Source organism: Poecilia reticulata, linkage group LG2, assembly GCF_000633615.1.
Source record: "Poecilia reticulata strain Guanapo linkage group LG2, Guppy_female_1.0+MT, whole genome shotgun sequence".
Taxonomy (NCBI): Eukaryota; Metazoa; Chordata; class Actinopteri; order Cyprinodontiformes; family Poeciliidae; genus Poecilia; species Poecilia reticulata.
In genome coordinates, this window is record NC_024332.1 from 2,869,311 (window position 1) to 2,936,194 (window position 66,884).

The 66,884-nt window shown below is 38.8% G+C and overlaps 1 long non-coding RNA gene across 1 annotated transcript; it reads right to left on the minus strand.

The window, feature by feature from the left end:
• Positions 1–29,897: 29,897 nt before the first annotated feature.
• Positions 29,898–60,267, minus strand: LOC103476018 (uncharacterized). Its single transcript, XR_535392.2, has 3 exons — positions 60,028–60,267; positions 34,350–34,398; positions 29,898–29,999 (listed from the first exon to the last, which is right to left on the minus strand). It is a non-coding gene; the product is annotated as an uncharacterized LOC103476018 (long non-coding RNA).
• Between the last annotated feature and the right edge of the window lie 6,617 nt (positions 60,268–66,884).

Consider the following 66,884-nt stretch of genomic DNA (forward strand, 5'->3'; position numbering starts at 1 on the left):
CATGCATATCACTCCTGAATCTGTATGCTAGCTCTGCCTGCTTCATCTTCTGTCTTTTTATCCTTGTTGTTCTTTCCCCTGGGAGGCTGTTTGGGTTTTCATGTCGCACCCCTCCACCCCCCTCCCCTCCTTTCTTTTTTTTTTTTTTTCTATGTAGGACACTGCTGCCTGGTTGATACTCGAGCTAGGAAGGAGGGGGTGCTCCTTCTGTTTTTGGAGGAGCAGGGACAAGATTCAAAGGCCTGACAATCAGATGCTGAGGAGTAGAACAACAACAACTATTTTGGGTACAAGAGCGTCTCACCAAACAGACTGAAGATGGTTACAGAGCCTCTGCTTATAGCACGTTGTAAGAGCCAGTCAGAGGAGATGAAAAGTAGCGGGTGAGCCTGCAGGCGTTCCAATCAAGACGGAACAGAGGAGAAGTGATGTATTGTTAATATCAATAAACAGAAGCAGCATCATGAAAGGTGAATGAGTTGAGCACTGTGCCACGAGCAAAAAGAATGAGTTGTTGAAACGTCTTGTTCATCATGAACTCAGTTTGGTGGTGTTGTAAAGGGAAGCAGAATCAAAACTGCTTCTTCAAAGCAGTTTTGAGGAAGCTAGCTTGCTTGTGCCAACACCTAGCACAAGCAAGCTAGGTGTTGGCAAGCTTTCCAGCAATCACAAAGAGGCTGAGGATTACCCAAGAACTAAAAGGAATGGGTCGTAAGTATATTTTTAAGGAAATTCAGTTTATATCACATAGCAATCTGGGCCTGCCTTCGTTTCAGATTAGGGGTCTCAAACTCCAGTGCTGGAGACTGGAGTTTGAGACTGAGACATGTGCTCTAAAAACTTGAGACCACCATGTTTCACTGTCGGTATGATGTCACTTTCTAAAATGACATCATTTTTTTTGTACAAGATGCATCACAACTGGAACCCTACCAAAAACATTTTAGCATGTATATTTTTTTCCCCAAAAGTCTTCAGCATCATCAAAGCATTTTTTTTATCATTCAGTAAATGAACATGACCCTTTCTATTGCAGTTTTTCCATTTGCTTTTTGGATTGCATTGTGGTGTAAACAGATACACAGCTATAGAAGTAGAAATTAGAAAATTTTTCCCCCACACTTACAGCAAGCCTAAAGTCTATTTTAATACTACTTTTTCACCAAACCTTGTCGCCTAACAAGAATTCACATCCTGATAAATTAGCAAGCGATCTCTGACTCACATGCGATGGCATCAGAAGCAGAGTGTGGAATATGGTGACGTGACCTCCACCACGTTGGTGGTGGTCACGTCACCATATTCCATCACTGTTCTTGGTATTCATTTTTCTGTTCTTAGAATGTCCAGTGTGTTTCCCAGAAATAATCAGTCATTTCTTTTTTTACGTAACACCGGGGTTTCTACAGAGGTGGCTGMCGCTTGAAAATGTCAAAGGAAGAGAAAATGAAAAAGAACGTATTAGTGGCAGAATTTGAAAGTAAAGCCTGGATGATACCAATGGCAGGGCAATGATAAAGCAGAAGAGATGAGGGCGAATGAGAATACAGTGGATAAGAGGATAAACTTGTATCAGGCTGGGATTTAGGATAAAGGCAGTTAATGTGCTGTATGTCAAAAGAACCAGTTTGATTTACTTTGTTACAAGGTTGTTTAAAGTTCTGCATTTTATGGATTTAAGTCACTGATCAATACGTATTTAAATATACATTTTAAATAAGAGGCTTACTTTGTTGTATCCCAGTATTTCTGGGTTGTAAAGTTTAGTCATGGCCAGCTGGTAGATGCTAAACTACTTAGGGAATCAGCGGCCGCAACAATCGGTAAGAAACTGGATTAACTTTTTAAGATTTTAAGCCGCGCTGTCCCCCTGCTGCGCTTCCTCTCGCGCAAAAAAAAACCCATTGCCATCATCTCATGAAAAATTCAGCTGGCATTAATGATGCACTTTATTTTGGGACCAAAATAGATGAACTATGTAAAAAAATAAAAAATAAAAAAAAAAGCATCTCTCACTGATGGAATCAAACATTGCTTTTAATGATTACTTAAGCCCGTCTCCAGCTCACAAACAATAATTAATACATGTAGGGAGTAGAGAGGGCAAGAAGTGGTTTGAAGGCCAGGGCTAATATCATAATTAATGAGGAACACTCATTTCTTATTCCCTTTCTTGTCCTCTCTCAGGTTTGTCCTTTTGTGTCCGCAGCCCGGGTGCCAAGGAAACCCAAAACATCTCTTTCGTGTGGATCATCTATGTTCATTAGTGGCAGCATTTAAGTCAGCTTTAACGTCTCCAATTTCTGATTTATCTTTGCATTCCTTCTAGACTTAGCTCCATTATGTCATAGAGACCAAGTTTGTTCAACATTATCAAAAATAAATAGCAGAACATAGGGGAAACAGTGAAGCAAGCACAGCAAACAAATGACCCAATTCCTTATTCACATCTGGCAATTAGATATACAGCCCAATAAGGATGTCGCCTGTTAATGCATGCAGGTGGTGCTAGAGGTCATTTGCATGATTTCATACAAAACACGGCTTTTGACGAACGACTGCAAATTATTTATTACCAGAAGACGTGTGAGTCAAGTCAGGTCCTGTTTGACATGTTGACCTGTTGTCAAGACAATAAAATCCACTGGATGTTAAACCTGATTTAGCTGGACAGCAAATGTTGGCAGAACAGCCTGAAATAATTGACGAGTTAAAGTAATTTATCCAGTCAACTGTAAAGACTTATATTTTTGGTCTGTAGTTACGGTCTTTCATATTTTAAAGCAGGCAACTTGAAAAAAAAGGGATTAAAACAAAATAAACAGTGTGTTTTACAATCCAGGTAATTTGAATTAGCCGTGAGATTTCAGCATATTTTTTTTTTACCATTTTTTTTTCATAATTTACGAAAAGACTTAGGAGAACAAATTAAACCAAAACACAGTGTGAAAATRGTGAAAAGGACTGAGGATGGGAGGAAATTGAGGTATGGATTATCGAAGGTGCGAATTGATGCGAAGAGGAAATGACCAAAATAAATGGCCATAATTAACTTAATATACTTGATTGGACTAAAACAGCATCAAACCCTTTTAACAAAATCTGCAACCAGTGCTCCTTGGTGTTGGAATGTCAGATTTTTGACTTAGCAGCTCTTTTTGTATAGTTTCCAAAGCTGTATTTTTGCATGCATTGTATGCTATTTTGCTGTTCTAAGCAATCTGAGATTGTTCTGCTGCTCAGAGTATTTTTCATCCTTCACAGGTGATGGTCAAAGTTAGAGACGGAGTGTGTCGGCYGCTGCAGTTTCCTGATTGTTTTGTGAACTTCCTGCTCACAAAGCGCTTCCTAGAAAGCAGCTGAAACAGAAAATCTCAATTGAAAATATAAGTTGTGGGAACAATAGATCAAGGTTATCAGTTTTAACTGCACACAATCAGTTAAAACTGTATTTGTTAAAAACCAAACCATCATACATCTCAACTTTTGGGAMAAAAAAAAAAAAAAGTCTTTCTTTCAAGACAAGCACAACATCCCAATATGACTTATCCCAATATGCCGCCTGCTGTGCTGATGACATCAAATTACTCTCGTTTTTAAGTGTCTTGCTTTTTTCCCCTCCTTATCCTCTATCTAGCAGTTCTTTGTACTCCTACTCTGCGTTATTCTTGTTGTGGTGCTTATGAGGCTTAAGCATTTGAATTCATATTCAGCCTGACGGAGAAACAACAACCTAAAGTTATTCCCTGAAAATGTGGTTTTTCACGGATCTCATAAAACACGGCTTACTTTTAATATCACTCAGCTTTTTTAAAGATGCATCAGGCTGAAGCGGAGTTCCAGGGTAATGCCATTTGCCAATAAAGGGTGTCTRCAGGTACAGGGTGTAGTAATTTAAGTTTGGACTAGACTTGCCATACCATTACTTTTAYTGTATCAAACTACCTGAAATTAAAATMGTTTTCTATTCAAATCTGACTGTTTGCACGGAATAACATCCACCACTCAAGGGACTGGCACTGTGTTATKAATTATTCCCTTCAGAAATCAGGAACCAGGCAGACTGAAGGCTGCAGATTTGGGGATGATTTGATCTTGYGCCGGYGTGTGTAAGTGTGTCATGTTATTTTAGGACAGGAATAAAGCAAGAGAACACGCTTCACTACAAGCTCGACTTTCTCTACCACTCATATTCTGAGACAAGTGGAGTGGTGGTAACATTGGTATTCACTGATGGAAGAAAAAAAAAGAACTCTCCATTGATTGAAACTCTAGCATGGAGAMGAAAATGTGCTRACCATGAACTCATTGAGAAAGTCCAGAGTAAGAAAACCAAGCATTGACCGTCCACCTGGATTCCACCTGAAAAGTGTCATCGCCGTCTTCCCAGCTGTTGTTAAACCAAACAGACTCTGACAAATTTGCTTGTACCCTTCCACGATAACGTCCTTCTGCACAGGTTTTGCTTCCATGTTTTTTTTTTATGTTGCTTACGCCCAATTTTAACCCTAACAAATTTTGAATACCACAGCTGAAAATGATGCATGTCATTTTCCTATTTCGGGGAGTCTGTATGGATTGTAGGTTTGGTTTCAAGAAGTGGCACTCTGTGCGGTTTCCCATTTGCTTCAAGTTTGAACATGTGGACATTGGGCAACTTGGTGGTTAGTGTTGTTTTTTTTWAATTATTATCTTGAACCATTTCAGACCAGCACTTGGACACCTGAGAGATCGCTCTATACTAGCAGACAAGCAGCTTCTGAAAAATGAGACAAACCAGTCTGGGACCCAACATCCATAAAGCTTTCGGTATCACTTAAATCCCCTTTCTTCCCCACTGTGAACCTCTGCTTGAATTTTAGTAAGGCGTATTCAAAACATCTWCATGCCTAAATTCATTGAGTTGATATCTTGTGATTGACTTTTGACTTGCAGATAGGGATAGCTTTTTAGATTTTGTGTCTTTAAATTATGTCTGAGCTGAACATGGTGACTGGAATTGAAATCTTCAATTGTGCAACTAACGGTCTTCCAATACACAAAGATAAACAAATCAGAATGTCTGGGCATTCTGATGCTACCCAACAAAAGACATTTAGTCCGTTCGTTTCAAGACGACTGTGAGAATAAAGGAAACCCGTTTAACTGCTGTTAACTGGAGGTTACGCCGAAATAAGTGAACTCTTCTAACAAGCAGGCACATTCAGCTACTGGCTGTCTTACTCCATCCCCCCTTCCGTCCACAGAATGACTTGACTCGCGTTGCCATGGAAACAGGAATCACCAAAAGCTCAATAAGATCTGGATAAAGGGCAGGGAGAAATGGAATGAAACAAATGAACAGTGTTAATGTGCGGGGCAATCAAGAACCTACCTATCACAATGATTTGTATTCGATATTCAAACAAGCACCATTATGATTGCTCCTCTCAGATTTGGTTCTTTCAGGTTGGATGGATGAAAGTTACCCCGACATGTAGAAGTTTCTCATGGATCCTTTAAGCAAAGACCTATATGAATATTTTTTTCTGACAACATGATCGGTTGGGAAAACCTGCATCGCAGCGTTCATGTTAGCCTTTCTGTGCAACACTTTTTGCACACTAATCACTCTCTTCCCCGACTTGGAGACTTTCCCATCAGACTTTTAGGTCAAAMAACATTTTCCTCAGTGATGCATCTGCATTTGTGTGCCTCCACTTTCAGAGCTTCGGAGTTGACAAAAAAAATCTGYCAATGGACATATTTCAGAGAGAGGCTTCAWATCTGGTTTGTACAATGCACAGGCACATACATTTACATATGTATTTTCTCCATAGCTGCTCCAAAAAAAGTGTATACCATTGGGTATCATGATTGATCTTCCTTTTAAAAGTATACTTGACTTGGAAATGTGCCCAGATATTAGAATATTATATCATCAAAATCATCAAGCAAATATACGGCAAAGTTATTAGAAATCAAAGGCGACTCGAAACGTGTGGATTTTGCCTTGATTTAAAGGAACTCAGTGTTGTAACAATCTTTTAATTAATTCTACAACTGCAAACCAGAATAGACACAATAATTCTAGATGTCCCTACATTTCAATTTCTATCTTGCTCTGTACTTTTGCACACTATTTCCTTCCTTGTACACGAGAGCTCTTCAGGCATCACTCTTTTTTTTTTTTTTCCAATAATCAGTACTGGCAAATCTGTGTGAAGTTTCTGCTTTTGTTCCGTTCAGCACATCCAGCAAGTATGCTTACAAGTCAGATTCCCATGGCACGGCTCCATCTTTCTCCTCACCACTATCACAGACATTATAATATATCGAGCTACAATGTTGGAGAGAAGGCACATCCCCTTCCTCTGCTATGAATTAATCTGCCAGCAAGCAGGATCACTGCGTTCCCCTCCCTCTGCTTCTTATCGTCGCTCGGAGGCAACTTCTTAAGTGGGAATAGGAGATAAGATGGGTCGGAGAGAATGAGATATCGCGGGCTAAATTGAGATTTAATTTGCGATGGAATTTCTAAACATGCTGTGCGACGCCGAGCAGGTAACACTTTGGGGCGGGGTGGAGGGCTGCTTCCATCTGGGCAAACAATTGCTCTCCGCCTGTGCAAACAATTCCTAATTACTTCTGTCTGATTAAGTGGAGATTTTGATCCGAGTCCCAGACACAAATGGGCCACAGGTGCTTGCAGAGCAGCCGCCACAAGGAAGCGGATGCGGAGACGCCGACACAAACGCCACAGGAATGCCTTTTGCAATTACGACGCTCCGTCTCAGCCGGTGCCAAAGGATACCACAAGGAGGTCATGTTTGTTTTCAAGTTGACTACATTTTATTTTCCAGGTCTTTTGAGTCTTAGTGTTGTCAGTGTGCACCAACATTTGAAGGAGGACCTGTCCTTATCTTTAGATTTTGAACTTTTCACACATTTAATAATAATAATAACAATAATAATACAATAATAATAATAATAATAATAATCTGGAGGAAGCCATTGATGTTGTAAAATGCAACATTAACATGTCGGATCCAAACGTGGAGGAAAAGCTTTTAGTTTCATTGCAACACATGTCTGGAACAAACTTCCAGAAAACTGCAGAACTGCTGAAACACATTCCCTTTAAATYACGGCTAAAAACTCACTTGTTCAGAGTTGCAATTGATTCCCGATTACTGGAACATTGATCAATATATTTTGCTTAATGATTTTAATGATGGCATTTAACAAAATGTAAAATTTTTTGCTTGTTTCATAATTTTTTTTAATGGTGTGATGCACTTTGGTAATGATGGACCTTCAGAAAACCTTCTTTTGGAATGCTTAGTTGGTCTTATCTAATCCTGCATCCCATCTGATTTCTTTCTAAATGTCATCCCGCAGTTCTGGGGCCGTCCTGGGTTCGGCCACGACACCCATTTCTGTCGAAAACATCAAACAGGATTAATTACCCATCCCACTTCTGCGTTTCTCTTCCCATTTCACTCKTCGCTTATATATTCCAAAATTCCTTTCATCTGGAGCTTCTTGTCATTCTTGCCAAAAAACATCKAAYGTGTTCGCCGGTTTTTAAAATCTAAGCCACGCTGATCAAAAGGCGATAAAAATAGCCTGGAGATCAAGGTGACAGATTGCATTGTATTCTGTATTATGCATTACAAAAGAGCTGCAGCGCATCCTTTACCTTCTTGTGCATCCAGCAGGCATACCTTCGCAGTGGGCGGCGGAGAAAGACCCAACCTATGCATGTTCTTTATCTTTGATACACAGACACCAAATGCATTTGTGATTCCCTTTGACATGAACATCACAAACAAAGAAAAGCTTAAGAGATTCTTCTTTGCACCTCTGAGAAATGAGAAGGCTGCAATGAACAAAAAATTACCAGTATGGGGATTTCTTAAACCTCTTTTTTTTTTTTTTTTACCTCCCTAGGAAAAACAAGCATAAGAAGGAATGAACTAAACCTGTAAAAACGAGATTTACTTTAGCCAGATCATTTGATTAATCACTACAGTGATGCTGAAGTCCTGCCTCCCAGTTGTTMTAACGTCATAGGAAATACTTWGGTWTTTTTTTTTTGTGCTTCTGAATTAAGTAGAGCAGTGACAAGGCAATGCCAGCAGGGGGCAGTACCAATTGACCTCACCCCAAAACATGAATGCATCTTAATAAAAACGCAAGAAACAATAACAAAAATTCCTCAAATAAAAATTTTCATTAATCCTTCAACCAAATTTACTATTTTGTGGATTTGTAGCAGCTTTTATTCACTTAAAAACATTCACTTAAAAACAATGTTTAAAATTATGATCATCACAAGAATATTTTCTATTCCTCCATCTACATTTTCTCTTTTCTCTTGGGTCCCTCATATTTTCTCCTCCCAAGTTCTGAATAATTATAAATCTCAAAGTGTATCAGTAAAAGTGGCTGTGATCCAGATYTTCGACTGTGGCTCATACCTTTACTTGACTGAACCAATTCCCCTTACCCTGCAGATGTTTTCACAGTAACTGTAAAACTAAAGTTTTTTCATTCTTTCTGTTATTTATTTTTTGTACAACAATGTATGTCATCACCACGTTCTTCCAATTTGCTGTAGGGGGTTGGATGCACTTGCGACACAGGGCTTCTCTTTGATAGAACAAACTGATACTATTATTCAATGAGGCAAGGCACATGTGAACTGTGGCATATCAGCAGAAAAAGAAATGTGCTGCATGCGCTACTTTATAGATTGCCTAGCAAATATTTCAGGGGGCCATTATACGGGCATATGAATGTACAGTTGATACTGTCCAAAAAACAGAAACGGGGACGTGATGGATTTCCTCACTCTAAAACTGCACCAGATATGAATTTCGGATGCAGCTGTGCGCGTACCGCTGAAGTGGTTACCTCGGCCTGATTTGCATTTTATTTGAAAGCGCTTCTGCATTTAGCGATGGATGTAACGCCGGCGTGTGAAACACCGTCGAACGAGTATCTGAAATGTTCTGTGAAGAAATCCCATTTCAGGGTTCAATGGCTCTTCTGAAGCTGCCCATCCGGGAAGCCATGAAATATGTGCTCGTGTAAAGCTTGTCTATTTAATCAATTCACCCATTTTCAATTACTGACATTACTGCTCTGTATGCTACTGTTTTCCTGCATAAAATGTATCGAACAAGTGTCGGGTCGATCGAGCTTGAGGGCCATAATGGCGGCGGATCATTAGCTTATGCGTTACGCTATTAAATACAGGCAGAAGGTGATCRAACTTTCTTTGTTAGATCATCTCAAGGAYGCAAAGTGAACAACATAAACGGGAATTTGATTTTCAACATCCGGATTAATGGTCATTCTTGGTTTGTACCAGTTTGTTTTCAGGTTTGAATGACTGAAAGCTCCTCCTTAAACTAAAAACAACACAAAAARAAGTTTCTGGACCCRCCATAAAATGTGCAATATTGTTTTTGTCCTCAGGGAAAAGTGAGCAGAAACGATGACTCTAAACGCAGCCAAATTAAAGAACTTTGTTGAACACGTTTGTCTTGGAAGTTCAGTTGTGTCTTTTGGTGTGCTCTTGATCTGAATAGTGTTTGTATACAGGGATCAGTAGCGTGGAATTAGGAGTTTTTTTTGGTGCGCCATTACTTTCTCGCAGCTTTAATTGATTTTACGCACATATTGGAAAGTTTTACTTACAAACTGTTTTTAAACTAAATTTGTTGTAAAATGTGCTGCATTTTACAACAAAATGCAGCACATTTTGTTGTGCTGCATTTTTGTTTACATTGTTGAACACATTTTTTTTTATTGTGTTTTATGCAGCATTTCACAGCACACTTCCACTTATTTCAATAATCTGTTAAAAAAAAGGTTTACTTACTTCTTATCATTGCTGATCAGTCTTACAGATGCTATTGTGAGAATTTATCTTGGGATTTCTTTCATCACCCTAGTCTTTATCACACATTTTCTATTAGATTCATGTCAGGATTCCGGCTGGGCCCGCTCTAAGTGACTTCAGATCAAAGAAAAAATGCTGGTGAAATTAAAAGAAAAGCCAAAATCTGGCTTCTAAACAACATGGAGCAGAGAAAAAGAAAAAACATTACTTGTACAACAAGAAGCTGCGACTGGACAAACTGAACTTTGTCCTTTCGGAGGCACAGTGGGGTATTTATTTTTAAAGCAACACAGTAAAATGTCAGAGAAAATTGACAAGAGTTCAGTCCCGACTGATGATGGATGGTTAGTGTGGACTCTCAAGCTCCACCGCGTCTGTCTGGCAAGAGGCGTACTAATCTTTCAGCAAAAGTCGTTGGAATGCCTTTGTTGTTGAGGGACTTCCTAGTTAGGTGTAGAAGAAGGTATTATTATTTAAGTTAATATGTAATTACATCTTATGGATTGATTTGTTGTACTCAAGATTACTCATGACAATTAGTTGCATTGAATCACAGCAAACAGGGACAAATGATGATGGCAGGCGTCGTAATGTTTTGTTTGCCGTCTAAACTTACTGCAGCGTATTCCAAAAGGGTTTCAAGTAACTAAACAGAATATTGACTGAAATCAAGGCGCAAATTATACGAAAGGACGCCTTATCTGGAGGAAAGGAAGAGGCAAAGAAAGCCTCCAGCAGCAGTTGCCACAGAAACGCAGAAGAAAATCTTACATGTTTTGCAATTGAGATGACTACTTTTTAAATGTTAATGACCGCTACAAATGTACTGTTTTAAAACATATGTTATGTTGAACAGCTTCATCATGTCTATAACCTCCATGTTTGTTGGCTCAACTTGAATCCTGAGGATCTTTACGTGCGTCTCGACGTTTTAATTATCGATGTTTACCTCAAAATGTGAGCTTTTACGAGCGATTTGTGTTGACGAGCGCATCGGGAGGAAGAACACGACAGTCAGCGTGCCACAGCGACTTAACTGAGGCACAAACTGTCTGCTGGTTATTTCCAGTTTACAACGGTCCGTCAAGGGTTTGGTAATAATATGTCTGTGCCAGTTGATCCCAGCAAGTTCTATCAGAAAATGTGGAATTTTTCTTTTTCTTTCTTTTTCTTTTTTTTATTACACTGCCTGGCAGAGCACAGTACATCCAGCTATAGATAAGTGATGAGGTTGGTCAGCCTGATGGATAATGAGAGGCTTTTTGATGCAGTGCGGACTGGCTTATCGGAGGTTATCCCAGCGGGCCGGATGGAGCAGATCCCCAAAGTGACCAGGTTGACCGGCTGTGCGAGGACGCCGCCGGTGGTCCATATGGTCGGCTGTCGTTTTCTGCGTGCGTCCGGCTGGCTCACGCGGAGCTGCTCTTGCCACCGCAGCAAACCGGATCAGATAGCGGCTTTCCTCTAATGCTCGAGATCCGCTTCAATCTGCAGCGTGCTGCTTTAGATTTCACAAGCAAGACGCACAGTAGGAATAAGTTGTTGAAGAATATGTCGATAGAGAGGCTGACTGAGCTTTTCAAAAAAAACATTTGACTAATCATGATTTAACAAAAGAAGAGATTTCTCTTTTTCTGCAACACATGATTCATCGTTCGAAAATTGCTGTTTGTCTTTACTCAGGTTGTGTTTGTTGAATAAAATCTGTTAGATATGAAATATTGAAGTATTAAAAAGAAGAGAAAATCTTTCATGACTTAGAGATGCTTTTACAAGGGAACATGTTCCTGCTCTTCATTAGTATAAGTAAAAAATGACAAAAAAGGAAAATGTTATATTTTTTATGTTTTTTATTATTAAAATAATTTTTTTTAAAAAACGAGTTTTTTTACTTATCATTTTGCAACTTAAATTATTTTTTTTCCTGGAATGAATTGCCAATAAATATAATTGAGGTACTTCAATGTGTAATTTTTTCAAAGTACATGTTTCATCTGTTGTAGAACAAATATTAAGGACTTCTTTTTTTTCCTCCTTTAGTTAGGACTTGTTGCCAAATGTTGTTTCGTTCTCCGTTTACGGCGCAGCAGTGAGCTACACGCTTCTATAAAATTTAAGCGTCCACATTTGCCTCCCATCCAGGCCCTCCTCCTGTCGATAACAACAGAATTTACCGCGCCTCCCCCACCAAAATCAATTTCTACACTCTGCGCAGTCACTGCCAGGCCAGAGGAAGACATATGCACTGTCAGTATCAAATCTAATCAAGTCCGCGGCTCCGTACCTGTTATGGTCGCTCGCATTCAGAACGGTCCTAATGGCACTGTTGGTGCTGTTTGCGTGTCAGTATTCAGACTCCTAATGTGCGTGATATGCACAGTTGCACTTTCTCCGGGACGCGTTACATTTTTCACACAGTAGACGGTCAATACGTTTCCATGTAATGTCATTTTGTCTTGCCCGTTTTCTCGTTTCCTCTGCGATGGCTATCTGTTGCATTCCATAAGGATTTTGGAGCAAAATTTAATCATCGGCGCTTGCACCGCCCCTCCACCCCCTTCCTGTCGATCTACCACTTTGTCTTTTTCCCTCTGCACCCCTCCCCCCCTGCCCCTCCTCTCAATTTCTCTTTCCGTCTCTAAATAATTACTTAAATGAATCTATTACCGGCCTGGCCTCGGCAATAACTGAAATGCCAGCCTCTGTGGGAAAGTGATGCATTCCACTGCAGGTGTAACGCTGGAGGGGGAGCAAACTGTAGAGAAGATCTTATCTGAGAGGACACGGATGTGCTGGGGCTCACATTTTCTGCTTAAGACAATTTTTTTTCTACTTGTATTAAAAGAGAAAAAAAATGATTTTGCACATCTGAGGAAAGTGCAAAGGCCTAAAATGAAGCCCAGTGATCACTGTCAAAGTGATTGATTAGTTGCTCGGCTGTTGTAACAGCATCAAAGTTTTTTTTTTTCTCTATTAAATGGCGAACCTTTGATCAAATGGATGTTGAGGCTGACTAGTGCTCAGCGCCTGCTTTGTTCACATTCCTGTGTAGCTTCTTGATCTCATTTTCAACCACTCGCGATGCACACAGATTCCATTATTGCCTTTGTATCACTTACAAAAGACTTTACAGTCTGAACTGTAAAGAAAAAACACAAAAAACAAAACAAGTCTTTCAAGTGAACAATAAGGTGTTGTTGGATTTTCCTTTAATGTTGACAGAATTGGTGCGACTCTTTTTTAAGCACTTGGAGCAGTGGTCCCCAAACTTTTTCCTGTGTTGACACATAACTATTCCCTTTTTTAGTGGGAGGCTGGAGTCGGGTTTCTCGATTGATTTTTACCCAGAAAGCACATGGGCAAAAATCGTTAGTGAAACGGTCACTGGGACTGACTAGTATATATCCCATTGAGGGAAAGTAACTTTAACATATGAATTCCTCATATGTTAACATAAAGGCTTGTTTTTAAGTATAAGCTGCTACTTACAGGCATTGCTTTGAAGAATTTGACCTGGAATGCAGCGTTCATAACAAACACGTGTTCATCTGCTCTACCGCTAGCAAACAACGGTACTGATTAAATAACATAAAGCAGTTCCCTAAAAGTCCAAAAAGTCCTAAAAGATGGCAGCAATGTGCCATGCAAAACAAAACACCCACACTTCCTGCTAAAGAGCCCCCTGGTGGTTGAAGAAGAATCCACATATAAACTGGAAAATACAACATATGAAAAACACTCTGGTATTGTTCAGGGGGCTGGACCAAATGTGGAGGAGGGCCGGATCCGGCCCGCAGGCCGTAGTTTGGGGACCACTGACTTGGAGGATAGAACAAATTATTATGGTGGTATTTTTAATGTATGTAGTGGACAGTTTATTGAAGATGAGCTACATGCTTGTCCAGGAAATGATGAAAGTCAATGACTCAACACCATCTGCCAAATGAACCTTACTGTACTGTTGGATGACTACAATCAATTGGGATGTATTTGTGATTGAATTGAAATGATTCATGTACTGCATGCAGCTAWCAATGTTCTGCTAAAATCGGAGTCTGTAGCATATTTTATATCATGGGTGCAAGTGGAACTCAGGCGCCAACAAAGACAAAATACATGGAAATACATGTTTTCTTTTCAATGAAATTTATTTCTAAAGACATGTAAGTGTTTGATTCTATGTTTTCAATGCCTTTTTTTTTTTGTGGTGCAGGGAATCACACCCAAATATTGCTTCACCAAGCTTCTCTTTACGTCGTTTCAGAATTGAAGCCGCTGCATCCACGTTTAACTTACCCAATGCTGGAGCCCTTCAAATTGTGTCAAATTTCTCCGACACACATGCTCAACCATGGTGGAATCAAAGCAGTAACTAATGCTCGGAGGTGTAGTACTATTGCAACATTTTCATTCTCTCATGTGAGTTGATTCCTGGTCATTTTAATACTAAGTACACATGACAAAAAAAAAGAAGAAAAAAGTGATGTGTTTGGACGGAAGAATAAGAATGAATGCCATCCTATTTTTCAGAGACACTTTAACAATCGATGCCCCCTCCAGAGTAATCCATATTCTCCATATCCGTATTTGTAAGTCTTAAAACATCAATTATTATGTCAAATTTGTATTCAGGAGCCAGAAATGACGAGTAAGGCCTGCATACCGCAACACACACAGACTCCTCTCCAAATACTCAAGCTTTTAATCATGTATGCTTTTGGCCAATGTGTGTAAATCACACACACACCAAAGCAAATTCACATTCACCCCAAATAGCAATCCTTTTGTGAAAGGGGAAGTGGGGGCCCGAGACGGGGCGTGGAGCGCCGCTCGCTAGCTAACATACATAATGAAAAGTGCAAGCTCCGTCATTTTCTGGAGATAAAAGTGTTCTGATGAGAGCCGGAGACAATAGCAGGACATTAATCTCCTTGACGTACCAAGCTTTTGCTTTAAAACACTCGCTTCCCCCATTCAGGCCCGCTGTACGCTCCAAAAGCGTATCTGGTTTTGTCACACACACACCCACGCGCACACACACGCACTCACAGAATAACCTTTTGCAAATAAGATGGAAAATTGCTCAAGAGACAAAATACATGGACTGACTTACATCATGAACACACGTGCAGTCCATAAGACTTGGATGACAATAGTCATATTTACATGGACAAACTCATACGCGCCTGGAAGCAGCAGATGTTTTGTAAAGCCCAAGAAATCGAGCCATTTGGATTTCATTTCATTTTAAACTGGGACACATTATCAACCTTAAACTACACAGTCTGCTCTGTTTAGTATGGAAACATATCAGGCAATTCTGATTGATCTCCAGATAATTCAAGCTTGAATTGAGACACCTTTGAATTGGGTCATTCGGAAAGACGGAGATAAACGAGGGACGTCTCTGAGCTGCCAAATGCTTCCCAACTTGTAATAATGACCTGGATTAAAGGTTTAGAAAGCAACAGGTCAGACATTTTCTGTACAGTGCTTCACAAAAAAATAAACAAATAAAAAATTCCAATCCATACTTATTTGGTAGCCTGGTAACGTAATAGAACCCTGTTAAATCTGGGTTAATGACGTGACTGGTGAGGTTTACAGGACATTGACTGCATCCTCCATAGTTCAAGTTTAATCAGGTTGGATCTGAATCCAGTTCAGTCCAGATGAACAATTTTTTTAAGGTTAAAAAAATAGTAATAATAATTGAAAAAAAAAAAAACATATATATGTATACACACTCACACACAATGACAGATGAGGTGATGTGATGTATGAAAACCCGATCTACCAAAAACAGAGTGCAGAACAGAATTATACAGCGATATCTTAAAACATGAATGACAGAAAATACATTTTTCAAACGATATTGTTACATGACCCAATATTCTGAAAAACACCTTGACATTGTCCCATTTACTTTTTGAACATGTACAATAGACAAGAAAAAAAGCTAACAAGACAAGTCATTTCCCTTTTCTTCTTGAACCTCCATCTCTTCCAAAGGTTACAATAAGCTCAAAATGATGAGTTTGCAAGTGCCCTTTATATTTCTGAGTCTTTTTTTTTTTTAATGTTATGCAGGGCAGATTCATTGTAATATTGAAGGACAGCGTACAGTACGCGGCGCTTGTGATATTACATGCAAGCGTCTCATTCTTCCACCTTAGAAAATACTCCTTCATATCGTCCCAAATATGAAGGTACAGTATCCAGCTTTTTTTTTAAATAATATTTTGCAAAGTGATTTATGGCTTGCTGAGCTGTACAGATCGTTGATGCTTGGGCACGAAATATCGTGACGGTTTGACAAGCTTGAATAGCTCATGATCAGATGTTGATATGAAATCTCTTCAGTTGGAAATTGCTTCTTCTCCGTGTGGTTCTCCCTCCCCCCCTCTCCTCCCCCCCTGCTCCCTGAGGTTGAGCACTGCTTTGCATACTCTGGACATTTTCCTGCTGATTTTGCAACACACTGATTTGTGCTGGTGCCCTTTAGTTGTGCGGACCAGCCTTTGTGAGCGACTGGCCCCTTCGCAAAGTTGAGTAAAAACTAAATGCAGACTTCCATTTTCTGCCCGCATGAAGATGCTGGGTGATGCCTTGAAAAGGTTTCAGGTCTCATCAAACGGAGAATGATCAACTTACGCTGAAAAAAAAAAAAGGAACACACAACACATTAATCATTCATGACTCTGCAGAAGATAAGGACCTGATTGGCTGTTAAGTCATCCCTCTAGATGCCAGGCAACATCTGTTTGAGCAATTGGTCCCTTGCTACCTGAATGGTTAATTACCCAATGATTAAACCGGTTGACCGTATCGACACGGGGGGTTTGTAGAGCCTCAAAAAGCAATTCCCGAAAAATTGCTCAGCCTTTGACCGTACATAGCATCAAAACGCCCTCTGACCCATCCGTGAATGTCTTTCTGACTGGCAGAGGCAAAGGAGAGTTCATTGGAACCTCCTAATGGGGCCCCTGACAAGTGCGTCCAGGCCTGCTAACGATGACAGAGGAACTTCCCACGCAATCAGCCACTGCATCAGTCTCCCAGGGAGAAAGGGGTGGAGGAGGGTGGGGGTCGGGGGGCGCGAGCAGGCATGAGGTAGCAGGAGGGAGATTGTGCATGCGTGTGCAAATGTGTGTGTGAGCTGGAGGGATGACGGCAGGCGGTTGACATTTGTCTGGCGGAACACACAGGCTTACAATTTGAAGTAAGCAAAATGTGACATGTTTACCCAGCATGTTTAGTTATATCAAATCATTGCATTAATAACACTTGAAACAATAAACCAGTTTAAAAAGAAAATGGCCATTTTCCATTTTAACATTTAGACCATAAAGAAGTCTTTAGTATCAATGCATTTTATTTGCATTTTGATTGACCAACGCCCACAGCCAAGTTGAAGAAAACTTTGTCTTCAACGTGTGTGTGATATCCCAGGAGATGAAAATCACAACGCAGCAGCAAAGCATTGTGGGATAAGCAGAATGAGCAGTTTATCTGTACCTGCAGGCTAGTTCCAGCAGACTTTGCTTAGTAGGTTTCTTCCTCCACAACTTCCACATAGAAAAGCAAGCCACACTTTTCAGGGCGTCTGAAATTCATTCAGATTTATGCAACTCTGTCAAATATATAAGTACATTTAAATATATATTAATGAAAATTAAGCAGGTATTAAATATGACACAAGGCAAAGTAAGAGCTATTTAATAGGGGCTGTAATCAAGAGTCAGGCCTCCTCAGTGCAGGACCAACTCAGTCCCTATTTTTAGGTCAGCTCCCACAACTGCATTTGTGTGTGCGTGTGTGTGTGTGTGTGTGTGTGTATAATTTTGAGTCGCAAAGCTTTAAGGAGACAAATGAGGCACAGCTGATTTCTGTTGTACTCAGACAAATTCGCCGCGATCCCGGACATCCGATTCGCTTGCATCACATGGCAGCGAGTTAAAAAAAAAAAAAAAAAAAAAAGCTTGCGAGCTTCCGACGACTGTTGGCAGCAAAACCAGAAAGTTTGTTTTCACTCGTCTTCCGCTGTCTGCTCTCGTTTATAAATCAATGAGGGAAACCAGCCGTCATGCAGCCTATTGTTGTTTCGTAACAGGCTTGTCTTGCTTAGTCAGGCTGCATATTTTCCCCCTCTCTGCCCAACTGTTTTTCATCTTTCTCGCATGGCTTTTGATTCCTCTCCTCTCGCTCCGCTCCCTTCTTTCCCTCTCTCTCTCTCCCTCTGTCTCCCTCTCTCTCGGGTTTTGATCCGATCATTTGCGATGATGTCAGAGGCTGCATGCGATGCGTGCGTGTGCCCTTTGATAACTCGCCTGGTGTGAATCTATCCATCCACGCCGCTGGTGAGGCACTGCAGCTAGTTTGCGTTATCTGTGATGTTGTAAGTGATGTTAATAAGAGGAACCAGCCACAAAATAATTAATCATGTGTCAGCTTTAGTACAAGGCAGGATCTGAGTGAGTAAGGCTTTAACACACACATTCACACGCACACACACGCACACACACCCCCCCCACACACACACACACACACTAGCAGTGATATTTAGATACAGCAGGGTGCAGTCATTCTGCCTCTTGGAGCCTTGGAAGATTACGATTGGTGGTGCCGTAGACTTCAAGGCAGTGTATGTCTCCCTGGGGGATAGGGCCATGCGACAGTCCGCGGGTGTGTGTGTGTGTGTTTGGGCGCGAGCGGGCAGCACGTGGCAGAATGAGTGCGTTTGTCTGCGCTAAGACCTGCCACAAATGTCAAATGTGAATTTTCTGCCCTCTGGTCAGTCAACACACATTTATGTTTCCTTTCTTGTCAGTCCATCTGAAAAGCAGCGAGGCTGTTTATCACAGCTTTCAGTCTAACCAATCCTTTCTGCTCTTTTTTTTTCCTTTCTTTTTTTTTAGCCCTAGCTAGGTCCGGTGCAAAAAGAGGAAAAAAACAAAAAAAAACAAAAACATATTTGCATAACTTTCACAGCTAATCTCAAAGCTGCTCCAAGCAGAGGGCAGAAGAAACAATGAGCGTTAAATTTGCCTCAAATAGAGGCTGACCGCTCTAAACTCCTGTTGTTTGCAATCCTTGCAATAAAAGGCATACATTAGTCCCTTTCTACTCTGCTGGCAGAAGCATAAAGCTGGCAAAGGCCGGGCCTGTGGGTCCAAATGTGGAAACGTACTGACACGGGGCATTTGTTTCCTGCCAAAACAACATTGATCCTTCCCTTGGTGACAAGGATTTTGCTCTCCAACTTGTACGGCACCGGCTTCTCCAAAAAGTGACATGACTGCAGATCTATTATTCCATTTCAAGCTTTTGACAATCTTTCCATTTTAACTTCTTTTAAAGCACTTTTAATCAATTTAAACTTGTATAGGTCTAATGGCATTTATTCAGTCCATCTTCACCGTCGGAACCATGTCGAAGTCACACAACAATTAATTTATCAAGTCAAACTCCTAATTTTAACTTTTTATATTGCTTTTTGACATAATTACTGTTTTTCTCTTCAGACACTCAAACTCAACCGATGTTTGTTGTGTCACTCCACAAAAGATCTAGACTGCGATAGATGTGAAACAATCAATTACATCCGAGGTCTTTCTTGTCACAAACGACATCCGATTCTTAAAACTGGCTTCAGAGAAATCTAGTCAAATCTCAGTGACTATTATTTCCATGAAACATATTGAGAGAAACTCACTTTTTGATGACAACTGAGGCCGTCAGACTTTTTCAGGCCACCGAACCCTCAGAGGGAAGGAATTTTTTCAAAGGATCATCTATTAACTAGGACACCAAATCCATCATAAATATAGCCCAAAAAAAAAAAAAAATGCTGCAACAAGACATCTGTTATTGAGGCTTCCTTTTGGAAACCCATTATGTCTGACGCTTATTATTTTCATTTTGAATCTGTCAGCATTTGTTCCCCAATGGTGCAAGGCTGACTGTAGCTCAGCCATCAAATAAGATATCCTGCTTCTGTTTTCTGAAAGTGCTGAAACTGTTGGCAATTACCTTTCACCGAGGATTTATTCCTCTGCCTTCAACTGGAACAAGGCTTTTGACTTATTCGCATGCTGCTGTTGTCGGGGCAATTTAGCTTAACTGGTTCTTGACTTCATTCGGTAGAAATTAGACAGAGGTCAGAGGAATCTGTTAATGCCCCCCCATGTCACCTCTGCACCTTAAAGCCAAATGAATTCATGATGATGCCAAAGCGATAAGAACAACTTTGAGCAATTTTTGAATTAGCAGCCACACAGTTTCCATTTGTCTTTAGGTGACAGTGCATTTAAAATGGTGTTAAATGCACTTTGTAGAAGTTTAATTTTTGCTGTTCAAACAAGTATTTGTGCTAAATTTGACCATTTTCATGTAAAAGTTAATGTTAGAAACACTTCTGAGTAGCTTGTAGCCACTGAGTGTCGAGCTAAACAAAGCTGTGAATTTTAGTATTTGAACATATTTTAATTTTCTATTAAAATTGATTTGTATGACACATTTCAGCAAAAAAAGTCTGTTCACAGTGACTTCATGCAGTCACCAATTGTTAAAAAGCAATAAACAGTACATCTAACCAAAATTAAGCAACAATTATAATTATTGGGCTACATAAAAGTCCACAAATATCAGATTTTAGTTTATAAAAGAATTTACTCCCACTTTACAAGTGTGTGTCTGTCATAATTATACACTGCTCAAAAAAATAAAGGGAGCACTTAAACAACACAATATAACTACAAGTAAATCAAACTTCTGTGAAATCAAACTGTCCACTTAGGAAGCAACACTGATTGACAACGGGGACCCTCGTCGGGTCAATCAGTGTTGCTTCCTAAGTGGACAGTTTGATTTCACAGAAGTTTGATTTACTTGTAGTTATATTGTGTTGTTTAAGTGTTCCCTTTATTTTTTTGAGCAGTGTATATTACACAATCCCAATATAATTGTGCAATCTTCTTTTACTACTTTGAAAAAAAAATGTAAACATAAGGGGTCTTACGTAGTGAGTTTTTTTTTATTATCTGCCTATCAGACAGTGTTTAAATGCTTTTCTGCTGAATTTGTAAAAGAACGCACATTGGGTTAAACAGTAAAACCAGATGCATTTTGCTTTAACGCAACCTGGGAATTTATTGTAAAGCAGGACAATCACAAAGCTTTATAAATCACCCAACCAACCCACACCTGGGTTGCAGGTGTAGTTGGAAAACTTGTGGCGTAACAACTGAATGTGTAAACAGTTCCATTAACAGCTATAATACTTCATTTCCTCTCCACATTTTATCTCTGCACATTTCCAGCAACTAGGAAATTCACTTTTTTCTATCTATCTATCTATATATATATATAAATGACTGAAGGAAAAACAGTATGAATGACCCATCAGTGTCAAGGCGACCTGTTAAGTGCCACCTGTACATCATTTCTGGTTCTTTTCAGGGGCTTTACTTCCTTTAGCTTCTCAAGGTCACTTATGTCACACAGTGGAAAACGGCAGATGCAGCGACCAGCACCTGATCCAAGAGACTAATTTTATTAATTTAATCAATTGATTAAAACAATGCACATTAATCAGGACAGAAAAAAAATTACATAGTTTTATATAAAAAAAAATACACTAATAATTAATAGACATAACCACCTTCTAGAGAAATTGTGTTCTCCGTTTCAGTCTGTTGCATTCCCTAGTTTATATTTTATTATACATTTTCAAGATAAAAATTGACATTGACAGTCGAACTGTACTGATAGTTTATTCCCAGGCGTTTTTCCAAAACCGCATTGGTGAAATCCACAACAGCACTGATGTCAGTGACAGGCGAACGTGGCAAAATTCATCACTAAAGGCACAAAAACCATCAGTAATGGTGCTGGTGTTTAAAACCGTCAAACTGTTTTGGCTGCTATCTGAGTTTGTAAGGTTCTCTGGCGCCTTTTCTTCTTATATCAGCTTTTGGCTTCGGGTATCAGCCTCACAAACCCGTGCATCATTCGACTCGCAAAAGAAATAGCTTGTTTTATATCTCTCCCATAACCATTTCCCAAGTGTCATACGTATTTTTACAATGAAGAGAAATGCTTGAGGGAAGTGGAACTGCCCAATGTTCTTGCTGGCCTCAGTGAATAATGGAATTTACTGGAGAAAATTGACTTTTTGCCTTGTTGGGCAGGAAAGCACATAAATGTAAATGGCCACAGCAAATAGTGAATTTGCCACTCTCACACAAGAAGTGGACATAGTTACCTCCAGAGAGCCACACCAAAGAGGGATATTAGTAAAAGACACCGGGAAGTGATTAACTCTAAAGTCAGTCAACAAGGCTTTGATTAAAACAGGTTTTGAATAATCCATAAATGTCACTCTTGAAAGCATCAAGGTGAAGCAAATGCTTCACAGTGAAAGTTACAGGTGAACGATCCACAAATGAAAACTGCTTTATTTCTGCCGTGATACTAAGAAGAAGAAAAAAAAGATATTGGATTGTCGAAAAAAAAAAATGATGGTTGCAAAAGTAAATAAAATGGAAAAGAGAAAATTGTACTTTATCATTGTTTGTTCTTTGTGTAATTGTTCACATGTTGTATGAAATTTGGTAACATTGATTTACCAGAATTTTTCCTCTAGAACCCTCCAAAAAAACAACAAGGTCATTTCATAAAACATTTCTGGTTTTCTTATTTTCTGTCAGCAAATTAAGCCAACCTGGCTGTTTTCTTTGTTCAGGTTTTTAAGGTTTTAGCTCTTAAAGCCTGAATCTTTCTCGATTCTGTGAAATGTTAAAACACTCCAGATTTAAAAGGTTTTTTTTCCTCCTCCTTCAGTTATTGTTGAATCTTTGCTCAGAGCACACTGTACTACCCTTGTAGACATTTTGGAGACTGAATGTTTGAACTGTATTTTTAGCAAGTTAGAGTAATAAAAGTTGTTGGCCACAAAAGAGAACCTATTGCCTTCACCTAGAGTGGTATGACATAAAAAAACTGAAGAAAGAAAAATGAAGCTCTTTAAAAAAACAAAATTCAATATCATAAAAAAAGTCCTATTTTCTATTTTTCCCTTTTTACTTCACTATTTACTAGCTCTCAGAAGCAAAGGAGATACCAGATCTGGCCTTTGAATTCAAGTAACTATAGTAATGAATTAAGTGAACAAATGTTCTTTCACTTTAGAGTAAAAGCACAGAGGTAAACCAAAATAAATAAATAAATACTAGTTATTAATGACTCACTGTTCTTTTGCATAACAGTGAGCAAACCTACACTTTCCAAATAGACCATTTTGAGTAAAAGGTGGCACACGCCAAGCCAAAGTCAGCGCACAAGGTCAATGCACCAAAGGGTGACGTAATCGCAAATGGCGTCTACACCGTTTCGCCCATTTGACGAAGAGGGCGCCCCCTCTTGGACATAATGATATATGCTAGAGAAAACATATGCAGAACTAAAGGGGGATGAGGAGCTGGCTTGTCTAAACTGTCACTTCATTACCCAGCCAAGTCACCAGGTTGAAGCAGGTTATTGTTTCCGTTTAAAGTGGATGGACAAACAGTTTAAGGGATTTACAAAGGCAAGGGAAGATTGTGTAGCAAATTTAAACAACAAGGCAATTCAAAGATGATGATGAAAACATTAAACAAGTGAGAAACATTATCAAATGTTTCAAAAAGGCATTAAAAATACCATTCTTATAATTACAGGCTACTTACTAATTTCTGAGATGTTATGTTGTTAGATTATCCTCTGCATTGGAAGAATGTCTTCCTGAAGCCAGTGTTTGTATGTGGCTTACTCTGTGAGAACACTTATCTGCATATGCGTTTCATCCCATTGCATAGTTTAGTGTGTTTGATGTACCACACACCAACTGCATTGCAAAAGACAATAAAAAAAAACAAAAGTAAATCATCAAACGAATCCGACATTAAACACCGCACAACACACTGCTTAATGGGACGCATTAAACTAATTGCTAGCAAATGTCAAACGAGAAGTCCAGCTCGTTCTGACAATAGACCGCAAATCCAAAAGCACTCCTGGACAAAGTTCAGAGGGAGCAGCTACAGAGGAAGCGTCAATTTAGCCTCCCATCCATCTTTATTAGCCAAGGCAGCAGTGCCAAGCAATGTTCTTTACCGCCTGAACCAGCTCCTTCTGAAGGATGGAATATGTTCTTTCTCGGTCCTGAATCTGTTTGTTTTACCTACGTGCTAACCGTCATGGTTTCTTGCAAGCATTTGCTGCAAAAGAGAATCTCAAGGTATAATTTGTTCACACAGGAACAGGTGGGGGAGGGGACACTACTTTACATTAATGAACGGAGAAAACCTCACAGCTTTTGGACATAAGTTTACATTTCAGAAACCATTTGGGTGCAGACTTTCTAAAGCGTTGGTACACCATGGACCCAGATAATGGCCATGAGTGGTTAGCGCTGCTTCCAACAAGCCAGAACTGCAGCCGCGCGCATGTGTAATCAGAGCGGCTATTTAAATTGCCTCTTTTATTTAAACTTATCTCCGCCTTACTTTAAGCAGACTCTCAAGGGCTCCATTGTGCATTAAACAATATGTGCCAGAGCATAAAAACAACACACTTCTCATCTGCAAAACCCAGGCTGATGCAGGTTATTACTCTGCGACGGCTGTAAAAGCCGCAAATACTTGACCACCCACTCAGCATGTCTATGTTAAGTACGCAGGTAAAAAAAAATATATCGATGCTATGTAAGGCGGAGTGTTGCCCCAACACACCGCGTCCACAATCTAAAGCAATCAATATAGTTTAAATCCTTTTGCTGCCAATCTTTATGTTCATGACCCAGAAATATCTCTCCCTTAATTATGAGCCAAGCAGAATCTTAAGTGTGTTCTCCTGCCCAGCTCACAGGTTGCACCCTTTTATAACACTTTTAATAGGAGAGTTTTCACTCCTGGGTAATCAATCTGTAATTCATCATTATTTATCCAGCACAGAAAAAGCCCCACAGGACCTCTGTGTACACACACAGATTTACACACGCAGACCGAGTTCAATTCGCCTGGGAATGGACGTGAATGAGCGCGTGCATACATACACACACACACACCCACACACACACACGCATACGCACAGCCCCAGAGGTGTCTTTGCGCACTCTGAGGTATAAAGGGATCATGGTTGAGAGGTAATTACAAGCACAGAAGAGGAAAGAGGAAGACAAACAGAGGAGAGAACAGCAGACTGTCTCTTTTACAGACCTGCAGACAGAACCGATAGCGAGTCAGAGAGAGGAGTTAAGACCTCCTTAGTCTTAACAAGTCAGAATGCCAGCACAGGGAAATTGACTTTTTTTTTTATTGAACATAGACTGAATAATTCCTGTGACATCAATGCAGTTGTGCTGCATTTAAAGTGGAATGTGTTTAATTGTGTTAAGAAGGCAAAAACAAAGATCCATGTATGAAGAAGCAGGCGTTTCCTGTCAGCAAGTCTAAAATCTAGGCCAGACTTTTGACTTGAGGTGTTTTTACACCCGTTTCCCCCATAGATCTGTTGGATTGAGGACCACAATTGCAACATCTGTTGCTTTTTCAGCTGGTGCAGTTTGATTGCACACTGCACTGTCTAGCAAAAACACAAAGCCTTTGAAAAAAATCAGATTCCCGCCTCACCTGCGGGGGGCGCTGCACCAAGAATCACTAAAGGAAACAATATGAAAACCTGTGAAGAAGACGCTAAACGCAACTTTCAGTTATAATGTTGGTGCTGAGGGGAAATAAAGCACCAAAATTATAACTGGTGCTTTATAATGTTGGCACTTTGAACGTTTGTTAGAAATTTTCATTGGGAATTAATAAGAACCAGCACAAAAATATAACGGTAGCACTGTGATTTCACATCAAGAACAATTTTCTCTTCAAATTCTTGCAGGGTGAAAAAAAAAAAAATGCTGTAACTTTTATTTGATATGCTATTACAACAGAAAGGCGTATTTGCTTAAGTTACAATATAATTAGGAGTGCAATCTGAGAGAGGTGTCTGAGTCAGTTCAGCTGAGTGTGATTATTCGCAAGGAGTGAGTCAACCACTATGATATGCTGTGAAGTCAGAGTTATTTAACTGGCATCCACACAGAGGATTTCAGCAAAACACACCAGCTACAAAGAGAGCGCAAATAAAAATTCGGCGAGCACAAGTATGGGCTCCTTAAAAATAAGAAGAAAAATACACGCGGGATCAAAAAAACATCCAATTTAAGGCCATCACAGCACAGCTAAGGCATCAAAAACATTTCTATCCCATAAATTATCCATTGAGCAGAAAGCTCACTGCTGTTCTTGATTTTTCAAAAAGCAAAATAAAGCAGTTATAGGGGATTAAACAGGCATATATAGAGAAGGGAGCGAGAGGAGGAAAATGGCTCCAACTGTAATGAAGCATGCATGGAGTTAGCCATTAACTACAATGAGATAACAGAGCTGCAGTCGGACTAATGTCGTGATATTAGTGATTCACCATTAGACATTCCCCGCTACGAGGGGGTTTCACTTCTCGAGGTGCTGTTGCACGGCGCAGCGAGCCATACAGCGTCTTCAAGAGATGAGATGATTCCCGAGGTCAACGTGTCGCTGATTTATCGGACGGGGCCGCCGCTAATTTGAGGCAGAATGTGGACGAGGTGAAGGAGTTGTTTCTTCTGGTGCTGCCCAGCAGCTGGGCCAGCATAACTGACAGGAAGGGGCCAAATGCACAGTCTGCCACTGTCCACTGTGATTATTGATTTCCTCAGGGCCCCTGCCTCTGTCTCGCTGCTTCCTCTGAACAGCCTTTTCATGCCGTGCGTCAGCCATTGTTTGTGGCTGTGGCTGTTCCAAGTCCTCTCCGTCCTGCTCAGTTCAACTTGTTGCTTTAATTCGAAGGACTCTCTAACACGACGCCCGTGGAAAAAACACTTTGATTTCCAATTGAGCCGAGTGTCAAGGAACTTTCAATCAGAAAGTCCCCGCGACTTCTGTTTTTGCTGAGGTATACACCTTGCAGATGTCAGCTTCTCTTCAAAATGGAAAAGAAAAGTGAACATGGCATTAATCTGAACCAGATGTGTGCCAACAAGGTTAAACACTACACCAAGTAACAATAGCTACCAGTAAAAGCAATTGAGGTTCTTATGTGGTAACTGCTGCAAATTCAACAGTGCAGTACTTCTAATCCAAATAAAATAAGATTGAAATTTGTAATTTTTGAGGACATATTAACACTTAAGGCACTATCTGTCCTGGTGGCTCAGAAAAATCTATAGAGAGAACTACACAGAAGCAGTAATGGAGAAATGAAGGCCACATCGTCTTTGCTGATGTGTAAAGCTGGAATAATGAAGACAAAACCCCAGCTTAACTATTTAAAGTAAAACCTCAGTTCCTTCAAAGATCCCCATCCATTTGTGACACTAAGTAAGTACTAATTCAAATTTTATTTAAATGAAAGTAACCTGTATTACAGAGTGGGAGTTTGACTTTTCTGTCACGCACATCTCCAGATGAATCTAAAACTTTTATTTTTGTCTGTGTCGGCCATGACAGCACTTCTGTGATACGTTTTGTCCATAAAAAAGAAAACAAAAGATCTCCCAACAAAGAGTGCGCTTGCTGTTGTGAAAACATTCTAGATGAAAAAGAGTTTAAAAACTTGTTTTCCTATAATGGAGATTTCACAGAAAGAAAAAAAGAAGTAGAATGGCTGCCACACAAACCCTCTCCATCTCTTTCCATCATCCATCAGCCTTGAGATGAAGACTTTTTCCGGAGATGAATCGCGGTCTTTCAGCTTTCGACAACAAGCCTCTCAATCCTCTATGCTTTTTTTTTTTTCTTTTACAAAAATAAATCAATTTATTTTATTTTTCCTTCTGTCTCGGGAAGGACTTCTCTCTGTCTGCCTTTTGTTTACAAAACAGAAGTGTGTGGCATCTCTTCTGTACACAACCGTGTTTAAAACCGAGACAAGAAAATATGAATGATAGAAGTCCTATCCTTACTTTGAAGAGCATGTTTGTCTGCCAATTGTTAAGGTAAACAGCTTGATGACTTGACTTGGTAGAACGTTTCTCAAACTGTAGTTGATTTTACGTTTATTGTTATTCCATGTAGAATAAAAATCAAAGTATAATTTTGACAAACCAATCCTTTTCTGATGTTTTCTTCTTTTGTTCTCCTCCACGTTTTCCATCGTTTTAAAAAAAAAAGACTCATGTAAAGTTCAGTTTGAGCAAAAAATGTATTTCCACAATTTGTCATTACTCTCCCAGGAAACAATGTCTGTCCAGGTAAAACTCCATAAAAGCAACGGGTAGATAGAATTCCTGCTATAATAGCCTTATAAAATGGATTCCTTCTAAATACTTGAACTACTTCAGTAAATGCTTCGTTTTTATCTTGTCGAATAAATCTTGCGCACAATAAGATTTTTTTTTCATCTTTTGAGAATAAAGACTAATGGTCCAATCGTTCACAGCATAAATTGTGAGATTTCAATAAAATGTTTCATGCTGGTTCAAGTTTACGTCATAAGCTAATACGCCTTTGTCCTCTGATCTCCCGTTGTAAAGGGAGTCAAAAAAGTATCAGAGTTAGATTCATACAAGATTAACTTATTCAAGCAACAACAAAACCCTACATCGTGTAATGTTTGTTACACAAAAATTTAATTTTACATTTTTATTAAACTACCACAATCTATTAGTTATATAGTTAGGGTCAAAATTATTAGCACACAAAACTATATTTCCATGGAAATGACCACATTAACATTAACAACATCGAACTGTGAAATGTTTAGAGAAAAAGAGCTCCATCTCAGACACCACACCGTGCAGCAGGGGTCTTCAAATCCAGGCCTCGAGGGCTGAAGTCCTGCGACTTTTAGACACGTCTCTGCTTCAACACACCTGTGTCAAATAATGAGGCCATTAGCAGGACGCTGGAGAACTCGACTGCATAGTGAGGAGGATATTCACCCATTTGATTCCAGCATGAAAGTCGCAGGCCACCAGACCTCGAGGCTTATATTTGTGGAGCCCTGCTGCACCAGTCTACAACCCATGGCTAGGCATGTCCCATTGCCTTTGTCTCAGTTTTGTGGTTCTGTTTGTTTAGTGCTTGACTTGTCTGAGGGCAAGAAAGAAGTGGATTGTGATAAAATGGCAACACATTTTTTATCACAGGGGGTTTAAATTGATAAAATTACCCAGAGCTCCACAAAACCCTCAGATCAGCTGCAAAGGTTGAGGGGTGATGATTTGGGCTTCTTTTGCAATTGGAATTTAACAATTAGTTTAAATTATCTCTGTTGTGAAACTTTCTCAAGTACGACTGTTTTAAAAGGAAAATACCATTTAAAAACACTTGTTTTTAATGGTGTTTTAATGATATTTGATGGCCATGATATTAAGTGGTTGGTTAAACATGGATAACCTCAAGCACCGATTATAAGAAGCAACTCTAATTTGAACTTTTTAAAAGATGTTTATGTCTTTGTATGCAGAAAGACACAGATAGAAACACATAGATTTTAGAAAGTACCACCATTGCAGGACTCAACAGCTATTGACCATTTGCTACTACGTCACTTGGTCATGTGAGACGCCATGATTGACGTCCGTAGCAAGGAAATGAAGCATTGACTAAAGGGACAATTTTTTTTCCAGATTGTTTTTGCCACTTGAGGCAAGTGGAGCCAATATCTCTGTGGAAGAAGCACACCTAGTCGGGGCCCATAAACAGTGGTATGTAAAAAAGTTGGAAATAGATAGGAAACAATCCATAGCTTCTCCATTCTGATGTGTTTGTTGATTTGATCAACAAATATCTCTTTGCCTGAATTCATGTCACATGATTCATATATTGGCTTAAATGCTGATGTGTTGGCAAGACAAACATCATCTGGACAGAGCGAGTCTTTAACACACCTCATGCATTTGTTACCTACCTTCCTCTGCCTGATGGAGAAGGGGGCGTCGGGGAAAGCTAACACCCGAGTTACTTCTTACAGCCGTTCAAATGCCTGGCTCCTTGGCTGATGTGTTCTTCCTTCTGACTCCCTGCCGAGCACGCTGGCAGAGAAACAGGTCAATGCAAATGAGATACAGACTTTGTAAAAAAAAAAAAAAAAAAAAAGATATGTGGCTCTAAAACAAACAGCTAAGACAAAGCAAAAGCAATAACATTTTAAGGTTTAACAATACTCTTAACCTTTTTCGTCACATGAAAGCACAAACTTAATGTATTTATTTGCATTTGACCAACACCATAAATGACTTACTTGGTATTGAAGGCTCTATTGTTCAAGTAAATGCCAAGAATACTGCATAATGTCAAGTTTCAAAATTGTAAGAATGGTTTCGTAACTCACAGGGAGTTCAACAAGGAACAGAAAACATGTGCTCAAAATTGCCTTGACACCCTCAATTTGCACAGTTAAAGTACCCGGTTCTACAATACATAACTAATAGCCGCTTTTCAGGGGCTACAATGGCTAAGTAGAGTATTTTGCTGTTCTAATTGACTGTTGGAGTGAACCCACCGGAGAGAAATAAGGACCACTGAAAAAATAGTCATCCATTTGAGTCAAAATGTGCCAATGTGACAAAATAGCGTAATGTCTTTTGCAGTGTGGAGCATGTGTATACCCATCCTGCAATTGATCCCTCACTTCAGAAAATACATAAACAGACCAACACTGGTTAGATGTGTCAATCGTACTGATTGAACAAATCCCACAACAACAAACACACACGCGTTGGAGAATTAAATTAAAAGTAATTTAGCCACTAAAGACTTTGGCCATTTGGATGAATTTTAAAGACGCAAGCGAATGCATCACAACGAAAACCCCAGAGGGCGAGAGTGAACACTCCAACCCCTCAAAACCAACTACTTGGTATGCAGAGCATGAAGACCGCATTAAAGAATAGAAGCAAAACTGGTGCAGCTATTTGAATGTTGTTGATGCTTCGCAGCGTGATTCATGTGTGAAAAAGGAGAGAAGACTCATTTACTGCGGAAGACGATGTCCTTCTTCATAGGTGACACAACTAATGCTAACTGGCATACGGCAAGCATGGCCAATGTTGTGTCAGCTCATTTTTACCAAAAATCTGTCTGGATGTCTTTACACATCCAGATGTTCTGAAGAGAGTTGACTGAAATTCAAGCTGAGACTCAGAATCAACGAGATTTGCGTGACTACACCACACCTTGCTAATGATGATGTCACAAGATTTAAGAACATAAGTAGCAAGCCTAAAAACTGGATTTGTAACTATTTTGACAACATTTCCAAGCCTACTTTTACTCTGTTTCATAAGTTCTTCTATCTACAGTTAATAATGCACTTTGAAAGTCAAAAGAACTTCCTCCCAGAAAGAATTAAAGGTTAACTTTTTTGTATTCAAAGATATCTCTGTTTGGGGGCGACACAATGGGCTTGCAGAAACTCCAGGTAGCCATAAATATGTATTTGGTAACGCATCAAGCAGGAAAAAAAATCCAACTTACCAAGACCCCCTGCCAGGTAGTTTGCCAGACAGTCTAATCCATTCTAGCATTTTGCTAACTTGTATTCAGCACAAAGAAATGAGAAACAAAGATTTATTTAGAGAATGGGGCACAGGATTAAAATACATCCGCGGGTGGAATTTCTAGAAGGCAATGTAGTTGCATATGATGATTTGGGTCAAATATGGACTTTTTTTTTCTCAGTAAGTTTGCAACTTTTCACTTTATATTCTAACTTGTTTTGAGCAAACTGAGCATTACAGTTTGAGATGTATTCTTTGAAATAGCAATTAAATAGGGGCGTGGGTATTTAAGTGCCGCTATTTTAAGAAGCAAGCATATGTTTTAAACTGACTGCAAGTGAATGCAGCTCAGAAGCAGATGCCTCACTTTGAAGTCCATCATATTGCTTGGAAGAACACTGAGCATGCATAATGTGCAATGTATCTCTCAACCATCAGCGATGTTAAATTTTTAAACTGCAACTTTTTTTAATTTCATCTTTAATATTTAAAAGGACTGCTTTATTCTTGTAATAGCTACTGTTTATTATGGTTCCTACAAGGCCTTACGGAAGTATTATGATTCGTCACAGTACAGTCACCGATGTTATTGTATTTTTAGTGCATACCTGCTCTTGGGATCAGTGTTGACATCTTTTTTTGATATGGTGGCTAAATCTAATTTCAATATTTCTCAGCATTTATATCGCATTGTCTATAACAAGAATTTGTTTGTGGTTGCATCCTCCGTAACCATTTTCCCTCCAAGTGTTGCTCCATTTAAAGGGAAATAAAACATTTCCAATAGGAAACAACCATTGTTATAACTAAGACTTGACAAAACATAAGAACTTAGGAAAAAGAAGTAAGGACATTTATGTTATGTTTGATTTTCTTCCCCCTATGTGTCAAAATCAAATAGCAAACAGTAATAATCTACTGCTGTCAATATTGTTGATCTTGATTTTTGAAAAGCTTCATTCATCATGTAATGTTTGTTTTTGTGCAAATACTGACATCTTTGGAACTTTTGCTGAAAGGAAAATCTCAGAACAGTCAATGCCTTTCAACTCTTTCAGTCCATACTACATAAATGGTCGAGAGACATCTCAACTTGAAAGTCTCTTGTGACAAGAGAATTAGTTCATGACTAAAGTAAAGTGTGGTGAATTGGTTGTATTTTTATAGTCCGAAGTGGACTGAAGATCTTGACTGCAAAAACATTTTAAGGTAAATATTTTCAGGTTTTGAACTGTGGAGTAGAAACCAGTAAACATGGGTAAATTTGACAGACTCGGCACGCTGATTGTGCATAGCCTGCGGTCTTATTAGACTGCCAGCCTTCCTCATCAAAGCAAAGACAATTCCAGATTTGGGATTTGAGCCAAGCAGACTTCCAAGTCTGAAATGAAGAAGTCTGAATCAAACCATCAGCCTATCAATGGACAACAATCATTATAAACTGCTCTAAGGCATGGGTCATATTAGGGAACAAAAAAAAATCACATTGCTTCAAATTGGTGTCTCACTCTATGCAGGAATTAGTTCTTATATTTTCCTATTAGCTTCTCGGTGAGAGGTAATGATCGACTAAAATGCTTTTTCCAGACACAATGGCTCCATTTAAGAAAGCATTTCCATTGTGTCTATAGAAGACTTCTAAAGCACCTGCCGTTACCCTGAAACAGCATTTTCCATCTATATTGCGCTGTTATGGAGGTATCTACATTCTATTGAGGCCCGTTTGAATTGCCCAGCATGGGAGCGGGGATCTAAATTTAAAAGACATTTCCCAGATTGACACATTCAGCATGCCGGCCTGATTTCATGGCCGCTCATGTGAGTGTCCCACATGATTACATGCACAAATCAATGTGTTTGCACCGTCTGACGCTCAGTGAACTGCTGAAAAGCATTTTAGTAATGCTAGTCTTTATTTTCAACCATAATCATGACCCAGCAGTGTGTCCTGGGTGAATGTGTACCCTTTACACAGACTTAAAACATGTGGTGTCTCGGACATTTATTGGCACAACTGGTGTTAGGATCCAGATGTAATAGGAAGGCACACGGCTTGGGACCGAAGCAATCTGGTTGAGGACCAGCTTCTTTACCATTTTTAAGATTGCATCTGAGATTCCTCTTTAAGTAATCACTATAGTTGGTCCAAAGTCCTGGGTTCTCTCTAGGGCATGTTATGTTGATATGGCAACACGTTTTAAATTGTAATCCTGTTAAAATTGAATGATAACCCATTATTAGTTCACTGGAAGAGTCCAAAAGACTTTTACAATATATTTTCAAGTGACTGAGATTAACTTTACATTAATCCCTTTTGTAATCTCAAGTCTAATGATACTTTCTGTTTAGAGTTGACACTATTTTCACATCAGGAAAAGCTCAATTAGTTCATCAAGGAAATCCTATTTTAGGTGAGAAACTATCAGTGTCAAGACAACCTGGATGGTTAAAGGAAGTTCTTTACACTGTTACAGTGACATGGCCAGGGTGGAATTTAATTAATTGGCACAAAGTCATTGAAGTAATGATCCCAAACATGCATCAAACATGTTCTCTGTCATACATCAAATGTTTCATCTTCCACCTTAGTTGTGAATCCTTCTGCTTCTTCATCTGGGTAAAGACAATGTCAGCCTCAAAATTCTTAAGGAAACTCCAGAGGGACATCCTAAAAACAATAATATGCAATATAAAATTTTAATTTTAGGAAGTGAAGCACTATATACATTCATGACTCAGATTAACATCTTTCAAGCCTTTCTTACTTGTAAGTTTGACAATTAGAGCTTACAGATAATGAAAACCTGAAATTCAGTATCAGAAAAATCAAACCTTGTGGAAACTCAGTGTGTCATATCATAATCAACTTAATTCAAAAAATACCTGCAAAGGGTTCTTGAGCCTCCAAACGGTCTGAGTCTGGGTCAGTAGGCTGCACAATCATGGGAAAACCGGTGATCCAACATATGTCAAAAGAAAGAAAAAAAAGTCACTGTATTCTACAAGAAGAATAAGCCAGAAAAGGTCATTGCTTAAGAGGCTGTTTGTTCACAGAGTGCTGTATCCAGGCATACTCATAGAAAGTTAAAAGGAAGACAAATGTGAGGTAAGAAAAGGTGCACCAGCAGCAGGGATAGTTTCAGCCTTGGAACAATTGTCAAGCAAAATCCATTCAGGCTGAGGATCCAGGCTAAAGACAGCAGGCTGAATGGCAAATCATGTATGTGAGCTACATGCATCTCATGCGTTAAGCTAACCCTGAAAAAGAGACAAAGTTAGCAGAGTGCTCCACAATCCTTTCTTCAGATGAAAGTAAAGTTTGTAAAGTACTGAAGATATAATAGTGAAGATACATATTAGAATAAACAGAACAGGATGTAATTCTTTGGGAAGTTTATATACCTCAGTATTTGCTGCACGATGCTGCATATGTTGTATACGACTACTGTGGTGCACGATTCTGTTCTGGGAATACTCTGGAATCTCTCCAATGCAAGAGGCTTTTTCACAGTAGACCTCCATCCAGCTCGCATCACCATCTATTATGACCTTGAGGAAACTTGGGTAACCAGAGTTAGAATTAAATACTTCTTCTGAATTAAAAAAACATTTTTTGATTGAATTCAAAGGGAAAACATTTGAATGCAAGTGCAGACTAGTCAGCATTATTTGTCAAAGCTATTGCCAAAAATATGATAATGACTTCACATTCTTTCATGGTGAATAAATTGGCAAACAATCAGGAATATTTTAGAATGATAGAAAGCCTGTAACCCATTTCTGGAGTGGTTGGACAAATATGGGATTCACCGAGATTGTCTCAAGCTGGCCATGCTTCCATGACCCTCAATCATTTTATCCTATTTTAGGACTGAATTCCTCACCAACAAAAGGACTAACCAGCTGTAAATAGTACATTAGCTAAAGGAGGGGCAGTGCTGTCATCTGAAGGGGGAAAAAATAAATAAATCAGCTCAGGAATCCTGAGATAATTTGGTCTGTTTAATGACTCACGGGCTCGCACATCAAAGCAAACAACAGAGAAACGTATAAACACTGCAAATCTCGTTTCATCTGCGATATGAATCGTGCATGAGCAGTAACAATGTTTATGAACAGCGTGCGCAGCATGCAGGCATCAAGCTTGTGACCGAAACACTAAAATAATCACCATTCGCACACATTAGCAGATAAGGCTCAGTCCTGTTCGGGGAGATAAACTGTCTGCTGCTGACATGTAAACAACGATGTACCAATACGACAGGCAACCATTTTAGTTTTAAACCTAAAACTACGACGTTAGAAAACCCTATTTACGTCCAAGACTTGTGGTTGTGGTGACTGTGTCGATATAAGAAGCGATAGCCACCATTATGCGTTTGTAATCACTCGAAATGGTTCTTTTATGTTGTTGTGGAAGAATTTGGGTCCACTCTTGATTGGAGGAGTTCTGAGCACACACAGTCCTTTTAAAGTCAGACCATCTCAACTAAATGTAAATCTACACACTTAGTTTACATATTTTGAAAAGTTTTGATTTGGTCTCAGACCATATAAATTATATTTATACAACCCTCGTATTGGGAGTGAAGATTTTAGTTTTTTCTGCATCTTTGGAAGCACCAACAACCCTAAAAAAACAGCAAACTATTCCATGTATTTGCTGCAATGGCAGCTCAAATTCTACCCAAGTCAGATTGCGGTGCCGGCAAGCATTTGAGGATTTTACAGATCTTAGCGTGAAGCCCGTCGGAAGTCCACTGGGCAGCCTGTTTTTCTTGATATCATGTTATCACACCCTGAAAAGCTCTCTCGCAAACAATCCTGCACCCTGGTGAACTTAGCCACGCTGTTTAGCTGTCACCCTGTGATACTAATTGGTAGTGTGTTCAAAAAGATGTTCCAGATACAGGGAGTAAAAAGGCTAAAGAAATATTCTTATCTCAGCTGTTTGCAAAAAGCAGCAAGCATTAGGAAAATTGCACCTTATCACAGGTTTTTTGTAAAAAAAAAAAAAAAACATTTTGCTGTTTGACAACCAAGATTAAACATTTTCCCAGAGTCTATTGATGTATTTCTGTTGTGCTCTCTGTGTTAAGTTGGCAACTGCTGGAACGATTAGACGAGAAGAAAGTCAGAGGAAAAAAAAAAAATGTTTGTTTTATTAAGCAGATGTGGTTTGACATCAGTATAACCAGATAAAATATTAAAGAGCAGAGACTCAGGCAGTATTTGTTGCATGTAATTTGTATAATTACATTGTTGTGATTTAAATTAGCCATTTAAAGTGCAAACAAATATAATAAACACTAGGAGACTTCTGAGACCCCTAATGACTGAAATTATTTTTTTTTTTTTCTACAATTAAAGTGGTATTGCCTTAAATTAGGTTAACTGTTAGCGTGACACCTTATTTTATGAATTCATTATTCAAAGTGTCCAGCCTAAGCAAATATAGACAATCGATGGATGGATTATTTTTTTAATTCTTATGGTTAATAGCAGAAAAAAAAAAAGTTTTACTGTGTCAGAACATTTTAAAAACTTAGCACCAGCAAAAAAAATTGCAATTGAGAAAGAGTTTTCATAGTCAGAAACATTCAATTAGATATTTTAATGAAAGAAAGCAGCTCTGGTGTCGAGTTAATTAAAAATAGCCACTATTAATGTTCCTTTAATACTAATGTTTAACTAAAGCTTGCCGTCACATTGCAAAGCTTTCTGTTATAAAAAAATTAAAATAAATTACTCGTGATAATAGAGTGCTTCTTCCAAGTGCTTCTCACAAAACAGCTTGTCAATGCTTGGCTTTTATACATTACTGCATCAACTGCTGATTTATTTATATTTTTAATGTTTTTGCTTGGTGTTTGTTTTACAGCTTTTAATCCCATCTCGAATGAATTAACGGTAAATATATATATTTCATTTTCGTATTCATGTACTACGCACTGTTTTCTTTTCAAATCAGCTTAGATTTAGCTGCCAAAAGTAGTTTCCTGACAAAAACAATGCAGAATGATCAGAGGAAACACATTTTTAATGACTGTGATGATGGAGCTTTAGATGCGAGTCCATGTCGCAGGTAATGCAACATTTACAGCCTGGGCCACTGACCTTATAACRAGGAAAATGGCCACAGCTACACTTTCAACATCCTTCAAGCCAAAAACAAACAGAAGTGAACCCCAGCAGTTTTCTTTAATGTGATGAGTGGAAAACATAAGTGTGGATAATACATCCTATCAACCAGTGGGGGACCACTTGCTCCAGCCGAGCCATAAAGCTTCGCCTACCTGCAAATGTACAGCCATGCGACGATGGCATTGTTTCCATTGCTGTCAGCGTGAAGCCGGGCACATTAACAGCTCCAGACAGCCATTGTTCCCCATCGGTCTCTCAGAGAGGCCAGTGCAGATGGGGAACAGCGAGGGCTGAATGTGCTAACCGGCAAACCGGAGAGTGCACTCCGAGTGGGAACGCGCGCGTTTGCCAGGAATCATTTGACTCGTGTTCTTTGCTCGACCGAGGAGCGAGCCTTAAACACAACACAATCACGCCTATGAGGCATTCAGGCTTCAGGCAGCTTAAAGCCCCTTTAGAAATCAGAAACAGGCAGGACTTCCACCGGTAAAAGAGAGTCATCTCTGGCGACGGCTGATAGGCGGCATCTTGGAAGGAACACCTTGGAGCAATTATACACATTTTTACAAACTGCGGGGGTTGGGGGGAAATGTGTAAATATGAGGTAAGACCTTTTGCTAAACTGTGGTCATTACGCTTACCGAAGTTGTTCAAACACAATCTGTTTACAGAAAACCTTCCTCGTATGAAAGATTATTTTCTGAATTATTCAAGTATGGCTTGTATGGGTTATAATTTGTTACTCAAAGTATCCGTCTATCCTTTAAATATCTATATATATATATATATATATATATATATATATATATTTTTTCTTTCAAAATAATTTAATGCCATGTTAAGACATGATCACTGCTTACATTTATCTAATGTTTCAGTTGAAACATGACAAAAAAAGTGAGTTTTCAAAATCATTTATTTGTAGAAGAGGTTGATTAAATTAACCTCATGCAAAAAACCGATGCACCCTCTTTGAGTATAGAAACATTTTTGGTTGACCACTTCACTTTCTACAATAGGTCCATCTCGGTTGATTTAGGTTATGGACTCCCATCAAAGCAATCCCTTTCTGAATCCTTTTAAAGCTGATAATTTCCTGCAGCTGAATTACTCCAAGACCCTAAGATTTTTACAGATCAATTCATAATTAAAAATCCCCCCCTGCCTACTCCCAAATAAATGGCTTTCCTGTGGAGTTATCAACTGCATTTTTTATATCTGCAAGGCTAACCTTTGGCAACTATGCCCTGAGGGAACTGAAATACACATGAGTAGAGAAGGAGGTCCACTGCAAAGGGAATGTCATTTATTTTTCTATTTTATGACTCCAGTTCTCATTATATCACAATGATATCTACTTGATGAATATGGGTATAAAATGTCAAACAGTGTCCAAGAATAACCCTGAAGTAGCAAATTAACCATCCGGTGATTACCTTACAGATTGCAGACCTATGGCTGTGCTCTTAACTGAGATAGGAAGCAGCAACTCTAAATCCATTATGAAGCACAAGCAATAATTAGGTGTCTAATGATTAAAGGGAGGGAAAAATGCAATCAGTATTAGTTTATGTACTGAAGTCAGTGTTCAATGAAGTTGGTGATGACCACAAAACACTGATACTGCTTTAACTTTTTCACTTTTGCTTTAAATTACAACCATAAACGTCAACCTTTTGGAGTATCTTTTGGAGTAAATTTAAATCGTGCCTATGACTTCTGATTGGATATTGGACACACGTTTATAATCACCGTCCTGCTAAAAAAACGAATATCCGCTTGTCTCCCGAGCGTCTAACACAATTTATCCACACCTCTATCCACCTTTCCAATAACTGGAGTGAGATTATGAAGGACGACCAGAAGTTTAGAAAGTTAAATCATTACATTTCTCACTTGCCACAAATTGCACAATTATCCATGTTCCACCATATAGCAGTCAGAACTCATTTGCATGGTGAGTACTAATGTACTATTTTCAAAGTACAACATCTAGCTAATTCACAACCTGTTGAGCAGCGAAAACATTTCATCGAGGACTTAAGGGGTTAATCATATCTCTTGTTATCTATTCTGAATTGGTGCACGTTTGGGATCATTATGCTAATGAATCACTCAAGCATGTTTAACTTGAAATTCATTTAAATAAAGTCAGTTATAATAAAAGTTTGACAAAACTGTTCATTTTTTTGCAAACTTGACATAACTAATGTTTAATGTGCAGAAACTCCATGCGGTTAAAAAGAATAATTTTAACAAAACTACCAGCAGTTTCTCTCTATATTACATAACATTTAGCTACGGCTAGCGGTAGGTTTTTGGGTTGGTGCCAAACTTTGAATCTTTGGTTGATGCCTTGAAGCTTGACTTTCAGTGACTTCAAAGGCACATGTGCCCTTTGAGAGAGAGAAAGAGAGAGAAAAAAAGAACATTTCTCCGAATTTTTTTATTTTAAAGCCCCGACGTGCATTAAAAACAATGCATGTGACCACAGAGTCCATTTTAATTCTGCAAATGAGCTGTTGCACTGGAGATCTATTAAACTCGGTTCCACTCCAATGCTAAACCAAATTAGCTGAGGTCTTGAACTTCACTCCGAATAACGTGTTACCATTTACTTGCTCGATTAGTATTCTGCAGGAATGTAGATGCTGTAATCGGATGGAGGGGGAAAGAGAGAGATTTCATGATAATGCTCGCTGTGTATGCGGAGGAATCTTCGAGCTAGCATTGCAGAGGGAAACAACTCTCAGCAGAAGCCCCTCTTTAATAATGTTCCCCCTCACTCCCGCTCTCCTTTCACTCTCTTTTCTTTCTAAATGGAACAATTAAATAGAATCCTGCAGGGACAAGGGATGAATCAATTTTCTAACACTGTATCTAACACTTTGCTCTATTCTGCCGTGAGCTTTTATTGGTTTTAAAGGTTTCTTTTATTCTTTCTCATGTCAATATGAGGAAGAACTGACCTAATAATTAAAATATGGTTGGAACACAATCTAATGCTCTATAAAGAACTTTTTTTTTTTTTAAATAAAACAGTGCAGAGGAGAAAGTTAAAGCATGAAATCAGTAAGGCACACAAAGTGCTCCTCCTGAACCTCCGTGTCCTTGTAGAAAATAGCTTCTATTACTGCTTTTATTCCTCAAATATTCGCAGAATGTCTCACATCAAAGAAGATGTATAGGAAGAAAATTATTGTACGAAACTGCAGGGGGGAAAAAATGTAGCCTAATCAATCCTCTGCCCTCATATGATTTGGCTCTTATCATCAGAAAGCAATACAGCAAGTTTTTCTTCCTTTTTCTCCCGTGGTCCCTCTGAATGGGCGAGTGGACCTGCCAAAGACTCTTTGGTACCCTGTCAGTTACAGCTTATGGACCCCTCAGAAGGAAAAGAGAAGAAGGAAAAAAAAAAAAAGCACATGTCCTGGGCTGGCACTTTTTGATTAGACCGCCACATCCGGACAGCAATTCATGTTCTTGACAAAAAGGAGACTGTGCAGGTTTTGATCATAAACCCAGTTTGGGGGACAAACTTTCAAGAAAAATAAGTCACAACTTCTTTAGTTGGATGTCTTCCCTTCAGAAATGTACAACTGAAAACCTGACTTGCAAAAAGTTGATAATAACAACCAGCAGAAGCTTCACTTTCGGGAGTCCTTTTGAAGTCTCCATGTCAGGAAGTCAAGCCAGGCTCTAAAAGCCGTCCTTTGTACTGCGGGTTTGGATTTCCTTGAACTCAATTCGAAGCCTTCCCTATTTTAAGACGTGGAAGTTTTATTTGCAGGGGTTGAGTCAAAGTCAACGCAACGAGAAAGTCAATGCAATGAAACAAGAATACTGATCTTTATAGATTAGTTTCTCTGACSTCTCCTTATTCCATATCTGTGTTTGTAATGTTATATTCATTCGGTGGTTCTCTCCCTTAGGATCTGTGTGCAATCTTGTTTTACCTTCAGCAGAGACTTCATCACAACAATGAGTGTGCAGTCTTTCTAACGACCTTCAATCTCATTTTCCAAACCCTCCTTGTTCACCTGTAAAATGATCCGTGGATATGGAGGCCAAGGCCTCCGAAATAACACTGATGTGCCATTGGATGCGCATTTTATTCTTTATGTGCTGCTGCCTTTGACTAAACTTCCACAAGTTCAAGATGCCATCCAGGAAAATGGAGCGTTGTGTTTTTGTCTTTTTCCTTATCCCCGGATCTTGTGTAGAAAAAAAAAAAACACGGCTTTTATTGCAATACGTTTTTTTTATCCGTTTGCCCTTAGTGAAGGACGCCTCCTCTTTCCCCAAAGCTTATTTTCTTCTCTCTTTAAATGCTCTTCTAAGAAAAGGTAAGTTTGTGTACCACATTTCAGGAACAAGACAATTCAAATTGGTTAAAACAATGAAAACATAAAAAGAAGTACATCGCAGTGGCATAATGAAGTAAAGAAACATTTAACTACAAACTAAAGTTAATCTGCTAATTTTATAAATGGAGCTCTTAAAGGAAACTAAATTTGATTGAACAAAACTAAGGGTTTCTGCATTTTTGTAGTTTTCTGGAAGTTTCCCCCCCACATCAGAAGATCATAAAATCTTAATGTTGCTTTTTTATGTTCTTTTCTGAACCTGGGCACACAGAGTAGACTTGAACCAGAGGAATCGAGTAATCTGAAAGGTTAATGCAAAGACAAGAGAGCTTTAATGTCAAGTTATTCAGTGATTTATAAACTAGCAAAAGTATTTTAAGCGTAATTCAAACTAGTCAATTATTCTACCAGAAAATCTGACCCAGTTTTGAAGTCACCAAAGTAACATATCATGGTTAAAAGTGCTAAATGCTGCATTCAGGTTCAACAAAATCATTACGGAGGTTTTCCCATTCCGCATTTAGGCAGATGTCATCGAACATTTTCACAAGGGTAACAACGGTCCTCTGGTGAGCACAGAAACCTAACTCAAAGACGTCAAAGCAGATGCATCCTTTGCTACAAGCAAACACTAAATTCATGCAGTTATTGCATTTTAGGCAATGTTTTTGTACTTTAAAAATAAACTGATTTGTTGCAATATATTATTTGTGTTATTATTTAACCGCGCAAGCTTATTGCACAAAATAAGCTTACGCAGTTAAATGAAGAAATCTGCAAAAATCTTTTATCCAATTTACCGTCAAAATAATCAAACGAATAATCATTTATTAAACTGCTCGCTGCAGCTCTAGTTCAGAAAACAGTGAATTAACAAAATAGGCTAAAATCTGTGGAGAAATATCTTGCCTGGGCTCAGGAATGTTCCTGAAACCAATTGTCAGTGACCATCAGTCTGCTGCAAGCATTCACACCTGCAAGCACAAATGTAGAGAGAGCAGAAAACTGTCCTGTGGACTGTCGAAGCTAAATCTGAAATGTGAAAGCCATGTCCTCGAAGCGGAGGTTGTCTGCGTGCAGACATAATAAGCAGCTAATATCCTTTAAAGGCACTAACTATAAAGAGATTAAGGGAAACCTTAAGATACATTACAGAGAATTGTTCACATTCCACTGTGTTTATTCCATCCTTAATGTTGCAGAGTTTACTTTCCGTCATTTGCCGAGGGAAAGCAAATGACAACATTCGCGATGATGAAAGATCTTTCCAACATATAATTTTACTTGACAGTCTTTCCCCTGGCTACAGAAACTTTTAAAGCATTACTCACTTTAGAGTTGGTGCCGAGACAGTGTGTGGGAGAGAAATGAAAGACAACGATGTGCTGGGGGAGAGGGGACTTGCATGGGCTGGATTCTATTTTTCCACAGCACTCAGGCAAACTAACCCAAAATGTACAGAGCATATATTAAAATTACACACAAACTGATACGATTTAAAAAATCCCTGGCTGACAGGCTTGTGAACAAACATTTGTTTTTTATCTCTCATCGTTTAAAGCTGCCCTTTGTGAGTTCAACTGTTTTGATTCAAACTCAAAGTAAATCTCTGCACTCCCTCCTTCAATGTCACTCAAAAAGTGTTGGGGTTTCTTTAATTTTGACCTTCTTACCAGTAATCCTAGATTTATTGCCTTGAGGAGGCAGATTACTCTGAAAAGATGGTACTCTTGCAAACAGTTGTGTTTTCAACCACAGCAAATAAACACCACTTGCCCCAGAGATGTCAATCTCAACCCGTCTCTCCAATGTCAGGTGTCTTCCGACTTGAAATGTCTCAAGAACTACTGGAGGATTTGCCAACTGTCGTTAAATTCGGTGTGGTCCCAAGTGGATAAACTGACTGCAGCCATTTTATCTACTGCCACTCTCAGATCCATCAATGATCATTGTCTTCCACTTATCTAAGGTTGGGTCGAGGTGGTAACAGTTTGAGAAGGCGCATCCAGAAATCCCTGTCACTACCTCATTCTGAGTTGTCATGGCTTTTCTGGGACAGAAGGTACATGTAGTCCCTACAGTGAGGTTAGTTTTCTTTTAGGTCTCTTACCACCAGGAAGATAACCTAAAAAAAAAAGGGGGATTGCTCGCAAAATGGCCACCTCAACAAGTAATATTGCAAGATCTCAAATGACTTGATCTTGTTTCACCCCCAATCTTTTAGTAATTGCCAATAGTGCCTTCCAAGTGTGAGCCAGACCCTCTCCACTCCCATCCAGAGTGCCAGTGAATAACACAGGCACACTGACTATGTATTGCCCAGTTCTGATCTACATTGGATCCCTGCCTTTTCACAGTTATTTGCGGAGTCACCTATTCCACAAATAGGTGGAATGCTATTTGTGCGTAATGTCACAAATTTGCAGATAATTTGCATAACTGCTGAGATATCTAGGCGCAATGCCACTTGACATGCTGTCGGGTGGTGTTTAGCTTGGCTGTATCCCCAATAGCAACATGTTCCAACATGATTTCAACTGTGTGAATTAATGCATATTAAGGTAAGTAGTATTTGGTGTCATTACTAGAGGCAGGTATAAGTTTAACTCGAACATTTTTGGATTTTTAGATATTTGAGATTTTTAATATCAGGGGCTCACTATCCTCTGACTGTTAACAATTATATGCAGATTTTTCTTCCTGTAAAAAACTTTTCTATTTTAACTTCTAGTAGGTTCCTCATTCAACCACATGCTTAAAAACCAAATCAAAAGGGTATCAAGAACAGTTCATATTTAAAATCAACTAATTGATGCTTTGTTTTTCTCAAATTGAACCAAAATTGCATTAATTGTAATTTTAACACTGATAATTAGATTTTTGTTCCATAATTGAATGTTAATTAGAATATAATTAACATATAAATTAATCTAAGAGAGAGAGAATGCATTTCTGAAATTAGATAAATTCCTACAATATAGATCTTATGTATTCAAATATTCTAAGAAACTGAATGTTAAGCTACATCATGTCATCAGCCATGCGCAACATATCAATCTACCTGAACTCCTTTGCCTGAAACACAGCCTCATGTCTGACCCTTAGGGTATGCATTCAAACGTTTTCCCAATTGAGAACCATAAGAGCCAGCCCCTGTAAGACTGAGGTCACCCACAGGCAGCATAACACACGCTACATACATTGAAATATTTTACAACTGCAGGACGGACGGTCATGAAATTTTTAGCAGTCTGTGTTCCCGCAGGATGAATCCTTATCAATGAACTGGTGATCCACTGACCTTTTATACTGGTAAATATTTCACCACATGAACATCACTTTATGCTGTCAGGCTGCTGGCACGGAAGAGTGCAAGGCTCCACTTAAGAGCAGAGCTGCAACATAGCACCCCCTTGATAATGCATCTCATCAGGAGAATTAGTGAAATGTGTGTTGACGTCTGGTGTAGACTCTCAGGCTTTGTAATGTTCCCTCTTTGGGGCATCATACCATGCACAAAGTACATTATCAGTCTACCCTCCCCTTTTGAGAGCACGGCTCTATCACCCTCTTGACAAGTGCTGCCATCCCTCATTTGGACACCAGTGTTATCCAATTGGCAGAGCTCACATTACTGAGCTGCCTCTCCCTTCTCTGGCTTGCTTGATGCTTGCCCGCTGACGCTGCACAATAGCAACTTTCTCCGGGCCGCTGGACAAGGGAGGATTTTAGTTGGAGTCCCATTGAATCGGGATAATTCCAAACCAACCAGGACCACTCCAAACGACTGTGTTCATTGTGCTGTATTAATCTCCAGGTGAACTGATGCTGAACTCTTTATCAGCAAAGCGAGGGTGTATAATTACTTGCCAAACAGACGGCGAAGAAAAGAGAAGGCAGGGCCATTCCACCTCCCTTTTCTACCACCGTGCCTGTAAACAAATATTCTGCTGCCGTTTGCCAAACCCTTTGTTTTTTTCTGGTTGTGTGAAAAGAAGCCTCAATTTGTCAGAGTTGGGATAAAAGCACTATGAAGTAATTAATTCTATTCTAATCATCACACTAATAGCAGCTACAAAGGGAAATAAACTGCATCAGTTGCTACTGCATGCACATCATTCAGATCAAAGAAACTTGAATATAAAAACACAATGCAAGAAAACAAGAACCGGCCAGACAATAAAACGTAACTGTTTCAAGAACAGTGCTCATGAAGTCAAACATGAGTGGCAATGGAACCCGTATGCACTAAGAATGGACTTTGACTATGACACTCCAAGCTAGTCAGATGTAGATTGATGATGTTAATGCAGATACATCATCATGCATCCACAGTTTTAAGCTGAGTGTAACTACTCACAAAACACCCAATTAATGACCAAAGAGCTGTTTTGCCTCATCATTATAAGGTAATTTGCTCAGTTCTTTGAGTAAAACACTCAAAATTTCAAACAAAACATGTAAAACCAGAAGTTAAATGTGACTCGTTTATGGTGGTAAAACATTATGAAAAACCTAAATCGGACATTCACGGATACACATAAGGTCACGCGCTTCAAAATGTGCTTTTATGGTTCGCTGCCATGCTTAGTGTGGTTCCATGTCTCCTAAAAGCCTTCTGTGTGGAATGAAGGGAGGGTGAAGTGGAGGAGGTTCGAAGAGTTCTGTGGTAACCTAAATAATTACACGCCCTGTTCTCCCAGAGTGATTAATTATATCTGCGGAAAGGGATTTCTTATTTTAGAGCCCTCCACAGACAAGTGCTGGTGGTGAAAAAGACAAGAAGAGGAAGGGAGACCAAAAAAAAGGCAAAATACAAGGAGGTCCCTTTTTTACCTTCCTTGACAGATTTGGGCTGTTTGTAAGACTTGCAAAGTAATATCTTTTTCTCTCTGGTCAGCTTGCAAGAGCAGCACTGAAAACATGATGGATTTAAAGAGGATCAGTGTTTTACAGTGGGTATAATTAGCTGCTTTTGAGGATCTTGACAGGATACTGGGGGAAAAAAATTATAGCCTTGCATATAGCATTTGGGAAGGATTAGTATTTCTCATGCCCATTAGGTCGCATAAATTCTTCATTTCCCTTATCTGTATGCTGCAGAGTAGCCTTCCCCAAAGGTTTTGCGAACATACATGCTGCCTTTTTCTGCCTGGAAGGGTATTCCCCTTTGGATGACTGCATGCGGTCCGATTTGCCACACTGGGGACCTGGATTTAAATTTGTTAGGATGCGGCTTAGCATAGACGTGAGATGCAGTGGGTCACACCGCGATGAGATGACTGGTGGAAATCTCATCAGGCTCCGACATCAATAGCCAATAGCATTGAAAAGCACATTTTAGGTTACAAGTATCATGAATAGCCAATACAATCAGTAGTGTTTAGAAGCTAAAGACACCACTGTTGTGCCAAAAATTGCTAAAATATCAGGAGGGGTTTGAAATGTCCAAATGATTGTGTGGTTTTAAATATTTTGCAGTGTCTTGCAAGGTGTTTAAAACGTTAATGATTTTGTCAATCCAACCACAAATTCATAGACAAAATTAGTATTCATGTTTATGTTTTTAGCAAACTATCTGAAGACATTTAAAACGATCGAGGCCTGTTCATCCACTTGAAAAAGGAGGATGAACTTGGAACTGATTAATTAGAAAAGCAGCCAAGAATACATTTTTAATGCATTGAACTTTAGCTTTGCGCCAACATTGCAAATGAGAGAAGGTAAGGCAAGTGAGTATAGGTGACAGATCAGTGGCACCAGGCATTTCGCCTCTACGAGCCAAAGCAAAGTGAGGGAAAATTTTGCACTATGTCGGCACAGCTTCACTAAGTGCTTTTGACCTTTCCATGGATGTAGGAGCTCTGACGACACAGTTCACCTGTTCATTAGGCAGTGACTGTCAGTGATTCTCTCATTTTCCCACCCTTCACAAATTAGTCCCATCAACCATTGCTTATGCCAAACGGTCTCCACGTTAAAAAACACTTTGGCTCAAACATGGCTTACTTGACTCTTCTCTGCAGTTAAGGGGCGAAAGGGCTGATCATGCTCTGTATGCAGCAAAACGATAGGCCGTTTTCTACTTTAGGGAATCAGAGAAATGGAAATTGCAAAGCTCTGTCCTTTTTGTTCAGCTAGGGCCGAAAGTAGATCTTCAACAGATATCTTCTTGACTCTGCGATAAATAATAAATTGATCATCTTTGAGTTGCTTCCTTCTCAATCTAATGCTTTTGCCTGCGAGCAAAACCTAATAATACTAAATAATGTCGTTTCAAAGAAGTTGTTCAAATGAGCGATAATTCGGACTCTTTGCCTTTTGTTCTCCGAGTAATTCAACTGAATCGAGAACTTTCAGCAGAGGCGAGATGGTTCTGCTACGTGTACCTTAAAAATAAACTCATTCAGCTACCATTTTACTTAGATCTCACTTGCAGAGTGGTGGGTTGTTTGGCGACTTCACCTGAAAACAACAACCCCTTGGCATGTTGTGTAGGATAATTGTTTGCCACTTACTTCTCACTCAGTCCACACTTTCAAACAAATGAAAAGTGCTTTTAATTATCTTCTTCTATTGGCCATGGCCAAGAAAGCTCCATCTGCCTTTTTTTCCACCGCAAGAATAAGGGTATGTGATGATCCAAAGTTGAATTAGAGCTTGCAACGCAAACTGCCAAGAATCTCAGGGCCTTACTTGGAAAAAGCTCTCAGGTTTAAGTTGTCCACTGGCGAAATGAGGGAAAGCAAGACGTTGCGAGTGCTTCCAATGCCTTAGAGAAACAGAAAATGTACAATGCCAACTTTTAACATGCTTTTTTCTTGGAAATGAATACACTCAGTAGCCGCTTTATTGGATACACCTGTGCTGTTAATGCAAATATTGAGCCAGCAAAATCCACATCAACTCTGTTCCTTTTTAAACATAGGAGCACTCAGAACAGCTTAAGCCCATAATGGAGCTATCAGTAAATTGCTAATAACAGATAACGTTTTATTCTTCACCGCTTGTTTATTGATCTATTTTAATTGCTATTAAATAGCTTGTCAGTTGCACAGCTAACATATGTTTGTATTCCCATCCTTGGACTGTAATGAAGTTGTGTACAAGCTCTGGGAGATAAATGTGGCTTGGTTTGTTATGAATTTGACAAACATGAGTGTTATTAGATGTTTTTAGTCATTGTTACATTTACAGGGATTGCAATGCCTCGACAATATGCAGAAGCAGAGAGAAATCATTTTATCACCAGTTAAAGTTTACAGTATCCAACAATAACAAATGAAAATACTAAACTACTAACACTACAAAAAATAAATAAGAAGATATTGATGGCAATAATTTTGATTACATTTATACTGAAGATAAAATTATGTTTTTGATCAATTTGAAGCTAATATTCATTAGAAAAACTGCTCACTTTGTTACATATTGTCCCTACTATGTAGCCATAGTATTTACAGTGCTGTTGCCGTTTAGCATTTAGATTAAACAACGTTTCTTAAGAATCATTATTTTACTGTAAATGCTATGTTAGATATTTTTGAAAATAAAATTTTCTGAAAACGTTTTCCATTATACTTCTATGTCCTGATGATAAATCCTGGATTAATATATTGCCAAATAGTCAATATTAAAAGCTATTGAGTAAATGAATGAAATTGGGATCTTCCCTTAGTTTGCTGTTTCAGAAATACCAGGGCATAACGGTCTTTCTGGAATCTATTTTGTCATGAAAAAACCAAATAGATTCTTTGAAAATATGGAGGCTATTATTTATTTTAATATAGGTGCTTTGGTGCTCAGACTGGATTCTCAACTGCTGGAAGTGATAAACAATTTACCTAGAATGAAAGTGTAGGCAGAATTACATTAGACAGTCTCAAAGACATTCTCAATCCCTTTTTAAAACAAAAGGTGATGGAGTTCAAGCAAAAACGAAAAGGATTGAGATGGAATGTGGAAAGAAGACAGACATAAAGGAGGCTTAAGGCTTGGCTATAGGGCACTTAACAGATAACGCCTGATATGTACCTTTCATTGAAATTAAGCTTAAACAGCCAGGAGTTTAGAAGAACAGCTTCACTAGATGGATTTTAAAGAACTATTAAGATGCTTGGATCTTTTAAGGGTTTTGGGCTAAACTGCAAAATTCAACTGAACGCTCTGATTTAAATGTTTTTAAATAATATTGCTCTTTTTAGGCACAGATTAGTAATTTTTATGAATAAAGCCAGAGTTTTACAAAATCAATGTATYGAGAGAACACAACAACAAAATTCGCTGCGCAATATGGACAAAATGATTAAATTCAAAACATAATATTGTCAATATCGTTATCTATACATGAATTTGTAATTTTAAGGCAAAGTCAAAACAGAAAAGAAAAATTTGACTAATCACTAAATCTATCAGTTTTAAAGGGCTTCCTGCACAGCTAACTACAGTAAGCTGATATTACATGGTGTACTAGAAGGACTGCCTGCTCTTAAATATGTCTTTCTGAAGCAAAGTTATAAGATTGTTCTTTCAGCCTGCTGTCAGGAAGCACAGAGCAACACATGTGGGAAGACAACAGCTTTGTCTTTTTGTGATAATGTGAAATATTGTATACATGAGCTAATTATAATGGTGTTTGAAAAGGAAAGACATCTGAGCACCTGCTGAGACGAGTCCAACAGAATTTTTTATTTTACTTTTACAAAAACAAGCTTAGAAAATGTGCCTACTTGTCTGCTGCAAGGCAGAATGGTCACTAATCTCAAAGCTTCAAGGTTTTTTGTCCTCTAAGGAGCTTGTATGTTCTTATTGTGCATGCATATTGATGCGCAAAGCCTTTATGTGAAAACGGTTAACTAAGTTTAACATCTTGACCAGAACTTTGGSCCATTGCCTCAAAGAAAAACTCTTTAGGCATCTTTGCCATCACTCTGGCCTCTTGTTCCTTAAAGAATCTGGAAAGGATTTCTGTSAGGATGCTTGAAGGGTCACTAAAAAAATGATGAAGCCATCTTGTGTTATGCATCATCTCTATATATGGCCCAAGGATGCCCAAAGCYATGCCGCTATGGATAGTGCTTTGAGGTTTCTAGTGAAATCGAACTGCAGCCGAGTACGATCAATCTAAGGAAAAGAAATGCTTCTATATTCACAAAGTAAGAGCACTCTGAAAACAAGTACAAAATAAAACATTGTAATATTGTATCACATCCCACTTAAAATCCAGATCCCATCACAAACATATTTGTTGAAAAATGCATGGATTTACTAAAAAACCAATATCAACATAAATATGCATCCAGAAATTAGTCATCGTTCTTCAGTTTTTCCAGATTTTATGTTACAGTAATATTATAAATTGTATTAAATGAATCTAATTTCTCAAAATTCTTCAACAAAATACCCAAKTGAGGGAATGTGGAAAAATGTTTGAGCAAGCTGACCCAGAGCAAGCAGTGAAGATACTTGAAAAGGGTGTTTCATATTATTCAAWGTWTTTTTCTTTGAGTCAGAAAGAAACTCAAACTAACCTTTAGTTTTGTGCTTGATCACAGTTTACRAGGCAAGGAAAAACAATTTCAGTCAATCTTTTTTCTTCTCCCCTTCACAAAACTGGTGCCAGCTTTTCAGTGACTGCCTCTTACAGGAGGCGACTCGAAACTGCTAACCGTTATTGCCATGCGAGTGGTAAGATAAGATGTTTTGTGAGAACCACCTCCAAATGGCAGGGATACACGCGCGCACGTCTGCTCATCCACACTCCGAAGCTTTGTGATGCAACACCTCGAACTGAGTCACACATGCAAGCGTAGTGTGAACCAGACCCCAGAGAGCGTAGGGAGATAAAACACAGAATTTAAATTATTCAATTCAGACAGGGCTGGCTTTTTTTTTTTTTCTTTTTTGGCAGAACTAAAATAGGATATCTGAATTTGAAAAGAACTCCCTTTCATTTTGTCCGTCTCCTCCTTTGCTGATATGACTGTATGAAATCTGCCAGCAACTCCTGGAACAAAAAACGAAGCTGTAGAGGCTTCATTCATTTCTTTTTGGACCTATTTAAGTATTCAAAGTGAATTTTCCCATGATTAAAAAAAGAAAAGAAAAAAAGAAGCTGGCCTCAAGACGCAGTTGCCTTCAGTTTGTTAATAATTTCCCACTGCTGACAAAAAAAAGTGTACTCTAAAAAGAAAAATTCTCCTTTCCTTAGAGAAAAAAAAATCTTTTTATTTGCCGGTTGCCTTTGAATCCTCCACGAAGGCCGCAACCGCCAAAGAAACACTTTTAATTCATCAGCGGGGGGAGACATTGAAGGCTGTTCTGGATCATTGGACAGACAGCGTCTGAAGCCTGAAAGACAGGGAGAGGGAGCGAGGTGCGAAAGGCGGAGAAGGAGGAGTGACTTGGTAATTTAAAAAGTCTCCCACACAGAACGAGTGAATGACTTTGCAAACAGTAGAGTAGAAAGGCCTCCGTCGTTTAATTATAGAATAATTGTGAAGTCCATAACGACGGAGACCTGCGAGCTGGGAGACGAGGGAAGAGGGACAGCTCTGTGAAAATGTAATTAGCTGAATATCATTTCTCTTTACTCTCGGCCACTGTCCAATGTCGGGGGTGGAGGAAGACAAACACAGAAGAGCTCTTTTAGAGATAAAACTGAACGCACTGCCACAGTTTAGATCTTCAGTGACTTGGATCAATATGCAATTACCTATGAAGGAAGGAGCACCTTCTCCACTCTCTGCTTCTTCTTTCCCATGAAGGGAAACAGCCATAGTGTTCGACGTGCCCAAACCAGGCAACAGATGTGTCTCTTCCGTCTTCCGTTTCAATTACCAATTCAAAACGGCAACGGAACGACTCATTTGGCTTTCCTTCTGGTTGATGGTTTCTTCTCACTGTGGTAACTCAAGTGGATAACAGCGTTGCCGGTAAGGAGAGGTTGAAGTATGAAGCTTGTGAATGCGGGTTGAATGGTGGATCCGGGGTCATCAAATGCTGCTCAAGCTTTTGGAATGGATAGAGCTGGAGACGAAGGGGCGTGAACCCGCCCCACCTTTTGGAAAGACCGGCGGCGCCCTCCGCAGCATCACTTATCCTGGGACTCGAAGCAACGGATCCAATTTGTGTGTCGGAACCGTTATTGCAATGATGACGTTACTGCAATGAGAAAGCATCCTTCACACTTGTTCACGCTCCTGGTGAAGATGGTGTAGTCTTAAAAATACAGTTTTTTTTTTAAACAGAGTACATTTATTCAGTGTAGGCCTAGTTCAATTCTGCTGCTCTCACACCAAGATTTGAGAAGATTTAGGACGGAAGTTGCTTTTATGTCTGCTTAACTAGTTCTGTGTTTTGAATCAGTATCCTGCTGAAACATGAAGGGATGACCCTATAATTTACTTATTTTTTTCTAGCTACTACATCTTTAGTTTATAACTTTTTACAGCCTGGATGTATTAATAATTATATACAAAGGTCAGAAAGAGGGTAAATTAGGTTAATATTGTTTGTCACAACATAGTCATGGTACAGTAGAGGCCCAAAATTTGCAGGACTAAGGCACCAAGTCGCTGATACCATACCATACCATACCAACTTTATTTATAAAGCACTTTAAAACAACCACAGCTGATACAAAGTGCTGTACATTAAAACACAACATAATAAAAAATAAAAATAAAAACTCTTACAGTTTAAAAACAAAAACATACACTCTAAAACTAGATCCCGCAGGAGTTAAAAGCCAAGTAAAATAAATGGGTTTTAAGACGAACTTTAAAAGTGGACAGTGAAGGGGCCTCTCTGACCTGCAAAGGCAAGTCATTCCATAACTTAGGACCTATGACAGAGAAAGCCCTGATCCCAAATGTGACGCACAGATGATTGTATATTTCCCCTGCTTGGCCTATAAAACCTATTTTGTGAAACATCAAATAGTCAAACCAGTTGCACATGTTGGAACATCATGACAGCCCCATCCTCAGCCTAGCTTCCAGATTAAGCAGCTGCTCAGACCTGATTGTGTCCTCTCAATAGGCACCGAATGACACATAGTTCTTCTAAAGCCGCTCCAAGGCGACGCTCTCCCGAGTGGGTAAACACTACACTGCATTTTACCAGCTCGTGTCATTGTTCTCAGAAAGGATGGAGCAAGATATAAATGTGAAGAGAATCAACAGATTTGATTAAGCGTAGGATTTTTGAGAGATGTAAACTGAATAATGAAAAATATTTTAATCTAACCCTGGATGGAGTTAAAAAAAAGTCGTTGGATCATAAAATTTTTTAAAAGTTGGATCGTGTAAACTCATTTGTGTTTAGTGAGTCAAGCGACATGCTAATGTGCCAAAGTTACACCTCACCCTGAACTACCTATTCCTTGTCTTTTCGGTCTTTAATGCCATCTGCTGATTTGCTCAGATTGGGCTTTAGAGTTTTCAACCGCAGTGTTTTTAAGACTCCATCCCTCCGTTTATCTAAACAATACAGAAGAATCTCATCAAATTTGAATAAGTAAATATTAAAAAAAAGTAAATGCAACGTTTGTGAGTTCATGTCATCCATCGTCTTTCATCGTTAAACCTACAAACTCAACACCAAAACACTCATCTAGCAATAACAGCTCATAAATGACATTCCTTGCTCAAAGCCTTTTCCGATGTGGAACTCATTCCAGCAATTTCAGGAAGAAGAACTGTACATAAACTAAAACGCATCAGAAATTATGTCAACAGGATATAACATGTGACAACCTCACTTAAGTCAACAACTGCTGGTTGTTGGCAAGGATATTTAAAAACTGGGGGCAAAAAGGCACAGGCAGTCATAACCTAAGGAAGCAACATTCACACCCATTGTGGTTTCTTGGATTTTGCTTCATTCCTGCTTTTGTGAAATAATATAAAGCACGTGGAACTCTGCTTTCTCTTCTCAACTCCAGTGACTTTTAATGAAAAGCTTCCCTCAGTGGCACATCTCTATCAAACAAATTGCCTCCAGTCCCACCGCTACAAATAGTGCCCCCAACTTTCAGTTCAAACACGCACACTCGCTTTGTTTCCCCCGTTACATGTCGAATGGCACGCCATTCAAACGCTCCAAGTGAGCCGCAGCCTCCCTTCAGATCCTCTTTTAAATTACCGACTTCCAAAGCTCTCCATTTTTAGGATGCAGAGGTATGAAAATGAAGAGAACTGCGGATTGTGCACGGAGAGCGGTGGTGGCGACCTTACATTCAACATCAGTATGACTCACTGAAAAAAAAAAAATAATAATTCTGGCGTCAATGTTATGTTTTAAGAACAGAAGTCTAAATATAAATCCTTGAATGCTGAGGTATTTCAGGGGAATCGCTGCTGTATATATTTTGACAGCGTCGTATCAATTATTCATTRTATGTGTCATAAAATAACACAAAAAGTAAAACATTTGGATAAATAAAGTTACCAAATTTCAGAATGCACTTTAGAACACAACCAGTGGGGATTTTATGACAGTAAAAACTACAAAGATAGACGAATTTAGTCACCGAAAGCAGAATAAATCAGTTTCTCACTCATTTTCAGCTACCAGCTCAATCCTGTTTGAAGCTGCAGGGGAGCTGGACTGTATCCCAGCAGTCAATGGGTACACTGTTGACTGCTGGTCAGGTACACCTGTCCAGTCCATCACACAGCCAACGCAAACACACAAGCCATGTAGCAGCACATGCACACAGCCATGCCTTAGGGCAACGTAAAGTAACAAGGTAAATGCATGGGAGAAAACTGGAGCATCAGGTAGAAACCCACGCATGCATAAGAGGAACATGGCAACGCAGAAATGTCATGACGGTTGTTAAGGACCTAAATGTGCTCAAACTAAAATGCATTGGGTGAAATGAAAAAAAAAAAAAAAAAAAGACAAAAAACTACTAGTGTGATTATAAAAAAAATTGAGTTAATTACAGAGACTAGTCAAACGCATTTTACTCAAAAACTAACTTTTTATTTATTTTTTGCTGCTTCRTTATTGAATAGAAAGACTTGTGAACTTAAATATTGTTTTTAATGAATTATTTAGGTTATTCAACCCATATGCTTGTAGAAAACATGTTTTGTTTGCTACATTTGCATTTAGTGCTTGAATMTATTCCGTGACAGACCAACTCGTTTGTCCACAATTTGCACACAACATTGGTCTTTTCCAACTTCCTATCACATTGTATGTTGAGGCAAAAATTAACCCTCAGAGGGCAAAGAGAAGTGTTTGTATCGTCCACAGCTGGTTGCAGATGTAACTTGTGCGTCAGATTTACAGGTGTACCGGAAACACATGAAAATAAAGGTTCTGGCCAGAGATTTTTTTTTATGTAATCTATGCATATAATGAATCAAATGTTTATGGATTATTGAGTAAATGCGGATCAAATATTCATAAGGATTTTTTTTTTTAAAGAGGGAAGCAGTTGCTTCTGAAGCAATAGGAAAGCTTCATAACCTTTTTTTTTTTTTTTTAGTAGTTCAACAGCTGCAATAAGAAGCACATGTACTGCTTAGAGCATAACTGATGAAGCAGTTACTAAGAAACACAGCAAGAACTGTAAACGAGTCACGGTAGGCCTAACTTGGTGAGATTTATTTTTCTAGGCCATGGAAGTCTTCTGTTTGTTGAACTCTCCATCTAGGCCACAGAGTCTACTGGGGGCTAGACAAAATCCTGAGTCCAGACGGACTGACACATACACATATTGGGTCCAGTATGAAGCAAGTCGCTCCATCAGTGCACCTCAGGGGGACAAGCTTTAGCCACCAGCCCCCAAATCCACTGACTGATCCAGTGCCCGGACTGTCAGGGCCTGCCTGGCCGCCATGCAATCTTTTAACCTTCGCTGGCTGCTGCGAAGCCTCCGGTACTTCATGCTGCGTCTGTAAAAAGCCCGTTCAAGGAAGACTAGGAAAACAAAGAAAAGGAGGAGGAGGTATATCACAAAAACTAAACCTTTACCGTGGCAGGAGAGATTCAGGCAGGCTGAGTGACAGAGACGGAGTTTGATGGAATATCAAGCGGTTTATTCATCAAAGTGCTGAGAGCGTCTTCAGACTGACAAAAAGGAAACGGGTTTTGTTGTTCAAGTCTAAATGTTACACTTCGTATTGTAGTGAAAGCTTCCTGTAAAGAAAGACATCTTTTGACTTAAAGCAAAGCTTGATTTTTATTTATTTTTTTAATGTTCAACTGCTTTTACAGTTTGAAATTAGAGCAAGAAATAATTGTTTTGCTGCAGATATACAGCGTAGATTAAAAAAAAAAAAAACTTTTTCATTCAAACTTGCTTGGAGTTCCAAAATGTGGATTAACAGTTTCACCGAGAGTTTAAATGCTCATAGGTTAAATTATCCCATAATGATATGTAAAATTATYAATCTATTAGTTTGGAAACAACACAATTATTTCACTTGGAGAACAGTGAAGTGCTCTGAAACAGAAATATTCATCTACTTGAGAAATATCYGGAAAGATGTGAAAGTTCAGAATAGTAGACTGAGATTTAGCAATTTTATATTTAATGTAGGACTGAGATTTTTTACATGTTAATTTTGATTAATTACATAGACTAACTTGATAAAAATATCAAAGCAATTATTTGATTTTTTTTAATATATATTTTTTTTTACATACAAACGTCCCAAATCGGAACCTTTGTATTGTGTTTCTAGTACACCCGTAAATGAGACGCACAAACAACTTCTGCAAAAAGAAAAACRCCACTTYTCTTGGGCAGGGAGGTTCATTTTTCCTTCTAAAAACAAGCTGATGGGATGTTGGACAAGACAATTGTTTTGTCCAAGYTGTACAGAGAGGAGATGGCCCATCAGCGAAGCTACTCAAGCCTAAAATACGATCTCAGTGCYACAGATGTGGCAGCATGTATCGACATCCCGAACGCTAATGTCAGAACCTACGCTCCGCACTTCTTTTTCAAAGACGTTACATGAATGATCAAGGGTTCTTGAGACACTCGGATGCTGAATGGGTAACAGCACTTTGCATCAATCTGATTGTTGAATAACCTAAACAACAGATCCAATATAACTAATATTTTGTTGTGGAGTTGATTTATTCAATAATTTGGCAGCATAAAAAGGTTTGAATCGAGGCATCTTACATTTAAAAACGCTTTAGAGTGCTGCACGCTAACCAAAGGAAGGCTTCCTTCTTGTGACTTGATTGAGAGGATCTCATTGAGTTAATGATGTGTTGATGGTGCGCCGCTTTTTTTGGCAGGTTAATTGAAGGCATTTTCCTGGTTGGAAGAAGATTAATATAACAAGATGCCTCTCACTCCGTGGGTTTTATTTAGTTATTTAGCGAGCATGTGCTCCACCTGCCAAAGAGGTTATGAGGTTGATAGCGTTTGTTTGTTTGTTTGTTTGTTTGCCTGATTGTGAGCGGAATTGCTCAAAAGGTTACGAACTGATTTGCATTTAATTTTCCCAAAGGGTGGCACAGCCCGATGCAAAATTCATTAACCGGTTGGCTCCTCACAAGCCAGGATTTTTYTTTTTTTTTTTTTTTATGAATTCACTCCTCATTCCAACATCTTTTTACTAAATGCAATTATTTTATTTTTTATGAAAAAGAAAGTCTGACCCTTTCTTAAAAAAAAACAAACAAAAAAAAAAGAACAAAGCATTAGCCTACTTTGTTAAATCACAATTTCACTGTAATTTACCATTTTTGGAAAGCATTTTTGTACAGCACTGAAGAAAGGTCGATGCCCGGCCTATATGATCAGGAAGTCACTTTAACAGAAGCTGCCGACATAAAGTAAAATAAAAGTTATCAAAACTCAACACACCATGCCTTGAACTAAAGAAATTAAATCCTTCTGGAAAGGGTTACAAACCCATTTCTAAGGCAAACCGACTCCACCCATAATCCACAAATTGTAAAACACGAAATGTAGTGAACCTTTCCAGCCAGTTCATAAATGAATAATCAGAAAAAGACTAAGAGAAAAGGCATCCATTGACCAAAATTAACATTTACAAAATAAATTTAAGACCATAAGAAAAACTGTCCTGCTGACAGGTGAAACTAAACAGGAACATTTTTGAACCTCTGCTTCCCATTATGTACGGGGTAAACTAACAGCAATCACAAAAACATCACACCTAAATTTGAACATGGTGGTCGCCATCCATATTTGGATCCATATTTGTAAGACAAATATGGATGGCGAGTTTTAACCACGAATTCTGTGCTCCGTCAGAAAGTCATACAGGAGATTCTCCACACTTGAACACTTGCTCCAAAATATATTAAGAACTTCTGAATGGCTTAAAAAAAAAAAAAAAAAAAAGTTATTGACGGGGTCCTAAAAAGGTCAGACATTAAACATGACTTTAAATAAGCCATTCATGATCAAACAACCCCCCAAAACAGCTGAAAGGGGTGATGAATGCATACATACATGTCTTAATAGAATTAGTTTTGTTTTAGAAAATAAAATTWAAAAACTGAAAAAAATATAAGACCGAATTTTTGTTTCCTATTTCTACTTTATGTGTTCCATGAAACCCTAAGAAAACACATTAAAACGTGTGGAAAAACTCCTAGTTGAATAAACCCCAAAAACAAGCTGTTAATAATAGAAAGGTCAGGAGTAGTTATAATTTGTTGCATCTTTTTCACTCCAGTGACTGTAGAATTTAATCGCACTTATAGCCTTGAAACTGCTTCAGCTGATGTCACATACTGGGTTTGTTTCTCAGATCGGAAATTATTTGCACAATCGCTTTTAAAACTAAAAACAGTCTGTTGTTTAGTTTTCTGCTCAGTTGACGCAAGTGAACCACCGAGTGAGTGTATTTACTTAGTCTTAWGYAAAGAAAACACACTAATCAGTTCTCCTAGAAACAAGTCAAAAGTCTCGAACAAAACAAATAAGAGACAAAACTTCAGTATTAACCCAACGGAATATTAGCTGAACCAACACGGAACACACTTCACGCTTCAGTGCGGACTCGTTATGACAGGTAATAACATCACGCTTTACTTACCATAAAAACTCGGTTGGTTAAGCGAGTCAAAAATTCATCCACATGCTCTTTAAAAGTTGTAATTGTTGCATGTTTGTTTGTGATGCTTTAGAAAAACAAATAAGAGCCTCAAAAATGGTTCTTAGACATTTTTTTTCTTCCTCTGGCAGCCTGGGAAGCAGTGGGCAACTAGTGTGCTCTACCGCCTCCTACAGGACTGGAGTAACACAGTCRATAAACGGTTAAAAAATAMAACTAATAGATTTTATTGCATATACTATATGTTAGAGTAAAGTTTTTATCGAGTCATTTTAATTTTTCTGGGKTTTTTTTTATACTTTATCTGTTACAATCCAAGTGCTACTGATTCTGCTTGGCTGCCGTACGAATATAGCCAAGTTTGACATTACACTGTTTGACAAACTGGCCATTTCAATGTGTTTACCAACAAACTAAATTTTTAAAGGTGCCTTCAATTATCACTGATATCCCAATATTTTTTGCCATAATTTCATAGCATCGCGTTCCTTAATCAGAGTCCGAATTTCTGCTTTGAAAAATAGATTTTTTTTAACAATACTGTTGAAGGTTATCATGAGAAACTTGTGATAAACAATATTCTGCTTTGGGTGAACAGCGAACAGATTCCCGATAACGAGAAGTCTATGCACCTTGTAGGGAAACAAAACTGTTTCCAACTCAACAAAAAAGGTTATATTGAGGAAGTTGCTTTTGGCCAATGTCTGCTGTTTGGCATTGAAACAAGTTAGTTGTATTTTCTTAATGACTTAACCACCTTATTTATATAAGATGATTGGTGAATTATATATATATATATATATATATATAAATTTACCTTCTAAAACATTTTATGCTCCATTAAATAAATGTGAATCAATGCATGTTATTTAAATAACTAGCTAAGGAAGTGAAATTAGTTAGTCACTAGTTAGTTAGTTACTGAAGAGAATCTATTTCTGACAGGCTTGTTAGTTCCCTAATCAAAAATGGAGTACGGCACAACATTCATAAAGACATATCCTTTTAAGCTCCCCCATCACAGAAAAGAAATCATCTGAATACTTAACTTCACATTTCAAAATGACTGACAGCCAACCTGCAGAGAGGTTTGACCTAACACCCATCCGTCAGCTCTCTCTGAAAGAACAGCAGCATGCAATTAGTGGTTGAGTGTTTGTGCTGCGTTTGCTTGAGTAAATCCAAGACATTACACCGATCCCCGTTTTCACCCTTTGAGAGTGCCGAGCAGACTACAGCCAAGCAGTCAGTTAGTTGAACTCACAGAAGGTTATTTTATTACCAGTGCATCCAACTCTTGAGTGCACCATAACCTTAAAAGCCTTTCGCGCTTGCTGACTACAGTTAAATGAACGGGCTCGACTCGGTTATGGTTCACCGCTTTTGTTCCCCCCCCGCGAGGGGAGCTAATAAGTCAATCTGATCCACTCGCAGATACGCTGAGGATGCACTTATCGCATTGTCAGCAGCTCATTTCATTAAGGCTCCTAGTTAAGTTTGCGTGTTACACGTTCGACACTTTTAAATTACCCAAGTCCCACTTGGCTTGGGCCGAGGCATGGGGGTGGAGGGGGGGGGAAACAGAGGGAAAGGCTCCCTGTGAACCCCCACCCCCGAACTGCTTTGACCATCAATCATGGCTGTCATAGCAGCTGGGCTCCTGTTCTACAGTGGGAGCTCACAGCAGAGCTCTACATCATCTGGAACTGTGATGGAGGCGCAGGCTTCAGCTCCACGTGGTTTGATTAGAGGCTGTGCYTTCATGAGAAAAAGCAAACATGACGGATATCAGCCTTCGTGATGAGGCTGGTGCGGAGAGTTTTGCGTGGAGTCGCCAAAGTAATTTTTAAAAGAAAGGAAATCTGATTTTTGTAGCAGTAAAGCGTTTAATCACACTGGGTTGGAAAATAAAAATAAATTTTTTTGGAAGTTGTCTGTGAAGGCCTATTTTGCACGGTTGATTCCCAAAAATGATATCTATTTTTTTTTTTTCAATCAGGTCTGGTTTTTTACTCTAATTTGATTTTCAGAAATCCCATCTTCTGACTGCATTTTTGTGACAGTGTCAGTTTATTTCCGTTAATATTTCTCATTGAAATATGTTTTAGGAGAAAACAAAAATTGTTTCCTAACGTTTGAAAAACCCAAGACAAATTTTTAGGCTGTTGCACCATGTTATCAGTCATCTTCATCTCTCCCTTTCTGTAAAAATTAGGCTTTMTAATATAATTTACGGCCAAAAACTGTTTTAGCAATTAAGAAATAATCCACCAATTTTGCCTCTATTGTTATTTCATGTGAATTCTACCTTTTTGTATTTGTTATTATCTTTTGTACAATTATGCTTGTGTAATCATATCAGCGTGCAGTGAGGCTGCTTTTAATAATAATAAAACAAAACAACAACAAAAAAAACAAGGCTCCTTTCGTTTCAGTTAATAAGTGTTTGTATATGTTAAATACAATATTCAAATGGAGATAAAGCTAATGGGCTTCTGCTGTATCTTTTATGACATATATATTAAACGCGACACTGCATGAACGGACTTATTTAGTGGCGTGATTGGTGAAGTGACACCGGCGTCGAGCAACAAAACACTTTCACTTTTCCGTCCTATCCATCCTTGCTTGTCTCATTAGCCTTCATTCCATTACGGGGGCCAAAAACTACATCCAGGCTTGTTTATGTAAAGCAATTTCTGCGCCGCATCTTGTTATCAGCAGAGGAGATGTGCCAGTTGGATTGCTCTGTCAAACCCGAAATTGTTTTTTAATTCCCCGATTATCAGCATTTTGAATGGATTCTGGCCTCCAAGACCTGTTCGAGACCTACTGGGTTAGGACGGAAATTGCTCACGGCATCAATTGGCCTTGAGACAGGCGAGTCAGACGAAACCTCACAAGTTAATCACAGCACATTGCACGTCAGACTCTCGGCTGACAAAAGGGATTCATGAGCCGTTGATACAGACAGACGGAATGTTTAAAGAAGCGGTTGAGAGCTTTTCTTTAACTTGCAAATGTATTTGTATTTACACAAAAGAGCAACACAAAGAGGTGAAGTGGGAGATAAAGGTTACAGGTTTTGTAAGTTTTTAATAAATACAAATCTGGAAGGTGTGGCATGTGGAGAAAACCGACTTCAAAAATGCAAAAAATACTTGAAAATGGCAGGAAAATGACCCTGCAGATACAATGGAAGAGTATCCAAGCTGAAATGACCTAGTCAAAGTTCAGACCTGATTACATTTCAAAATCTCTGGCAAGATCAAAGAAGGGCTTTTCACAAATGCTTTTTCCACTACTTCTGACTGAGTTTGACTTATTTGCTTAGAAGAATGGAAAAAAAAATATTGGTTGTAGATGTGCAAAGGTGATAAAGGCGTAGTTCAAAAAAACATTCAGCTCTCAATACACCAGTGGTTATGCAGATTTGGGCTCAGAGGAGATGGATATGAATACATCCTACACTTCTCCAATTCTTTTCTTGAAAAAAATTAAAACCGTATTTTAACATACTATGTACTACATGTTGGTCCTTCAAATCAAATTCCAATAGACTACACTCTAGTTTGTGGATTTGAGTACAAATGTTAACATTAAAAAGCAATGTAGTGGAAGACAACTGCAGTTTATCAGAAAAACTACAGATCCCATTGTTTTTCAAAAATACATTTTTGGTGCAAAAGGAGAACGGTAACCAAATACTGAAATGCAACTCTGTAGGGTGTGTCCAAGTTAGTCATGTAGATGAACTCTGCTAATTCCTGGCTGTACGATTAATTTCACAATTTCACATTGGAACTGCGTCAGACAAGACTTAAAATTTCATGGTCTTTAGTTCTACTTTGACTTTTTTTACAGGCATATTCTTCTTCAGTCAAATAAGAGTTAAAACAAAAAAAAAGTGAATATAGAAGTTACTTGAATTGCTAGACGGACAACTTTGTTTCTCTTTCTAAGCTGAGCTTGGTATTCAAATTCAGTAACAGTGAGATTTTAACTGCAGCAAGTGAGGCGTTCGATTCCTACTCAGGAATCTGAATTTCTGAGTAGAAAAAATCACAAAAAGGTGAAGAAGCTGGAAATGGAACTTGAAGTGCTGACAGCTAAACCCCATAAAGATAAACATCCGATGGAGTCTCTTATCGATCATCTTCCCTTAGAGTTTGGTAAAAGAAAAAACTGGTCATGCAGGGGTACACTCCATAATTTTAAGATTGACGTCACATATTTTTCCAATAAAACTTGGATAATCTCTGATAAAGTCTGAAGAGTCAGGAATTTGCAAAAAAAAATAAAAAAAGTTATTCAATTTTTAGTGATTAAAAATATAAATGTATGTAATTAAAACTAAAAGTTCTTAAGTGTACTGAGATCATAAAGTCAGTTGTGAAAACGGTCAATTTTAGCACGTTTGCAAACTTACCACCTTAGTTGGAGAAGTTTTTGGCAATTTTTTGTTTTATTACAATTTTATGACTGAATATTATAGCTTTTTCTTTGCAAATGCACAACCTTTTGATAGAAAATATAATCCCTTGCAAATATGTAAAATTAACTTCTAACTTGAGGGTTTTTTTTTGACAGAAATTTACTTTGCGCCCTCACACTAATGTCTGTCATCGCATCAGCACAGATTTCCCCAATCTTAAAACAACTTTGATCTCAATCAATCGAGGATCATTTCCAAACCTCACAATTTTTACATCTAACTAGTCATGATCGTTTAATTTAACAAGGGCAGCTGCTGTTATAAAATGAAACGTACTATTGGAATGTTTCTGGAACTGGTCCCTCGCTTAACTACTCAGCCTGAACTTTCTGCAAATGATAGAAAATAATCAAGATGGGGTGAGACACTGACTGCCAATAACCTCTCTCCTTTCCTTGCTTTAAAAACTTCCTTTAAAGAACGAAGGAAGAACAATTCCCATATAGCAAATATATGCCAAATTATCTAGCTAAAAAAAAAAAAAGCTATTAATGAAATATGTTTTGCAACACGTAACAGCAATTGTGCTAATGAGCTCGAAAGAAGAAGGTCTTTTCTATCATGTTTAAAATCCATTAAGATCCGCCAAAAGACCCATGTTATAAGCTCACCACAGCGTGAACTTTCATTTGCATTTAATAACTTTCTTATTTGTCCAAGACCCGATTAGAATGTTGCGCGCTTCGTGCAGCTGATCTACGGTAATGGCACTTGCTGTTTGTGAGAGCCCATTAGGCTTTTGGAGGGAAGATTCGCATCGTCTGCAGGCGGAACCCCGACACGTTTGTGCGTGGTGCAAAAATGTTCACCCTTCACCCCCGAGCTTCGRGAAGAAACTTTTGATCCAACAAAAGTTGAATTCTGCAAAGTTTGCAATGCGAGCACCCGGTCCTATCTACCTTCCGCATCAGCACAAAGGCAAAAAAAAAAAAAGAAGAAAAGATTTAGGGCATCTACACCCTTCGCTTTGATGCTACAAAGCCTCTCCGGGGAGCTACTTCTTCTACAGCGAGGGAGTACCCATCGCTGTGTCCCAGCCTGATACCGATTTACCCATCCCCAAAGGATAGACCGCTCTTAATACGATTACAGAGCAACAAGACTTTAAGATAATTCAATGCGTCCTCCACGGCTAATTTTGAAAAAAGCCGGCATGGATGCCACATCCGCTTATTGTCGCTCCCCGCATGCTAAAGACGGAGAGCACCAAGAGTTGAATTATTACCGCACAATACTGACTAAGTGGGAAATCTCTTTGGACATGGGCGGCCCACCATATGCCTCGATTTAATTTGATTTTCCGTCCAGGGCTTTAGTTATAAGTGCCTCTAAAGTTTCATGTCTCTCTGCAGCGAGAGAGGGTGAAAGGGCAGCTTCTGCTTTGACTTGACTTCAGCAATTAAGAGGGTGAGGTGGGGGGTAAATAAACCGTGATTTGGTTTACAAAAAAAAAAAAGAAAAACACGAAAAGGAAACATGTAGCTCTCTTGCAGATACATGGCAGCATTAGTGGGCTGGAGTATTTGGTGCAAAACTGGATTAAGCTTAATCCTACAGTAAATTCAATTCTCCGGATGCAGATCTCTTGTAAATKTGTGTGTKCAAGCACTTTAGGTTTAATCCAATATGGATTTGCAATAGTCTTGGCGCAACTTTGGTACAGATSCACGCAAAAGTCTTTGCACCCTTTGAACTTTTTTTTCACATTTTGTCCCAGTGCAAACCTGAAATTTATTGGGATTTTACAAAACAAACATAACTGTAAAGTGAAAGAATAAACACGTAAAAATCTGACACATGTGGAAGGCATTTATACTGTGTACAGTGTTATTTGTTCTATTTTTACCTGCATTTAATAAAGAAAACTGTTTTTTTTTTTTTGTTGTAAAAACAAACTACTGAACAAACAAGCATCTATAAATCCTTGAAGATTAAATACACATTAAGGGTCCCATATCTTTGCCTCATTAAAATAAAGGCATACAACTTCCAAAATGTGTTCTATTTTGTTAAAAGAAGAACGATTCTTTGGGGGTGTTTTGGAAGTCAAGGTTTACATTTTATGAAACTAAAATCTTTTCTTCCGTTACTCTTGTATTTAGCTCCATACATCAACTAACTCGTCGCTGCAGCATGATGCTGCCATCACTATATTTCACATTTGTCACTCCCCTATTCTATTAGCTTGGTGGCAAACTCTAGATTAGAAACTCTGGAGATTTTAGCTTTAATGTGACAACATCTAACATCCAGAGGGAAGGAGGCACTTTCCTAAATCATGACTCAGGTAAAGGTGACACAGGTCAGAGGGGATGTTTCCTATAAGTTAAAAACGAGTACCCCC